General features: G+C 39.0%; 1 protein-coding gene and 1 long non-coding RNA gene across 2 annotated transcripts; one reads left to right on the top strand and one right to left on the bottom strand.

The window, feature by feature from the left end:
- Nucleotides 1-45,485: 45,485 nt before the first annotated feature.
- LOC107805952 (putative xyloglucan endotransglucosylase/hydrolase protein 28) lies at nt 45,486-48,449 on the bottom strand. The gene is made up of 4 exons (XM_016630058.2): nt 48,074-48,449; nt 47,869-47,969; nt 47,263-47,471; nt 45,486-46,307 (listed from the first exon to the last, which is right to left on the bottom strand). Exons 1-4 carry the CDS (start codon nt 48,252-48,254, stop codon nt 45,803-45,805), a joined length of 996 nt encoding a protein of 331 aa, XP_016485544.1. The 5' UTR covers nt 48,255-48,449; the 3' UTR covers nt 45,486-45,802.
- Nucleotides 48,450-56,133: 7,684 nt separating this feature from the next.
- LOC107805951 (uncharacterized) lies at nt 56,134-59,554 on the top strand. Its single transcript, XR_001652553.2, has 3 exons — nt 56,134-56,684; nt 58,132-58,286; nt 59,296-59,554. It is a non-coding gene; the product is annotated as an uncharacterized LOC107805951 (long non-coding RNA).
- The last annotated feature ends 12,535 nt before the right edge of the window (nt 59,555-72,089 follow it).

Genomic DNA, 72,089 nt, shown 5'->3' with positions numbered 1-72,089 from the left:
TTTTCTCAGCTGCTCAACCACAGAATAGTCTTGTACCTTCATCTTCCTCAGGAATTCTTCAGCCTCTTCTTCAGACACTGGCTTCTTGGTTGCCACTGGGTTGGTTTTTCTTAGCTCCACCGGAGCAAAACATCGACCTGATCGAGTCAGCCCTTGCGCTTCACAACTGACTTCTTCCACATGTTTTCCTTGATACGTCACCACTGCCTTTTCATATTTCCAAGGCACAGCCTTGCTGTCAATCATCGGTAGTTGGACCACAGGCTTTATGGTCACCCGTTCTCTACATACCCCTTTCAACACGGTTGCTGGTGTGGGCAGGATCCCTGGTATTACCAACTTGCTTGGCTCGGGTTTGCTTGCTATGACGGACGGGCTCTTCCCCAATATCACTACCGGCTTGACGCCTTCACCCTGCGGCTGTATACTCGTTGCTCCACTGGTTAAGACTTCTTTCGGGGCGGCTTGGATCATCATCACTGTTTGTGAGGGTTTTCTTAATTCTCCTCCCTCACACACCAACTCAATCATGTGAGCTTCGTGGTGCGCTGGCAGTGGGTTTTGGTTGATGTTAGGGGCCTCCGGTGTCTGGACCTCGATCTTATTGGTGTCAATAAGATCCTGTATGGCATGCCTTAACTTCCAGCACTTCTCGGTATCGTGCCCGAGCATCCCTGAACAGTATTCACAACTGATTGAACGATCCAAATTCTGAGGTGGGGGATTTGGTTCCCGAGTATGGACAGGACTAACCAAACCCAATTGCCGCAGCTTGTGGAACAAAGCGGTGTAGGTTTCTCCCAGCTCTGTGAAGGTTCTTTGCTTCCGCAACCTGTCATTCCTAGCATCTGGATTTCCCCGGAAGCCTGCCCCTGAAGGGTTTCTATATGCCCTTGGTGGAGGGTAGGTGTTTTGTGGTGGTGCATATATGTTCTGGGGAGCCGGTGCGCGCCATTGTGGGCGAACCGGAGGCTGAGTGTATACCTGGGCTTGGTGTACGGAACAATGTGGTTCTCGAGGTGGATAGAAATTTTGTGGTGGGTTGTATGGGTAGTTTGACCTGTGAGGCCTGGGTTGGTTGTAATGCGGCCTGCCAGCCCGGGACCAACTGCCTGCCTCGATCGTGGCAACCTCTTCTTTCTTTCTTCTCAATGCACCTCCCGTGCCGCTTTGAATAGCCTGGGTTGTGGCCTTAAGTGCCGAATAGTTCAAAATCTTGTCCGACCTCGAACCTTCTTCTATCATGACCCCTATTTTGACCACCTCGTTGAAAGATTTTCCAACCGTTGTCACCAAGTGACCAAAGTAGGTTGGATCCAATGTCTGCAAAAAATAGTCCACCATCTCTCCCTCTCTCATGGGAAGATCGACTCTAGCTGCTTGTTCTCTCCAGCGGAACCCGAACTCGCGAAAACTTTCCCCGGGTTTCTTCCCGGTTCTCAATAACGTGAGACGGTCAGGGACTATCTCCAGATTGTACTGGAAATGACTTGCAAAAGCCTGCGCTAGATCATCCCACGTGTACCACCTGCTGAAATCTTGCCTGGTATACCATTCCAGTGCAGATCCACTCAGACTTTGGCCGAAATAAGCTATCAAAAGCTCATCCTTGCCTCCTGCCCCTCTCATTTTGCTACAGAATCCCCGTAAATGTGCCATGGGATCACCGTGCCCTTCATATAAATCAAACTTGGGCATCTTGAACCCAGCCGGGAGTTGGACATCTGGGAAAGGGCACAGATCTTTGTATGCCACGCTGACTTGATTGCCCAGCCCGTGCAATTTCCTGAAGGATTGCTCCAGGCTTTTGAACTTTCTCAACACTTCATCCTGTTCAGGGGCCTTAACTGGCTTTTCAACCTCTGCCGGTACTTCCAAATGTGGATTGTAAGCCTGTGGTTCGGGTGCATGGAATGTAGGCTCAGGGGGATAGTATTGGGTATCGTGAGCCTGAAACAATGGCTCACTGGTCGTTCGCTGCAAAGGGGCTGATGCAGGTCCCACAAAAATGGGAATGTTGGGTGTTGGGAGAGGTTGATGGGGTGGTGGAGCTTGGGAATCGTGAGGGCTTCTTTCTTGATGATAGAGGGGATTTGGGCGGCTTGTGGAAGGGCCAGAGTGAGGGTATTCCGGCATGTGTCCCAGTGTCTCAGGGCTCTTTTGTGTTTTGGCTAGGGCTAGCTGCATTGCATTCATCTCTATTCCCATCCTTTCAATCTTTTCCATTGCTTCTTTTAGCAACTGGCTCATCGGCCTTTCTTCCTCATTACTATTCTCTGAAGTAGTCATGCTTGTTGCTATCGGTCCTTTGGATCTGGTTTGGTAGGAGTGTGTTGCTAGAGTTCTTTAACGACTAACTTGTCTGGTATCAGACAACAACAAACTTTGTTAGTGTTAGAACTTAACAGATTTGATCATAACACATAGAGGATGCAATGCACCTAGGCAGTTAACCGTTTCTACATGCTTTGCTTCAAACCACATGCGTCATCCCGGTTTGCTCATTCGTCTCTTTTAAAGTATTTTGCGAAACCCTGCATTTTATTTTATTTACATTTTCTTTTCTTTATTTATTAAAAGCGGTCGAATCTTATGGGGATTGCCTACGTATCACGTCCCCGCGTGAATCAGACCAGGCGTAGTTCTGCCCTGAGGCTAACATTTATAAAAGAAAATGAACAAACATTACATTTGAAAACTTTTGTAAAACAATGTCTTGAAATACACATCAAAGAAAATGAACAACATTACATTTGAAAACTTTGTAAAAACAATGTCTTGAAACACACACATTCAAATTGAAATAAAAAGATACAATTCTTAACATCTCATAACGTGCCCCACTTTCCACTTGTGTTGTAAATTATTAGATCATTTGTTCAAGGCGGGGCTTGACCCGGATGTCCTCCCAATGTTCGATACATCCTTTCCAACTCCACTGCTAGATGACGGGCAAAGGTGGGTGCATGCTCGGTAAACCTTTCATAATCCATGCCTTGGCAGTTTACATAACTTTGAGAGGTGTAGACCGCCAGGTCGTGGATCTGTGCCCTGAAATCTTGGAGACGTTGACCTTGATCCTGCAATTGCTGCTGGCGAGTAGTGGCTACATCTCGGATACGGCCTTCACGATCTAGGGCTGACTCTAATAGAGCTCGGAGTCCGGCCTGCTCTAATCTCATCTGCGCTCTTTCTCTCTCAGTGTCCGCTTGTTGATGCTCTCTGTATCTTCTTGCCTCTTCTAGTTGTGCACGAAGTTGGTCTCCTGATCGTATCCAATGGTCTTTTTCCTTCTCGAATTGTGCCCTGTCTTTCTCGGATTGCCTATTTTGGCGTTCCTTATCAGATCTAGCTTCTTCGTTTAATTGTTGGACCCTTTCTTTTGCTTTGCTCAACGCCCTTTCTTTTGCAGCAAGAATGGAATCATAATCCTGCATTCTTTCAAAAAGTTTGGTGATGGTTTTTTGATCCTTCCAATTCCTCATTGGCGTTTCAGAAGCCTTTTTCATTTTCAAGAATAGAGCATGAAGACTTTCATTCTCACAGGCTAGACTCTTCTTCTCGCCTTCAGCTTCTTGTGCTTGCAAATCCTTCTCCATACTGAGGTTCCTTAGATTTTCCTTTAGGGCGTGGATAGTTGCTTTGTACCCCTTCTCTTTTTCTCCCCAAATCAACCGCTCTTGGATTTTATCATTGAAGTTTTGAATATGGGGTCTTTTAATCGGCCTTCTCAGCTCAGGTTCTGGTACATCGTCCATGCGAGACCGTTTCTTGAACCACCTTGCATATCCGGGATTTATCTCACCCTTTGTGGTGTCTGGGACTTGAGTATCGCTTTTTAAGTATCGACACCCATTCCACATCTGTTGAAGTAACGCCTCAGGGATAGTGGCCTCTGGGTGTAATTCGATTTCTTGTGTGCTCAAATCTTCATCATCGGGGACTACCTGATATCTTCCTAGTTGCCTTAAGACTCTCAATGGCGCGTACGGCTGGATGCTTCTCAATCCCAATAGTAGCAAATAACTATTTGAGTTTGACATATGTATCACTTCCCTCATTGGTAGCCATCCCAGAGTCCATTCAATTTGATTTGCCGTTAGAGCCCTTAGCCGAGATACCCATGCTTTTGTCCCTTCTGGAACCTGATAATTTTTCACTCTTTCCTCATAACCCTCGATGTAATTATCGTTGTTTGGCCTGTACTGTATGATCTTGGGCTGTTGTTGGAGATGTTCAATCAGCCACATTTGCAACAAAATTTCGCATCCTTCGAAGACTTTCGCTCCTGCTTTACATAAAGTCAAAGCCCGATAAATGTCTGAGAGAATGATGGGGACAATGGTGTGGTTTTCCTTGGAGGTGAGGATTTGCACAACTTTTGCGGTGCGAATATCGATTGTTCGTTCTTTGTTCGGGAAGACCATGATTCCTAGAAAAGCCACCATGAAGGCGAAACGACGGTGAACCTGCCATGCGTCTTTGTCTTGTTTGTTAGTAAGGCCTTTCTCATGAATTTCGAACCCATCTGACTTTCCGAACCTTGAATACAAAAAGTTGAAAGAACAATATCCGTTGATGACATTGCTTTTCCTGATTTGACTGCTGATGTTCAGAACACCGAAGAATCGATGTACCGAGGGAGCCTTCGTGAATATCAAGCTTTGATTCCTTAAACTTCCGTCAAAACCAACATATCCGGCTACCTCCTCTAATGTAGGAGTGAGCTCGAAGTCAGAAAAACGAAAGACATTGTGAACAGGGTCCCAAAAAGTCACTAATGCTGCAATCAGATCCTCGCGGGGTTTTACCTTCATAATGTCCGGGAGATTTCCTAGATGCTTGATGACCCACTTTTGACCATCTTCGCCTAATTCACACCACCACATTTGAAACTGGAATAAAAACTCCTCTGTATTTGCGGAGAAAGGGTTTTGTGTGGTGCTCATTTTGTATCTGAAATTTTAATTTAATAAAGTTAAGACTTATTTCGAAAACATACTCCAATCATTTCAGTCAAACTATTTCAAGACTTAAAACTATATATTTTTTTTTATTTTTTTTTTCAAATTATTTTCAAGATTTGATACCTTTATTTCAAAATTTGAAAACTATATATTTTTTATGTATATATATATTCTATTTTTTTCATTTTCTTTTTATTTATGAAGACCTATTTTATTCCTCAGCTCTCACCATAATTTATTTAAACCGGTCAGCAAGCATGTTCGAAGCAAATGAATGCACATAGCAAGTAGGATGCATCAGGATGGTCTTTTTATTTTGGGTTCACCTGTCCTAGACAGACCCAACCCCTATGTTGAGTCCCCTAAGTCAAATGCACGTGATGCAAATAAACGTTCCTACTAGGGATCCGGTACATGGCTGAGTTATTCTAAGTGTAAGACCTGAGGTTGATTGTTCTAGACCTGGCTTACCCAAACGGACAGTTTGAGCCGAAGTGGGGGCAACGTACCGGGAGCACGAAAGTCTGCCCGGCCTAGTTACTTGTCCCAACTCCGTCTTATTTGTATGACTTTAACAGAAAGGTGGGTCACGCGCACGTGTACACCATAAATTCAGAAGACTCAGAGAGAAGGGTTTCGTAGCAGTTTTATATACATAATTCAGATAATATTAAAGCGGTAAAAGCATCATTTAGCACATTAAGCATATATCATGTAAAAATCCGATAATAAATAAAGCCAAATAACAACAATTATTCTAAGCTCGAATTCTTAACCCTGAACCAGTGGTTCTAGGTCAAAATAGTCCCCAGCAGAGTCGCCAGAGCTGTCACACCTCCTTTTTCCGCGCCCGATGGGCGCAGGGGAGTTTTTTCCAATTAAAGGACAATCGAAACGGGATTTATTTATTTATTTCAGAGTCGCCACTTGGGAGATTTAGGGTGTCCCAAGTCACCAATTTTAATCCCGAATCGAGGAAAAGAATGACTCCATATTATAGTCTGCGTACCAGAAATCTGGATAAGGAATTCTGTTAACCCGGGAGAAAGTGTTAGGCATTCCCGAGTTCCGTGGTTCTAGCACGGTCGCTCAACTGTTATATTTGGCTTATTTATCTGATTTTTAATACAATATGAACTTATGTGCAAATTTATCTTTTAACCGCTTTACTATTATTGTTTTTTTAAAAGAAATGTGAACATCATTTAAAACACGTCTTTGGACTACGTCACATGAAATGCACCCATAATCCGGAACATATTTTATTTGATGTTTTGGGATCGGATTTGGGTCGCATGAAATGCACACCCGAGCTTAAGAAAGTAAATTATTAAACACGCGCCTAAAGAGACTATCGCATTATTATTTTGGGAAGACCACGAAATTCACTAAGCGGCCCTCCTGAATTCTAAGTAATTTAAAACAAGTATTTACTGAGGGCCCCGCAATTTGTATTTTTATTCGGCGAGGCTCATCTCATTCTTATTTTTAAAAGAATTTGCAACGTCATGGAAATACATCTCGGCCACGCCACAATCAATGCGCCCGTGACTAGAGACACATTTCGACTCCGTTGAGATTTGGATTTGGGTCACATAAATGTGCACCCGAGTTTAGGGAGATTAAATTATTAAAGACGCGCCTAAAGAGACTAGCGTATTTATTTTGGGTAAGACCGTGGAATTTTACTAAACGGTCCATCCCGAAGTCCAAATAATTTTTAAAGCAAATATTTTACTGAGGGCCCCGCAATTTGTATTTTTATTTGGCGAGGCTCGTCTCGTTCTTATTTTTTAATGAATTTGCAACGTCATGGACATGCATCTCGAACCACGTCACAATCAATGTACCCGTGATTAGAAACACATTTCGACTCCGTTGAGAATTGGATTTGGGTCACATAAATGCGCACCCGGGTTTAAGGAGGTAAGATTTATTAAGGCGCGTCCTAAAGAGTCTAGCGTATTGTTATTTTTAGGAGGGTTGTGAGATTTGCTAAACAACCCGTCCTGGAACCTAAATGCTTCGATAATATACATTTAAACGAGGGCCCCACATCTGCGCATTTTGTTTATTTTCATCGAGGCTCATCTCGTTCTTATTTTTTAAAAGGATATCCTATAACGACTACGTTTCTTGTCGTGTTTGTCTTTATCAATTGAAGACAATAGATAGTCCTAATTAATTAAATGCTTGCAAGTTGTTTGTAATGACATTCAGAAAAGCAAAAAAAAATCAGAAATGAGGCTGCATATACAGTCAGCCGAACAAATAATCATGGGCCCAAATCCAGCCCATGCGTGATAGGCCAGACCTGGGCCTCTGCTTGTTCGATGCGGGCCTACTTGGTTTGCTTCGATTTGGGCTCGACCTTCATGAGGTTGAGGCCCTGAACTGGTTCTTTGTTCTATAAATGAGTTTATCAATTTATATGTGACAATTTGACAAAAGAGGAAAGTACTTTAATTAAAGTGGATAGTTTCCCTATTTGACCTACGTTAGAGAATATACTACATCATCAGACTAAGTTTAAAATACAAATTATTGCAATGAGAATATTTTCACCTAACAACATACATATATGACTAACATTCACTTACCTACATTGATATACTAAGCATGTAGGCTACTTCTATTATCCAAACGAAAATGTAACTACTATATACTACATGACATTTAATACAACAGTCCATATGTATATAAAAACAATCTGCAGGTCCTCTCTTTTGCATTCATGTTCAAACTTTCGAGTTACATTGGTAGTGTAATTGTGTACCTGGTATAGAGGACAAAGAAGAAAGGAATGATCAGCTGGGCAGTATGCAGTAAACACAGCAACAACAGGTACCCAGCAACAACACAGCAACAAAAATCAACCAACAATGATGAAGCTCCCGAGTAGTCGAGCAACAAACAACAATCCCAGAAACAGAGTAATGAACCAGCAGAAACAGCAGAGTATTCAATGTAAACACCCCAGCAGTTCAACAATCACAAGCAGCTCAAACAGGCAACCAACAGCAATTGGCCAAGACAGCTAAACCAACATAAACTCTTATGTAATTTTCAGACAGTGTTTGGTTACAATATTCTGAGACTTTATCTTTCTTGTTTTTCTTCTCTGAAGACTAAAAAATGTCCAGCCTTAAGACTAAAAATTCCACTTTGTTTTCTCTTTTTCTGAAGACTAAAAGTTCAGCCTAAGACTCAAAAAACTCCCCCCTCTTTTAAGTTCTTAAATGGCCTATTTATAAGCCAAATGTCCAAGTGCAGCTAGGCTGTCTGCCCTGGCAATTGGCAGAATGCCCATACTCTTTAAAGCCCATGCCTAAGCATCTTTTGGTGCCAGCCCCTTTATTCCCCACGCCTGGTTTTTATTTAATCAAGAGTTATGGGCATCATTTTATTATTCATTTTAAGCCCCATACTCTTGTGTCTTGTTCCCCATTGGTATTAGTTTAATCTTAAATTAGTACCCTATTTGTCAGCTCATTTAAACTAATCTTTCTGTCCTTTTTAACACCCCAGAATATCCCTGCTTAACCTTGATTATTACTGCCTTGCCTATTGCAGCATCAGGGCAGTTTTGAACTGATGAAAGTTCAAATTCAAGGCTGCCTGGGCTGAACCTTTTCAGTCATTTTTACAATGCAAACAAACCATTTTAAACAATGCTGGGGCATTCAGTTAGTGGCAACGTTCAATTAGTCATGCGACATTATTAGCTCGTTTGATTCATTAGTTATAGAAAACTAATCGACGACATTTATCGAGTCGACTATACTAATTATAACAGGTAATAATCAGTCGTTCAAATAAACAACACATACGGGGACCTAAAGGGCTTCGGACAACTTGGTCAGTCACTAAGAACCTATATAAGTTATTCATGCGACGACTATATTAATCGGACATGCTTATCATAGGATGCATTCAAATCATACACAAAAACCATCGACCAAATAAAAGGTCTTTACAGAGATGAAAGAAATCCGAATGAAAAATAACAACATAACAAACAAACACAACGGAATATGCTGACAACTTAATTAGAACTAAAACGAAAGAAAGGAAAACTTACCCAAAAAGGTTTGAAATCAAACGACCCAAATTCTGATTCAACTTCGAACTCTTGAGGCCGAACAAAATTTAATCAGGGTGTTCTCACATGAGAACACCTTGATTAAGGTCTTTTAGACCTCAAACCCTTGTCCAGACCGGCCGGATTCCCCAGGTGCATGTGTTCTAAGGTCTGGATTTCCAGATCTGATTTTTAGGAAGTTGTGGGTAGATTCGGACCAAACCAAGCTTGGTTTGGTCACGAGGAAGGTCAGGGGAATGTCTGGTATGAAGATGGGGTGGTTTGGCATAGGTCCGGGTTCGACTCAAATCTTCAAACGAAGATTCGAGACGAGAGAAGGTGATTCGAGGCAAGAGGGTAACAAATCCATGTTCAGGAGAGTGAGGGGGTCTTAGGGTGTTCAGGAGGTGGTCACCGGCGTTCGTGCCGCCGGCTTTAATGGCGAGGGAGACGAGGGCGGCTAGGGTTTCTAATGGGAGGTCCGGGTTCGACTTGGGGACGAAGGGGTGGGGTGTTGGTATAGGGGGCGTGGGTGTAAGGGAAGGTTTATATATGGTCTATGGGATTGGATCTGAGCCGTTAGATCAGATGATCTCAACGGCTTGGATCTGAGGGTGAGAACTGAGACGGGGTCGTTTGGTAGTTAAACGGGGTCGTTTGGTTTAAGTGAGGGGTTGGATCAGATTTGGGTCGGGTTTGAACCTGGGTTATTGAAAGTGATCCTGGACCGTTGGATCGGCCTGTACATACGGCTCAGATCAAACGCCTTTATACGGCGTCGTTTGGGAGGTTTGCCTGAGGCCTGGTTCGGACTGGGTCTGAATGCTGGTTTTGGGCCCTTTTTTTTGTTTCAATTTCTGGGCCCAAACCGATTTTAATCCCTTTTTTTTTGTTTTCTAATTTCATTTTCTTTTAAAACAAAAAAAAACAAATAATAAAAATAATGAAATTAAAACTAAATAACAAGGCAACAAAATATTTAAGTAAATAGACCTAGAACGAACGATGCACATATATATGTTTTGAATTTTCTTTTAATGACACACATTTTTGTATTTTGTTTGATAATGATTAAATTCAAAATGGACAGACCCTCAAAAGACTAACAATACATGTCATGAAAAATTTGTACCGCGGGGTCACTTGTCACTATTTTTATATTTTATTTTCCTTTTGGAGTGATTGCTCGTGAAGCAAAAATCACGTGCTTACAATTATGAGTCATATTAGACTTAAATCTCTTGTTTGATATTGAGATCCAGTTTGTATGGGTCAAAATCAGATTGAGGATCAAGTCGAGCAAAAAAAAGAACGATGTGAGCAACTCGCAAACCATTACGAGTGGCGTGGTCGTGGTAGACCAGTAATCACATGAAATGAACAGCTCATCGACTAATCGTGGTCAAGGTCGAGTAGAAAAACTAGAAGTAACGGGTAGTTTTGTATTGAGAACTTCATAGGGGATATTTTACCGAATATTCTCTCTGTTTGTACTTTTTAGATTCTTCGGGAATATCACATATAAATAGAAAGGGAGAAGGGGAAAAGGGGTGGGGTGGGGGTTAATATTCCATATGATAAGAGCACTTGTAAAATAATAAGCTCTCATGGAAAATACAAAGAACTACTTTTAGCAGAGATTCAACCTTTTTGTGAACTATTCTTTTGTCATTTCCATCAAATCCGAGAAAGTATATAATATCCTCTCACACTCGTGTCATTTATCATTGTTAGAGGAAGGAATCCTTCACCCTCTTTAATATTGGGTGAATTCTCCCCTCTATTTACATTTATTGCCATTTAATATTATTTAATGCTTGATCTATTTACATATTATTACATCCGGTCATATTTATTGTCCACATCTTCGTCCAACTAAATTGTTGTTCGTGTTATTCGGCTTAGATCTAGAATTATTAGCTCTAACTAGGATTGTTCCGCCTTAATAATCCATTAATCAGTTTTACCAAGGGTTAATATTTTTTGGTCAAATAATTTGGCGTCGTCTGTGGTGACTTTCTAGTCAAAGTTTTAGTTCTTCAAGATCTAAAATAAATAACACAACACAAAATTTCGTCTTTTCCCGCGTGCATAGTCTAACGTGACAGGTAATGGAGAGAAAAGGATGAAAGCAGTGTCCGGTCTTACTGCCAAGCTCCTAAACACCATCAATGAGGTCATTGGAACAGACGAAGAGAATGTTACACCAAACACTTCTCCCAGGTGGAGTGGTTCACCCCTCTCACGGCAACCTTACAACCTCACATGGAAAAGGGGCCTTTACGTCCATAACGGAAGAGGCACCACCGGCAGTAAAAAAGCTACTCGAAGCATGGTTAACGAGCACGCTGACGCGTATACTCGACAAAACTACCCAAAGGACGAGCAGTGAAGATGTGAGAGTTTGCGCCACACTAGCGACAAATGAGAAGCACAATCCTCCTCTTATAACAAGTATCACTCATGATGCTAATAATGCAGGTAACGATACCCTCACAACCATTTTGAGGAAGATGTAGGAGATGGAGAACGAGAACAAAATACTCCGCAACCAAATGAAAGAGAACCAGGAAAGGGTAGACAAAATACCGGGTGCCCCAAAGCTTTTGCCAAAATGGGACGCCGGCCAGTTTGTGGAACAACCATACAAACGAGCTTGCACCACACGCCATACCTAAAACCTTCAAAATGTTGTCGTACTTAAAAATATATGATGGCACGACAGACCCTGAGGATCATGTGACCCACTATGTCACTGCAGTAAAAGGCAACAACCTCGCCAAAGAATAAGTGTCATCTATATTGCTGAAAACGTTTGGCAAAACCCTAATCGGGGGAGCGCTAACTAGTACTCATAGTTACCTGCGCATTCCATAGAAAGGTTCGAGAAGATGTCAAACAAGTTTGTTACCGCCCATGTCGGGGATAAGAAAGCAGAGGCGAGGGTGAATTACATATTCGCCATTAAGCAATCACTTGTCGAAGGCCTCAGAGACTTCCTTGGCCGATTCAACCGTGTAAGAATGACTTTTCCAAATGTGTCGGAGGGGATGGCGGTAGCCACTTTCCAAAATAGGCTAAGCAGGAGTGGTTCGAGGGAGACCAGAAAATTGCTAAGGTGCCTCATGAAATACCCTCCAACCACTTGGGACGAGATACGGAACGCCTATTATGCCGAGGTAAGAACTAACGAGGACGACCTCAACAGACCTACCCAATGGTTGACCTCAGTTCAAATGGAGTCGAGGAAGGACTGCAAAAATGATAACAGAAGAGCACGCAGGCCCGTGCCTCAACCGCGAAAGGCAACAACCATATATCAGAGCCGCCGTCATACCGTCCCCCGCATGGCAACGATCCATCCAGGCTATATACATGGACTCACCAAAACGAAAGAGGTATTCCTCTATTACTATCTGCTCACAATTTTTATGTTTCTCCTTCAGAAATATTCTATGCCCTGAAAAAGCTCGGCCCGAAAGTGAAGTGGCCACAAAAGATGAAGTCCGACCCAAACACAAGAAAGTCAAACGCCCTCTGTGTATTCCACCAGGAACAAGGTCACAAGACCGAGAGTTGCATCGCTTTAAGGAAAGAGGTCATGAACATGCTCCACCAAGGGCATTTAAAAGAACTGATGAGCGACCGAGGAAAGGCAAACTTCGTTTGAGGACACGAACAGTATCAGGGTCCGCCGAAACCACCCTCCCCAGCCCGCACCATCCAAATGATCTTCGGAGGAGGCGACGACGCATCGATCAACAACATGAAGTTCACAACCACCTATAAGCTGAAACGATCAATCACCCATGAACTGTATGACGACCTCGAAGAAAGTATCATCTTCGACGAGTCGGATACCCAGGGTTTGACCTTTCCTCACTATGATGCTCTTATTATGGTCGATGATGGAAGTGACACGTGCATTATCCACCCTCGAGTTCTCACACAAATGAGGCTCAAAGATAGGATAGTGCCATGCTGCATCACACTAATGGGTTTTAACAATGCAGTTGAGGGGACATCCAGAGAAATAACGCTACCCATTCTGGCCGGTGGTATCACTTTGGAAACTATGTTCCACACTATGGATCAAGACACGTCGTACAACGCCATCATAGGAATGCGGCCTTGGATACATGCGATGAGGGCCATTCCATCAATCGTATATCAGATCGTCAAGTTTCCCACCCCGTGGGGAGTATTCAGCGTCCATGGCGAGCAACACACGGCCCAAGAATGCTACTGCATTGCCTTAGACTGCACATACACTCAATAACTAAAGGGCAAAGGCAAATAAGCATAGCAACTAACGAGGTCGAGGTAAGATAGTGACGAAGGACAAGATGTCATCAAGGACCCCAAAGTCGTAGAGGCTACGAGGTCAACTGTGGAGGATCTTGACCCCGTGCAACTCGATAGAAATGACCAAAGCAAAAAGGCTTATATTGGCCACAAACTCCAAGAATCAAGTAAATTTCATCAATTCTTAGCTAATAATGCAAACTTGTTTGCTTTCTCTCATACAGATATGCCGAGCATCCCAAAGAAGATAGAAACACATAAATTGAATGTCGACCCATTCCACCCCCAGTGCGGCAAGTTTGAAGAAAATTCAATGCCGAGACAAATGATGCTATCCGCGTGGAGGTGGAAAAATTGCTTGAAAATGGATCTATCAGAGAGTCAAAATATCCCCAATGAGTCGCCAACGTGTTCATGATAAAAAAGAAAAACTGGAAATGGCAGATTTGCGTAGACTTTATAGATTTGAACAAAGCATGCCCGAAAGACTCATTCCCACTATACCATATTGACCAACTCATCGACGCAACGGCCTTGCACGAGCTATTAAGCTTCCTAGACCCCTATTCGGGTTACAACCAAATCCTTATGGAGGAAGAAGATCAAGAAAAAACCACTTTCATCACCTACTGGGGGACGTACCGTTAGAGGGTTATGCCGTTCGGGTTGAAAAATGCAGGGGCGACATATTAGAGGCTGGTGACCAAAATGTTCAAAGATCAACTCGGCAAAACCATGGAAGTATATATAGACGACATATTGGTCAAGTCGAAAAGAAAGGAAGACCACGTCGACCACTTGAGGGAAGCCTTCGACATACTCAGGAGGTACGACATGAAATTGAACCCCTAGAAATGCGCCTTCGGGGTAACCTCGAGAAAATTCCTCGACTTATTAGTATCACAATGAGGCATTGAGGTCAACCCCAACCAAATCAAGGCTATAGAGGGAATACTAGAGAACTTGACCAGAAAAAAGCAGGTGCAGAAACTGACTGGCTATATAGCCACACTGTCAAGATTCATCTCACGGTCCTCTGATAGGTGCCACAAATTTTTCGGCGTACTAAAAAAGGCAACAGACTCAAATTGAATTCCGAATGCGTCGATGCCTTAAAAGAACTAAAGGCATACCTGTCTTCGCCCCCACTGCTTGCTAAGGTGGAACCCCGAGAACGTCTCCTTACTACTTGGTCGTGTTCAATGTTGCAGTAAGTGCAATCCTGGTCTGAGAAAATAAAGGTACACAGTCTCTAATTTACTATATTAGCAAAACTTTGGTCGACGCTGAAATGAGGTACCCTCACCTCGAGAAGCTAGCCCAAGCCTTAGTCGTAGCTTCACGAAAGCTTAGACCCTCTTTCTAGTGCCAACCCATCTCAGTGGTCACAATATTTCCTCTAAGGAGTATCCTGCACAAACTCGAGTTGTCGGGTAAATTGGCCAAATGGGACACAGAACTGAGCGAGCACAATATAACCTATCAGTCGTGAATGGCGATAAAGTCACAAGTACTTGCCGACTTTGTCGCTGACTTCAGTGCAAAAATAATGCCCGAAGTCGAAAGGGAAGCCGCCAGTACTTCCCCCAAAATACACGACCTATATATTCTGTACACCGATGGTGTCTTGAACGCATTAGGATCTGGACGGGGACTCATGTTTGAGGTTCAACAGTTGAAATAATTTGCTAGTCCATACGGTGCCCTGATATGACTAACAATGAGGCCGTGATTGCAGGGTTAAATTGGCACTCAATTATGGAGCACGACGAATAGTCCTACGATGCTACTCACAACTCGTCGTCAATCAAGTCACAGGGATTTTCCAAATCAAGGAACAAAGGCTGCAGAAATACCATGCCGAAATCTGCAAATTGTTACCCAAGTTCGACGAATGCCAGCTCGATCAAATACCTTGAGCGCAGAACATCGAAGCGGATGGTCTCGCCAAATGGACAGAGGCCACTAAAAGCATAATCGGAGAGGGGAATGTGGTTACTCTCCTCCACTCGTCGATCGGCCAAATCGAGGTACGCATTATTAACTTAACTTAGGACTGGTGCAATTGTATTGTCGCATTTACAGGACGACGTGCTTCCAAACGACAAAAAATAAGCCAAAAAACTTCGAATACAAACAACCAAGTATAACATCATCAATAACGACCTGTACAAAAGGACGTATGGAGGCCCTCTAGAAAAGTGTTTATGACTAAACTAGACACGGCGCGTCCTAGAAGAAGTCCATGACGGTCACTACGGGGCTCACACCGGCAATCGAGCCCTAGTCAGATGCCTCATACGAGCAGGCTACTACTGGCCCACAATGAAAAAGGAAGCCGCCGACTTCGTTAAAAAATATGAACCATGCCAAAGATACGCCCCCATGATCTACCAAGCGAGCGATCACCTCCACTCAGTCACCTTGACCTGGCCCTTCATCAAACGGGGAATGGATATCGTCGGTCCCCTCCCAGTAGGACGAGGTAATGTGCGATTTCTTTTAGTTTTAACTGACTATTTTTCTAAGTGGGTGGAAGCATGTGCATTCGCTCAAATACGCAAGCAAGAAGTGATCGCCTTTATATGGAGGAACATTGTATGCCACTTCGGCATCCCCAAAGAAATCAGCTATGACAACAGACCTCAGTTCACGGGAAAGAAGATCACCGAGTTCGGCAAAAAATGGCACATCAAAAGATTACTCTCCACGCCATATCATCTTGCAAGCAATAGACAAGTGGAATCCTCTAAAAAGTCGATATTGAATATCATGAAGAAGAAGCTTGAGAATGCCAATGGATTATGGCCGGAGTTGCTGCCAGAAGTGCTATGGGCATACCGCACAACTCCAAAAACAAGCACAGGAGAAACACTGTACTCATTAGTCTATGGGACTGACGCAGTGATACCGATCGAGGTCGGGGAACCAATTCTAAGTTACTCACATGAGAGTGGGACAAACAACGACGAAAGTAGAAGGCAAGACCTTGACGAGGCCGAAGAACAAAGAGACATGGCTTACGCAAGAATTGTCGCCCAGAAACAACAGGCAGAGCATCACTATAACAAAAAATCCAAGGTCAGACCGCTCAAAGTCGTGGACTAAGTACTCAAAGCCAAAACACAAGCGAGCAAGGATCCACGGGAAGGAAAACTGGGGATCAGTTGGGACAACCTATACAAAATTATGCGGTAGCAAGCAAAGGGTCGTTCTAACTAGAAATAATGGAAGGGAAATTACTACAAAACAATTGGTACATCGCCCATCTCATATACTTCAACTTCTAAGGACATATGTCCTCCCAGTCGTACTCTTTTTTCCCTCACCTGAGTTTTGTCCCAATTGGATTCTCTCGGGGAGGGTTTTAATGAAGCGATGAAGACGACATCTCGAAGTTAAGTACAAGTTCATCACTCAACCTCTCATATATTTCGCCAGGTCGACCAATGAAGGAACTAGATAGGCGGGGACTGGAACACCAGTCCGAAAAACAAGAAAATATAAACTTCTCCAATATATGTATATGCAAAGAAAAGGATGCAAACACATGATGTTCACCTGTCTCCACCAAGTTTAAACACTACACCAATCCAAGAACTCACATTCGACCTCGTTTGAATTAATTACGAGTAACATTCGACCTTGCTCGAATAAACTCACATTCCACCTCGTTCGAATTAATTACGAGTAACATTTGACCTCGTTCGAATTAATTACAAGTAACATTCGACCTCGCTCGAATCAACTCAAATTCGACCCCGTTCGAATTAAATACGAGTAATATTTGACCTCGCTCGAATCAACTCACATTCGACCTCGATCGAATTAATTATGAATAATATTCGACCTCGCTCGAATTAACTCACATTTGACCTCGCTCGAATTACCGCACAACGACCTCATTCCAATTAGTAAATAATTATATTCGACCGCACTCGAATTCAACTCATACTCAACCTGACTTGAGTTCGATTTACAGGTTAACTTCGTTAGAATTAATTGTTGCAACATGGGACTTCACCCAGATTCAATCAAAGACATACTCGACCATGTTCTAGGTAGCTCATACCAACACAATCCTTCTAAAGAAATCATTTGAAGAAAAACGTTCAAAGAAAAATAAGAGACCCAATAACGTACAACAAAGGGTTACGATCATTCCATTCCAAAAAGTATCTTACAAAGGGCCAGAAAGATGCCCATACAAAAAAAAGAGAATATAAAAACTAAGTGCAAAGTACTACTCCACGTCATCCCACCTTCATCGTTGTCGCCTTTACCACCATCTGGGTACTCGTCATCATACCAAGCGTCCTGCTCGATCCCGTCCAGTTCGTCTTCACCAGTATCCGCCCTCAGCATAGTAGGGTTAAAACCATAGGCAACTCGAGCTTCACGCGCCTTAGCACGAGCACCCTAAAACTCAAGCTCAGTTACTCTCTTAGATCCTTAAAAATATCCAACTGGCCTCGGCATGGATCCATTTCTCATATAAATCCCGTGGCACATCAGGAAAGGAGTAAGTTTGAGAGAAGGAAGGTTAAGGCAACAACTACACCTTCTCATCCTCAAGAGCAGCGATCTGATCGTTCAAATCGAAGATCTCTCCTTCAAGTATGCCAATTCACTCATCGAGCCTGGCCTCCTTAAGTGCGGCCGCCTTAGCCTCACTTGCCCGTTCAGATCAAAGGACACGAACTTCCTCCTCCATCGCTGCCACTTTGCCCAGAGCCGCCTTCCTGGCTTCCCCGACCTTGCCTAACTCCCCCACCATCTTAACCAACTCGTCGCTCAAGTATTGAACTGGGTCGAACTTTGCTCAAGCTCAGCCAGCAGGGATGCCAGTCTAATATGAAGATCTGCGCATTCCGCCGCACCCCCTACTCACTTCGAGTTAGTAAAAATAAAGGAGAAAAAGAGAAGAGGCAAAGAACAGCAACCGGACCACTGACCCGCAGGGCCATTCCCGATATTCCCAACGATAGAGCGTCATCATCTAACGTTTGTAACGTCCTTTCCTCGGTGCGGGAATAAAGTGGACCCAAGTCAGGGACTATGCTCTCCATTCGCTTCAACAAATCTAGGTCGAGGGGGATGATTATGCTGCGAGTGGTCCCCTCCGTCCTCATCTCCACTCGAGTAAACCCCTCATTGTACATCCTAACCTCTTGGGGGTCGATGTTAGAACCAGATTCGTAACAACCTACAACTACGTTCTTTCCCCTCAACTCGACAGAAGAGGGGACGCTGGCGTGGCCCGACGGTGATGGATCACTCGACGACGCGACCTCAACCTCCTTAGCTCGCTCTTCCCTTTCCTCAACGGCATCAGGCAAATCAGCAGTTTCCATATTTTTTAAAGGGGCAGAATCTCAGTGTGCAAGGACATACCGCCCTGAGATGAAGTCGTGAACTGGCTGGGATTATCCCCTATTAGCCCTTCTGTTCCTACCGTCTTGCCATCAAACTCTATCCTCTACCTCTTTATTAACAGAGATACTTCCTCCTCGCTTGGCGACGATTCGTTCACCAAGTGCAAAACAGGGAAAGTCAACATTCCCATCGGTGGAGCTGTTGTTCGGCGGCTAGGTCTGTGTGAAGCTGGGGTATGGAAAGGAGCCACAGTCTGAGTAGGCTCGCATACGGACGCAGCAACGACCCCATAGAAGCACCTGACTAGCGAAAGGCATGAGTAGGAGCTTTATTCTTTGTTGAAGTCCTCAGACCTGATGCCAAAGAAATTCAATTTAAAGAAAATAAAGAAAATAAAAACTATGATAACGCAGAATTAATGAAGGACCAAACCAAAAACTCACTAGTCACAGACGGCATACGACCAAACTTCTTATGGAATAAGGACCACTCACGAACCCCTACCGTGTAGGGCAAAATCTGACTCACCCAATCTCGAATGTCAGCGACCAACGTGGGAGGCTCTCTTTTGACTGCACAAAAGAAGAAGAAAATCAATTAGGTCGGCGACAAAAAAACGAAACAAGATGAGAAATCTGTTAAAAGAGGTACTTACGAGCAAAGTTCCACACTTCAGGGAATCTGCTGGGGTTCGTTGCCACATGCTCAGTTTTAATGTAGAAGAAGTGGAAATTGAAATGACGGTTGATCTTGTCATCCATCTTCATGACCAATCCCTTGGTCCCATGATGGCGAAGGTGAAACATCGTACCTCTGAGGAAGTTCAATGCGAAGAGGTGTAGCAGGTGACGAATAGATACCCCGCGGTTGGCCAGCTCTGCTTTCTTCGTCAGCATCAGAAAAAATTTGTAGATGTACGGGGAGAGCTAGGCCGGGCAAACCTGTTAATATCGGCAAAATTGCTCTACCAGTGAAAGAACAGAAAGAGGGTAGCCCACCCGGAACAAATACGCGTAAAAAGTGCAATACCCAGGATAGTGGACTTGAACCTTGTCATCACCAGCCGGAACCAGGTCGTTGGGGGAGGGAATATTCTACTTATCCCAAAGTTCTTCCAAGGTGGTCGCATCTAGTTCGGAGAGTACAGGCTCAGGTTCTTCTAATGCCGATTTTGAGAAATTCGACCTAGCCTTGTCGTTGCGAGGAATAATCTGATCTATGGTCGAAAAGCCTGCATCTTCGACAACGGCAGCAACATCATCTTCATGAGGAGGCATCCTCACTAATAATGGCGTCGGTTCAGATGAAACATCAGAAACATGAGAGGTGGTGGCCATCTTTGGTTAGTCGTAAGTATTGGGAGTATAGTCTCAAGGAGAAGCAAAAATTGCAGAAATCACTCGAACCAGAGAGTGCAAAAACTAGAGACAAATGAAAACAAGAAAGCAAGAAGGAGAAGAAAGTGATGAAGAGTGAAAGCTTAGAAAACTGGAGAATGTAAAGATTGGTTCAAGGGGCTCTCCACTGGTATTTATAAGAGAACAAGCACCCAAATCTAGAACACCAACCGTCAGATGCATGGGAATCGAAATGGAAGAGGCACGGGAAATGATATGGTGTGATGGGAAGACATGTAATGATGATGCCTACAACAGTGATTTCACCCTGAGCTGACGTCACGAAGAGTTATGGTTCTCGAATCGTCACGTTATAACCTCGTGTAAAATCCTTTCTGTTAGATCTCCTCCATCTAAATTTCCCAAGCATGACCAACAAAGTCCGCTTAGCGAGGTCAACCAAAGGATGACCTCGATAAGCGGAGGGACTAACTGTATGAATCAAAATCAAATTGAGGATCAAGTCGAGCAGAAAAGGAACAATGAAATCAACTCGCAAACCATTACGAGTGGCGTGGTCGTGGTAGCAGTAATCACATGAATCGAACAGCTCAGCGACCAGTCGTGGTCAAGGTCAAGTAGAAAAACTAGAAGTAACGGGTAGTTTTGTATTGGGATCTTCAAAGGAGATATTCTCTGAATATTCTCTCTGTTTGAACTTTTGGGATTATTTGGGAATATCACATATAAATAGAAAAGGAGAAGGGGAAAAGGGGAGTAATATTCCATATGATAAGAACACTTGTAAAGGATAAGCTCTCATGGAAAATACAAAGAACTACTTTTAGTAGAGATTCAATCTTTTTGTGAACTATTCTATTGTCATTTCCATTAGATCCAAGAAAGTATATAATATCCCCTCACACTCGTGTCATTCATCATTGTCAGAGGAAAGAATCCTTCACCCTCTTCAATATTGGGTGAATTTTCCCCTCTATTTACATTTATTGTCAGTGAATGTTATTTAGTGCTTGATCTATACATATTATTACATTTGGTCATATTTATTCTCCACATCTTCATCCAACTATATTGTTGTTTGTGTTATTGGCTTAGATCTAGAATTAATAGCTCTAACTAGGATTGACCCGCCTTAATAATCCATTAATTAGTTTTACCAAGGGTTAATATTTTTTGATCAAACACAGTTCGTATTGTAGTGAATAATTATGTTTGAAGATTGCAATCATTATATTCACCGCTTTTACAGTTACCGTCTCACTTACTGGGCATGATTGGTAAAACATGCCTAATTTTGCTTCTTGCCCATAAAGGGTGAAATTCAAAAATAGCCAGATTTATAAATGATAATTTAAAAATTGCCACAGTTTTAAAAGTAATAGAAATTTAGTCACTTTTCATGTAAAGATAAATTTGAACGAAAATACTGTACAAAATCCAGAAAATATTCCAGTATAATATACTAGACTTCCAGCATATTATACTAGAGTTCCAGTATAATATACTGGTCCAACATAATATGCTGGAAGTCCATACATAGGTGTTCCAATAATATGCTGGAAGTCCATACATAGGTGTTCCAATCTCCAGTATATTATACCGGAACTTTTCGTGTGTTGGAGTTCCAGTATAATATGCTGGAAGTTTATACACAAGTGCACCAATCTCCAATATATTATGCTAGAACTTTCCATGTTGCAGCAAAATAGTGGCTATTTTTCAATGAACAGTCCAAAAACTGGCTAGCCCATGCTATTTTTACTCCTGTATGGGGGATGGGAGGTTCATTTAAGGCCTGGTCGTGTGAAGTCTTCCAGGACCATCCCTCCTTCAATGGTTTTGATCTAAGTCGTTTGTGTATTACCTAGCCTAACAGGAATCTAGCATAAAAACTCGATTAATTTCAGCTAACAATAATGTTGTAAACCCATGTTGAATCAGGAAATTCAAAAAGGAAAAACATAGTTAAATAATTAATTCACAACTAATGCCTAATACATATTCATTTAGCATCTTAGATAATCCTTTAAGTTAACTTATTAAATATATGTTGAAGGGTTGAATCAACGAGCTGATAATTAACTGTACTTAATTATTATTGTAATCACTAACTAGGTTGGTTAGTTAGTTAGTAAAGATAGTTAGTTGGTAGTTAGAAAAAAATATAAATTTCTACTTACTTAGCTTGAAAACACAGCTATTCATTTTCATTTTTTTCTGCAGTTATTCAATCAAAAAGTGTTTTTTCCTCCTCTTCTTTGCTGCTTTAATTCTCTTTCTATTCGAGCTCTAGATCAGTTATCCATGGCAGCTAACATGGTATTAGAGCCACCGGTAATGATCTAGATTGTCATCGCTCTTCAATTCTCTTCTCTGTTTTCTCTTCTCTACTTCTAGGTTACTTCAATTCTACAAAATTAGGTGTAGAATTGTCTTAGAGTAATTGTAAAATTGAAGCTAGGGTTTGTATTCTTTCATTCAAGTTGAAGTCTATAATGGCGATTGGCACTGAAGAAAACAATACAACAACTCATACATCAACTACTAGCACTTTTGGAAACTCTACTCCAGTAGGTTCATCATTTTCTTCTATCGACCATAATCACCCACTGTACCTACAACCAACTGACACACTAGGTAGTTCTCTAGTCTCTATTCAATTGACTGGATCTGATAACTATGTCTTGTGGAGTCGTGCTATGAGAACTGGTCTGTTAGGTAAAATTAAGTTAGGTTTTGTCGATGTATGGTTTCCAAAATCTAAGTTCGAACCAGAACTTCATAATCTATGAGAAAAGGTTAATGCAGTTGTGTTGTCATGGATAATGAATGTTGTTAGGCATGGTTTGTTGAGTAGTGTATTATATGCATCTAGTGCTCATAAGGTGTGAGAAGATCTATAAGAAAGATTTGACAAAGTGAATGGCTCTATAGTATTATTTCTTCGTAGAGAAATGCACAATTTGACTCAAGGAACCATGACTGTGGTAGACTACTTCTCAAAACTGAGAGATTTATGGGATGAGTTGGATGTTCTAATGCCTTGCCCAGGGTGTCCATGACTTGAGTCTAAGCTATATGCTCAACACTTTGAGGCTCAGAGATTGCTGCAGTTTCTTACTGGTTTAAATGACTCCTATGCACAGTCCAAAAGTAAAATTATGAAGATGACTCCAGTACCTACTATTACCAAGGCCTATCCATTGCTTGTTGATCAAGAGAGTCAAAGAAATCTGGCAAGCATTGCTCAGGTTACACAACTTGCAGAAGGTCTAGAGAGCACTACTCTATATGGAAATAAGGGTCCAAATGTCACCAGTGGAGGTTATAGACAAAGGAAGAACAATGTTCAGTGTGAATATTTTCATTACAAAGGTCATACTAAGAAAATTGTTTCAAGCTCATAGGCTACCCACCAGATTTCAAATCTAAAAGGAAAGAAAGTGCACCTGGACTTTATGCTAATTTTGTAGGTAATTCAAATTTTTGTAGCAAAGAAAGAGCACATTAGCTGTGCAAATCAACTGAACACTGGATCTCATCATCAAAAGGGATTCACTTCAACCAATCCTATGACACCACAAATGACACAGACACAACCATTTTTTACTCAGGAGAAATACCAGCAGATTGTTCAAATGCTCTCCAAAGGAAGTGCAGAAGGTTATGGCTCATCTAGAAAAATAGCTGCTGCAGGTATTCTAACTCATGTGAATGCATTTGTGTCTCAGTGTATCAATAGTGATTGGATAACTGACCCTGGAGCCTCAAATCACATGATATCTAGACTTGAGTAACTACAAACATATAAGTCACTTCCTACAACAGAAAAAAATATAATTCATCTTCCTAATGGTAATGCAGTGTTAATCTCACACACATGGAGTATATCTGTGTTGGATAATCAAAAGAATTCTAATGTGCTCTACATTACAAACTTTAAGTTCAATTTACTCTCAGTCTCACAACTCACCAAGGAACTAAAGTGTATGGTAGGCTTCTTTCCTGACTTTTACATTTTTCAGGATCTTTATAGTGGTCAGGTGAAGGGGATTGGTAGAGAGGAATATGGACTTTATGTGCTTAAAGGAGGTATTTCAGAACAATTTTTAGTTCAAATGACAAATAAGAGTGCATCTACAGTTACTACTCCTCCTCTTGCAGGCTCAAGATGTTTGTGGCACAGGAGATTGGGACATGCTCCCTTAGATATAATAAGAAGAGTAGACAAGTTAAATAAGTTGACGACTGCTAGTGACATTTATCACTGTACTGTATGCCCACTAGCCAAGCATAGTAAACTTCCTTTTCAGCTTAGTAATACTGCATCTAAGTCCATTTTTGAACGAGTTCATTGTGATATTTGGGGACCATACAGATGTCCTACTCATGATGGAAAAAGGTTCTTTGTCACTATAGTAGATGACTATAGTAGATGCACTTGGACATTTCTATTAACCTCTAAGTCTGAAGCTTATGTTGTGCTAAAGAATTTTCTTGTTCAAGCTAAAATGTATTCTCTACAATAGTTAAGATTTTGAGAACTGACAATGGAAGTGAGTTTTTTAGTACTGATTTCAAAAACTTTCTATCTAGTCTTGGCATTGTGCATGAAAGTTCATGTGTGTATACACCCCAAAAAAATGGAGTTGTACAAAAAAAACATAGAACTATTCTTAATATGGCAAAGGCACTCAGATATCAAGATTTTTTTCCTTTAATGTTTTGGGGTGAGTGTGCTACTACTGCTACATACATATTTCCTTCCAAAGTGATTGACTACAAATCACCCTTTGAAATGCTTAATTTGCATTCTCCTTCTGTCTCACTTGAGAGTCTTTGGTTGCCTGTGTTATGCTGCAACTCCTAAAGTACTAGACAAGTTCTCACCCAAGGTTGTTCCTGTTGTGCTTATGGGATACTCTTCAACACAAAAGGGTTATTTTCTATATAAATTGCACTCAAAAACATTTCTAGTAAGCATAAATGTCATATTCAAGGAAGATGTCTTTCCTTTCAAACATGTCAAGTTATATGGCAATCCTGTATTTCCTGTGTTTGATTTACTCTCCCTGGTGGTTCATGAGAGTACTACAGCACCAGCTCCTTCAATATCATCCCCCTTGAATTCAGAGGTTAACCATTTCTCAGATATTGAACTACAACAATCATCTGGTCTAGAGGAGCATATGCAGCAAATTGACAATTTTGAGCCTAATATTGCCCTTGATATTTCTTCACCTCCTGCTGAAGTTCCTGTCTCTGATGCAGTCAGTGATGAACCTCCCACAGGCTGTATGAGATCTTCCAGACCAAGCAAGCCTCCTATTTGGCTACAGGATTATGTCACAAAGACTAAAGGTACCAAGTGCAACTTCCCTATCTCTGCACATGTGAACTACAATCATCTCTCCCCTACTTACAGACATGCAATCTCAGCTTACTTAGCAGTTTCAGAACCATCTTCCTTCAAGGAAGCTGCATCTAATCCTAGGTGGATAGAAGCTATGCAACTTGAGCTATAGGACTTGGAGGATAACAATACTAGGTTTCTTGTAGACCTACCTACTGACAAGACACCTATTGGTTGTAGGTGGGTGTTAAAGATCAAATATAAGGCCACAGGTGATGTTGAGAGATTCAAGGCTCGATTGGTAGCTAAGGGGTATAGTCAAAGAGAAGGCCGGGATTCTAGATAAACTTTCTTACTAGTGGCCAAGATGGTCACAGTGAGATTTGTTGTTGTTGTTGCTACCTTAAAAAATTGGTACATTTATCAAATGGATTTACATAATGCTTTTCTTAATGGTGACTTAGATGAAGAGGTATACATGGTGTTGCCTGAGGGGTTTGCTAGACAGAGGGAGTCTTAGAAGGTCTGCAAACTCCAAAAATCCTGGTATGGCCTCAAGCAAGCACCCAGGTAGTAGAATCTAAAGCTTACAGAAGCACTAGTACATATAGGATTTCAACAGAGTCACTATGATTATTCTATGTTTGTCAGAAGAGTTGGGGATGATATTGTAATCATACTTGTGTATGTTGATGATATTCTAATTACTGGTAGCAATCATAAGTTGCTATGTGAAATAAGGCTAGATCTTCAAAGCAGGTTCAAAATGAAGGATTTGAGAGAACTAAAGTTCTTTCTAGGTATTGAATGTGCAAGGTAAAACAAGGGGAACCTAATGAGTCAGAGGAAATATGCTTTAGAGTTAATCTCTAAAACAGGTCTCAGTGGAGCAAAGCCAGCTAGTACACCTATAGAGCTTAACCAAAAAACTAACCACTGTAGAATATGATCTATCCTTCAGGAAAGGAAATGCCACTACTGATGAAGTGCTAAGAGATCCTAGTGTCTATCAAAGACTGGTTGGGAAATTACTGTATTTAACTATGACCAAACTTGATATCTCCTTTGTAGTACAGGTCTTGAGTCAATTTATGCATTGTCCTAGAATCTCTCATATGGAGGTAGCATCAAGAGTAGCGAGGTATATAAAGCAATCACATGGTTTGAGATTACTTATGCCTGCAGAAAACACAAAGAATCTGACTGTCTAGTGTGATTCTGATTGGGAAGCTTGTGTGGAAAAAAGAATATCAGTAACAGGCTATCTAGTGAAGTTTGTAAATGCCCTAGTATCTTGGAAGTCCAAGAAGCAAAGCACTGTCTCCAGAAGCTCAGCTGAAGCAGAATTCAGGAGCATGACCTCCTGTACAGCAGAGATCACTTGGTTGATAAGGTTATATGCAGAACTAGGAATCAAAGTTTGTTTTCCTATGAAGTTAGTGTGTGACAGCAAGGCAGCAATTCAAATTGCTGCAAATCTAATCTTTCATGAGAGAACAAAGCATATTGACATTGATTGTCAATTCGTAAAGGAAAAACTATGTGAAGGAATGCTGAAGACCGAATATGTACATACTGAAGATCAATTGGCAGACCTACTAACTAAGAGTCTTGGAAAATCTCAACATGAGTATATGTTGAACAATTATGGGTTGAAGAATGTATATCAATCATCAGCTTGAGGGGGAGTGTTGAAGGGTTGAATCAACAGGCTGATAATTAACTATAGTTAATTATTATTGTAATCACTAACTAGGTTGGTTAGTTAGTTAGTAAAGATAGTTAGTTGGTAGTTAGAAGAAAATATAAATATCTACTTAGTTTGAAAACACAGCTATTCATTTTCATTTTTTCCTACAGTTATTCAATAAAACAGTGGTTCTTCCTCCTTTTCTTTGCTGCTTCAATTCTCTTTCTATTCGAGCTCTAGATCAGCTGTTCATGGAAGCTAACAATATATACCTTCAAGAGTTCTAGTGTTTAATCATGAACAGGTCACAACGCCTTAAAAGTTCGCATATACGGCTTATGAATCCGGTATGATCTTTATATACTCTTGTCTACAAATAAATTCTATAATCCTTACACCTTCAAAATAACCCCAAAGCTTAAGAAAAATAAACAATTTATGAACATCGTAGCTAGTGTCACGATCCGGATTTTTCACCCTTGGGAGTCGTGATGGCGCCTACTAGTGAAAGCTAGGCAAGCCGACCACTTACACCAATTACCTTTTTCCCATTTTTAATTTCTTTAACAAGTGTGAATCAATAGTTATAAACAGCGGAAAGTTAAGGCAAGCAAAAGAAAATAATAAACAATTGAATAAATATCCAATACAACATCTTAAGAAAAATCTACCCAGAACTAGTGTCACGCTTCACAGACAATCTAGAATTTACTACAAACAAGGCCTGAAAGATAGCTAATACACTGTTGCTAAAATAAGTATATGAGACAGGATGAAGGGATAGAGGGAGACACCAGGGCCTGCGGACGCCTGCAGGACTACCTCGGAATCTCCAACTGGACTGAAGGCAGTCACCCAAGTTATGGTCCGATTGCCGCTGCTCCGGGATCTGCACACAGTGCAGAGTGTAGTATCAGCACAACCGACCCCATGTGCTAGTAAGTGCCTAGCCTAACCTCGGCGAAGTAGTGACGAGTCTAGGACCAGACTACCAAATAAACCTGTGCAGTTAAATCATATACAGCGAAAAAGAAGAACAATAATGTACAATTAAGAATGGGAGGGGGAGGGGGTAACATGCTGTGGGGAAACATCAATTAAGAATAAAAAGACAGCGGTTAAATACAAGGAACACCCTATCTCAATTATCAGCAAGAATCAAGGATCAAACAAGTGCACGACATCACCCTTCGTGCTTTTACTCTTGTCTGCACCAAAAGAATCAATATAAATTGCACGACATCACCCTTCATGCTTTTACTCTCGTCTTCACCATATAATCAATATAATTGGCACGGAATTGTGCATTATGCGGAACAGCATCACCCTTCGTGCTTTACACTCTTCCTCACAAAATTATACACGGCATCACCCTTTGTGCTTTAACATTCTTCCTCACCCAAACAACAATCACAAATAATAAGGCAAGGAAATAAGTAAGATTGAAACGAAATCCCGGCAAGGGAACAATAGTTCAACAATCAAATCCCGGCAAGGGAACAATATCAAAAGCATCAACATCCCGGTAAGGGAGATAGCATTAAAAGCAACAATATCTCGGCAAGGGAGACAATATAATAATTCTCTTTTCTTTTTCACTTTTAATTCACAACTCACTTCACGACTTGAGCCAATGCTCTGTAAAGTTCAAATGCCAACTATACTTCCACAAGTTCATTGTACCACTTGAGCCAACACTCTTCGATACTCAAATACCACTATTTCCTCCACAAACTCTACTCAACAATAAAAAGCATCACAAAAGGCATGAATAATACAAACGGAGTCATAATAATCATAATACAAGACTCAAGGGCATGCTTGACACCAACGCATAGACACTCGTCACCATGCCTATACATCGTACTCAACAAATATCACATAGCACATAAGACTCGACTCCTAATCCCTCAAGCTAAGGTTAGACCAAATACTTACCTCGATGTCAGGAACACAATTCAAGTCTCAACAATCGCTTTACCTCTTGATTCCACCACCAATTCACTCGTATCTAGCCACAAGTTACTTAATTACATCAATAAATTCTAATTGAATCAATTCTAATGTATGAAAATAAGTTTTCCCCAAAAAGTCAAAAATCGCCCCCAGGCCCGCATGGTCAAAACCCGAGGTTTGAACCAAAACCTGATTACTCATTCCCTCACGAACCCAAATATATATTTTGCTTTGAAATCGGACCTCAAATCGAGGTCCAAATCCCTAAAATTTGAAAACCCTAGGTTTTACCTAAAACACCCAATTTCGCCCATGAAAACCATTGATTCTAGGATGAAATCTTGGAAAAGGAAGTTAAGGAGTAAAGAAAATGAGTTAGAAATCACTTACTAATATTTTGGAGAAGAAAGGTTGTTTGAAAAATCACCTCTTATGTTTTTAGGGTTTTGAAAAATGAAAAATAACTGAAAATCCCTTTAAATATACCCCTCTCAGACCCCCTGTGCAGACCGCACAAAAAGGAGTGCGGCCGCAGAGCTCACAATGTTGACTGCAGTGACATGTTTTAGTATTTTGGCCATAACTTTCTCTACAGATAGCCAAATTGTGATTTCTTTACCTTTCTGGAAACTATACACGAAGGGCTACAACCTTTGTTTTTGAATCATCTCAAAATTCCTTTTAGATAAAAAGATATAGGCTTCCGAAGTTAGACCAGTGAACTTGCGTTTTCTTCCTCACCGCGGACCGCACAAAATCAAGTGCGGCCGCAAAGCCCCCCACCGCGGTCAGCACAAAATCCTTTGCGGCCGCAAAGACCCCTCTGTGGCAGCACAAAATCATTGCGCACCACACTGGTGGGTTTAGAGGTCTGCAACTTCTCTGAACCTGCAACAGCTATGTTTTTAAGCCTAAAACATCCCGGAACCTACCCGAAACTCACCCGAGCCCTCGGGACTTCAAACCAAACGTGCATACTAACTAAAAAAATATCATATGGACCTACTCGCATGATAACATCATCAAAATAACATGTAAAACCATGAATTAAACCTTAAAACTCAGTATTTTCATCAAGAACATTCAAAGTTCATAACTCTTCAACCGGAAGTCCAACTCACGTCAAATAAACTCCGTTTTCCACCAAATTTTATAGTTATCTTTTAAATACTATAACAAGTTTGTACCGGGCTCCAGAATGATATACGGGCCCGATACCAATGGTTTGAAACATTAATTTTTTTCTTCATTTCTTAGATAATTCAGTAAAATAATTTCTTTCAAAAATTGATTGCTAAGGTTTGGGACCTCGGAATTCATTTCCAAGCATACGCCCAAGTCCCATATTTTACTGCGGACCTCCCGGGATCGTCGAAACACGGATCCGGGTCCGTTTGTTCAAAATATTGACCAAAGTCAACCATAATCAAATTTTAACTCTAGAAATTTCTATTTCTCATATTTTCACATAGAAGACTTTCCGGATATAGGTCCGGACCATACACGCAAGTCGAGGTGAGACAAAAAGAGGTTTTTAAGACCTCAGGACACAGAGTTTATTTCTAAAACAGGTGATGAAAGGTCATCACATTCTCCACCTCTAAAACAACCATTCGTCCTCGAACGAACAAAAGAAGAAAGTACCTGAGTCGGGGAAAAGATGGGGATAACGGCTCTGCATATTAGACTCGGGCTCCCAGATCGATGCCTCAGCAGACTGACCTCTCCACTAAACACGAACAGAAGGGAAACTCTTCGATCTCAACTGACAAACCTGCCGGTCTAGAATAGAAACCGGCTCCTCCTCATAGGACAAGTCCTTGTACAGCTGGACAGTGCTGAAGTCTAACATGTGGGATGGATCGCCGTAATACTTCCGAAGCATGGACACATGGAACACTATATGCATGGCTGATAAGCTCGGCGGCAATGTAAGTCTGTAAGCCACCTCCCCCACTCGATCAAGAATCTCAAACGGGCTAATGAACCTAGGTCTAAGCTAACCCCTCTTTCCAAATCTCATCACGCCCTTCATAGGCGACACCCGAAGCGATACCCGCTCACTGACCATGAATGCCAAATCACGAACCTTATGGTCAGCATAACTCTTTTACCTGGACTAAACTGTACGAAGCCTATCCTAAATGATCCTGATCTTGTCCAAGGCATCTTGTACTAGATCCGTACCCAACAACCGAGCCTCTCCCGACTCAAACCATCTAACCGGCGACCGACACCGCCTACCATATAAAGCCTCATAAGGAGTCATCTGGATACTCGACTGGTAGCTATTGTTGTAGGCAAACTCTGCTAAAGGAAAAAACTGATCCCACGAGCCTCCAAAGTCAATGACACACGCTCAGAGCATATCCTCTAAAATCTGAATAGTACGCTCGGACTGTCCGTCCGTCTGAGGATGAAATGTTGTGCTCAACTCAACCTGTGTGCCCAACTCTCGCTGAACTTCCCTCTAGAAACGTGAGGTAAACTGCGTACCTCGGTCCAAAATGATAGACACGGGCACACCATGAAGACGAACAATCTCCCGGATATAGATCTGAGCTAGCCTCTCGAAAGAATAGGAGACTGCCATAGGAATGAAATGCACTGACTTGGTCAGCCTATCAACAATAATCCACACTGCATCAAACTTCCTCCGAGTCTGTGGGAGTCCAATAATGAAATCCATAGTGATCCGCTCCCACTTCCACTCGGGAAGCTCAATCCTCTAAAACAAACTACTAGGCCTCTGATGCTCGTACTTAACCTGCTGACAATTCAAACACCGAGCTTTATAAGCAACGATATCCTTCTTCATACTCCTCCACCAATAATATTGCCGCAAATCCTGATACATTTTCGCGGTACCCGGATGAATAGAGTATCGGGAACTCTGGGCCTCCTCTAAAATCAACTCCCAGAGCCCATCCATATTAGGCACACAAACTCGACCCTGCAATCTCAAAACTCCATCATCTCCTAAGGTAACTTGCTTGGCACCTCCGTGTTGCACTGTGTCCCTAAGGACACACAAATGAGGATCATCATACTGCCGATCTCGGATATGCTCCAACAATGAAGAACGAGCGATTGTGCAAGCTAACACACGGCTGGGCTCAGAAACATCCAACCTCACGAACTGATTGGCCAAGCCTGAACATCCAAAGCAAGCGGTCTCTCATCGATCGGAATATAAGCAAGACTGCCCATACTGGCTGACTTCCTACTCAAAGCATCGGCCACTACATTGGCCTTCCCCCAGATGATATAAGATGGTGATATCATAGTCCTTTAGTAGCTCTAACTACCTTCTCTGCCTCAAATTTAGCTCATTCTACTTGAACAAATACTGCAGACTCTTGTGATCCGTGAACACCTCACATGCCATACCATACAGATAATGCCTCCAAATCTTCAACGCGTAAGCAATGGCTGCTAACTCCAAATCATGAACTGTATAATTCTTCTCATGGATCTTCAACTGCCGCGAAGCATAGGAAATGACCTTGCCATCCTGCATCAACACCGTACCAAGTCCAATACGAGATGCATCACAACAAACCGTATAAGGCCCTGAACCTGTGGGCAAAACAAACACCGACACCATAGTCAAAGCTGTCTTGAGCTTCTGAAAGCTCACCTCGCACTCGTCCAACCACCTGAATTGGGCACCCTTCTGGGTCAACCTAGTCATCGGGGCTGCAATAGATGAAAAACCCTCCACAAACTGACGATAATAGCCTGCCAATCCCAAGAAACTCCAGATCTCTATAGCTGATGCTGGTCTAGGCCAGTTCTTGACTGCCTCTATCTTCTTCGGATCAACCTAAATACCCTCTGCTGATACGACATGACCCAAGAATGCAACTGAACTCAACCAGAACTCACACTTCGAAAACTTGGCATCCAACTGACTATACCTCAAAGTCTGGAGAACCACTCTAAGTTGCTGCTCGTGCTCCTCTGGGCTGCGGGAATAGATCAAAATATTATCAATGAAGACTATCATGAACGAATCCAAGTAAGGCCTGAACACTCGGTTAATTAAATCCATGAAAGCTGCTGGGGCATTTGTCAATCCGAATGACATCACAAGAACTCATAATGCCCATACCGAGTGCGGAAAGCTGTCTTAGGGACATCGGATGCCCTAATCCTCAACTGATGGTAGCCAGATCTCAAGTTGATCTTAGAAAACACTTGGGCACCCTGAAGCTGGTCAAACAAATCATCGATCCTCGGCAATGGATACTTATTCTTGATTGTAACCTTGTTCAACTGCCGGTAGTCTATACACATTTGCATTGATCCGTCCTTCTTGACAAACAACATCGGCGCACCCCAAGTCGAGACACTAGGCCTAATGAAGCCCTTATCAAGCAAGTCTTATAACTGATCCTTCAACTCTTTCAACTTAGGTGGGGCCATACGATACGGCGGAATAGAAATGGGCTGAGTACCCGGAGCCAAATCAATACAGAAGTCAATATCCCTGTCGGGTGGCATATCCGGCAGGTCTGAAGGAAATACCTCAGAAAACTCACGAACAACTGGCACAGAATCAATAGAAGGAACCTCGACACTAGAATTCCGAACATATGCCAAATAGGCCAAACACCCCTTCTCGACCGTACACCGAGCCTTCATATATGAGATAACCCTACGGGTAGAATGACCAGGAGTCCCTCTCCACTCCAAACAAGGTAAACCCGGGAAGGCTAAGGTCACAGTCTTGGCATGACAATCCAAGATAGCGTGGTAAGGTAATAACCAATCCATCCCCAATATGACATCAAAATCAACCATGTCCAGAAGTAATAAATCTACACAAGTCTCAAGACCCCCAATCACAACTATACATGAACGATGGACATGCTCTACCACAATAGAATCACCCACCATGTGTAGACACATAAACATGAGCACTCAAAAAATCACTAGGCATGACCAGATACGGTGCAAAATAAGATGACACATAGGAGTATGTAGATCCTGGATCAAATAAAACCGAAGTATCTCTACTACAAACCAGAACAGTACCTATGATAATTGCATCGGAAGCCTCAGCCTCGGGCCTGGTTGGAAGAGCATAACATCGGGGTTGGGCCCCACCACCTTGAACTATATCTCTGGGACGGCCTATTGCTGGCTAGCCTCCACCTCTAACTTCCTGACCTCAGCCTCTAATACCTCTACCTCCACCTTTAACACCTCTACCTCCACCTCTAGCTGGTTAAGCGGCCTGTGAAACACTCGGTGCCTGAACTATGGCACGGGAACCCTGATGTTACGAGCTGCTCGATGCTCGAGGGAAAAATCTAGCAATATGACCCATATCACCACAAGTATAACAAGCCCTCGGTGGCTGAGACTGCTGACCCTGACGACTTGAATGACCATCCGGAAAACTCTGGAGCAGCGGTGCACTGATAAGAGCTAGTGGTGCATTGTAGGGCTACTGATCAGAATACTGCATATAAGAACCACGACCACCTGAAGCACCGTGAGAAACTTGAAGTGCTAACTGAAAAGGCCTAGGAGGATGGCCTCTACCATACGAATCCCTGCCTCCAGACGAGGCACAACTGAATCTGCCTGAATGACGAGGCCTCTTGTCAGACCCTGACCACCCCCCTATAATAGAACCATCTCAACTCTCCTGGCCACATTGGCCGCCTCCTAAAAAGAAATCTCACTCCATGTCTCCTTAGCTATCTGAAGTCGAATAGGCTGGATAAGTTCCTCAATGAACCTCCTCACCCCCTCTCTCTCTCTGTGGGGAGTATGATAAGATCATGATGAGTTAAATCGATGAATCTGGTCTCGTACTGAGTGACAATCATAGAACCCTGCTGGAGATGCACGAACTGCCTCCGATAGATCTCTCTCTAAGTGATAGGGAGAAACTTCTCCAGAAATAGCTGAGTAAACTGCTACCAAGTCAAAGCTGGCAATCCGGATGGTCTAGCCAAACAATAATCTCTCCACCAAGTCTTAGAGGATCCAGATAAATGAAAAGTAGCAAAATTGACCCCATTGGTCTCCACTATCCCCATGTTCCTGAGAACCTCATGACAACTATCTAGATAATCCTAGGCATCCTCAGAGGATGCACTGTTGAAAGTAGTAGTGAAGAGCTTGGTGAACCTGTCCAACCTCCACAAAACATCGGCAGACATAGCTATCCCGTTGCCGGTCTGAGCTACCACACCCGGCTGAACTGCTCCAACTGGCTGAGTGGTTGGAGTCTGAAACTGGGGAGCCACCTGCTCGTAAGTACGAGTAGTAGGAGTCTGGACTTCTCCTCCAGCCTGAGAGACGGCTGGTGCTACAGGAAGCAAGTCTGCCCGAGTGACACTCTCCATAAAGGCCCACTAGATGGACCAGAGTATCCTAGAGTACTGGGGTAGCAATAAACCCCTTTGGGACCTGAGCTGGGCCCACTGGAACTGCCTGGGTCGGAACCTCATCATCAAAGTCAACCTGAGGCCCGCCGCTGGTGCTATTGCTCTGGGCTAAGCTCTGCCCCTACCTTGGCCTCTAGCACGGCCTCGGCCTCGCCCTCTGCCCCTCGTGGGACCTGCTGCTAGGGGCTTGGCTGCTGATAGGTGGATGAGGAAGTACGTGTTCTCGCTATCTGCAAAAGAACAGAGTAGAAATTCAATTAGCATTGAGAAACCAAACCGCACTATAAGAAAGAATAGATGTGAAGTTTTTTCCTAACTCTGTAGCCTCTGGGGGATATATATACACACATCTCTGTACTGATCCCTCAGATTCTACTAAGTTTGTCTGTGAATTGTAAGACCCATTTAACCTAGAGCTTTGATACAACCTTGTCACGACCCGGATTTCCCACCCTCGGGAGTCGTGATGGCGTCTACTAGTGTAAGCTAGGCAAGCCGATCGCTTACACTAATTACCTTTTTCCCATTTTTAAATTCTTTAACAAGTGTGAATCAACAGTTATAAACATAAAAAATTTAAGGCAAGCGGAAGAAAACGATAAAACATTTGAATAAATATCCAATACAACATCTTAAGCAAAATCTACCAGAACTAGTGTCACGTATCACAGATAGTCTAGAATTTACTACAAACAAGTCCTGAAAGATAGCTAATACACTATTTCTGAAATAAGTATATGAGACAGGATGAAGGGATAGAGGGATACGCTAGGGCCTGCGGACGCCAGCAGGACTACCTCGGAATCTCCAACTGGACTGAAGGCAGCCACCCAAGCTAAGGTATGAATGTTGTTGATCCGGGATCTGCACACACTGCAGAGTGTAGTATCAGCACAACCGAATCCATGTGTTAGTAAATGCCTAGCCTAACCTCGGCAAAGTAGTGACGAGGCTAGGACCAGACTACCAAATAAACCTGTGCAGTTAAATCATATACAGCAAAAAAGAAGAACAGTAATGTACAGTTAAGTATGGGAGGGGGTAACATGTTGCGGGGAAACATCAATTAAGAATAGAAAGACAACGGTTAAATACAAGGAACACCCTATCTCAATTATCAGCAAGAATCAGGGATCAAACAAGTGCACGGCATCACCCTTCGTGCTTTTACTCTCGTCCTCACCAAAAGAATCTATATAAATTGCACGACATCACCCTTCGTGCTTTTACTCTCGCCCTCACCATATAATCAATATAATCGGCACGGAATTGTACATCATGCACGACATCACCCTTCGTGCTTTACACTCTTCCTCACAAAATTATACACGGCATCACCCTTCGTGCTTTAACACTCTTTCTCACCCAAACAACAATCACAAATAATAAGGTAAGGAAATAGGTATTATTGAAACGAAATCCTGGTAAGGAACAATTGTTCAACACTCATATCCCGGCAAGGGAGCAATATCAAAAGCATCAATATCCCGGTAAGGGAGATAGCATTAAATAGAACAATATCCCGGCAAGGGAGATAATATAATAATTCTCTTTTCTTTTTCACTTTTAATTCACAACTCACTTCACGACTTGAGCCAATGCTTTGTAAAGTTCAAATGTCAATTATGCTTCCACAAATTCATTGTACCACTTGAGCCAACGCTCTTCGATACTCAAATACCACTATTTCCTCCACAAACTCTACTCAACAATAGAAATCATCACAAAAGGCATGAATAATACAAACAGAGTCATAATAATCATAATACAAGACTCACGAGCATGCTAGACACTAACGCATAGACACTCGTCACCATGCCTATACGTCGTACTCAACAAATATCACATAGCACATAGGACTCGACTCCTAATCCCTCAAGCTAAGGTTAGACCAAACACTTACCTCGATGCCAACACAATTCAAGTCTCAACTATCGTTTTACCTCTTGATTCCACCACCAATTCGCTCGTATCTAGCCACAAGTTACTTAATTACATCAACAAATGCTAATTGAATCAATTCTAATGCATGAAAATAAGTTTTCTAAAGTTTTCCCCAAAAAGTCAAAAATCGTCCCCGGGCCCGCATGGTCAAAACCCGATGTTCGAACCAAAACCCAAATACCCATTCCCTCACGAACCCAAATATATAATTTGTTTTGAAATCGGACCTCAAATCGAGGTCATAATCCCCAAAATTTGAAAAACCTAGGTTTTACCCAAAACACTCAATTTCGCCCATGAAAACTATTAATTCTAGGGTGAAATCTTGTAAAAAGAAGTTAACGGGGGTAAAAAAAATGAGTTAGAAATCACTTACTAATGTTTTGGAGAAGAAAGGTTGTTTGAAACCTCTTATATTTTTGGGGTTTTGAAAAATAAAAAATAACTGAAAATCCCGTTTAAATATACCCATCTCAGCCCCTTGTGTGGACCGCACAAAAAGGAGTGCGGCCGCAGAGCTCACAATGTTGACTGCAGTGACATGCTTTTGTATTTTAGCCATAACTTTCTCTACAGATGTCCAAATTGTGATTTCTTTACCTTTCTGGAAACTATACACGAAGGGCTACAACCTTTGTTTTTGAATCATCTCAAAATTCCTTTTAGATAAAAAGATATAGGCTTCCGAAGTTAGACCAGTGAACCTGCAGATTCTTCCTCACCGCGGACCGCACAAAATCGAGTGCGGCCGCAAAGCCCCCCACCGTGGTCAGCACAAAATCCTTTGCGGCCGCGAAGGCCCCTCCGTGGCAGCACAAAATCATTGTGGACCGCACTGGCGGGTTCAGAGGTCTGCAACTTCTCTGAACCTGCAACAGCAATGTTCTTAAGCCTAAAACATCCTAGAACCTACCCGAAACTCACCCGAGCCCTCGGGACTTCAAACCAAATGTGCATACTAACTCAAAAAATCATATGGACCTACTCATGCAATCACATCATCAAAATAATATGTAAAACCATGAATTAAACCTCAAAACTCAACATTTTCATCAAGAACACTCAAAGTTCATAACTCTTCAACCGGAAGTCCAATTCACGTCAAATAAACTCTGTTTTTCACCAAATTTCATAGTTATCTTTTAAATACTATAAAAAGTTGTACCGGGTTCCAGAACCAAAATCCGGGCCCGATACCAATGGTTTCAAACACTAATTATTTTCTTCATTTCTTATATAATTCAGTAAAATAATTTCTTTCAAAAATTGATTTCTAAGGCTTGGGACCTTGGAATTCATTTCCGGGTATACGCTCGAGTCCCATATTTTACAGCCGACCTCCCGAGATCGTCGGAACATGGATCCGGGTTCGTTTGCTCAAAAAGTTAACCAAAGTCAACCATAATCAAATTTTAACTCTAGAAATTTCTATTTCTCATATTTTCACATAGAAGGCTTTCCGAATATTGGTCCGGACCACGCACGCAAGTCGAGGTGAGACAAAAAGAGGTTTTTAAGGCCTCGAAACATGGAGTTTATTTCTAAAACATGTGATGACCTTTTGGGTCATCACAGCTGGCTTTAGTCGCGATTAATAATATGAATTGTTGTGGGTATGGGTACGTCTCATGTGGCATAGCTAGAGGTGGCAAAATAATTAAAAGAAAATAGTTATCCACCCATATTATCCATCAAAAAATAGGTTGAATAATGAACCATTTAAAAATGGGTCGAATATGGATAAATAACCATATTATCCACTTAGAAAATGGATAACTAATGTGTTTAACTTTTACATTTGTAAAGCCTCAAATTGGAGTTCCTCAAATTTGAAAGATTAGGAATTCTCTCATAAGTGATCATATTTAAGAAGCCATGGATAATATGGATATCTATATCATCCGCCGGATAAACCCATTTTTTATCCATCTCAAATATGGATCGGGTTGGATAATTTATCCGTTTTTGAAATTACCCATTTTGACCCGCTCATATTCGACCCGACCCTCCCGTTTGCCACTTCTAGGCATAGCCATGATATGTAACTACAAATTCAAGTGCACGTTCTCCTTACTTGACTTTACAACTTCAAATAATAATAACAATAAACATATTGTAAATCGCGAGTGCATTTCATGTGGCATGATTGATAATATGTACAAAAATAACAAGTGCACGACATCGTGTCTTGTTTAAATAAATTCCTCAATTATTTAAAATATACAATTAAAAGCGCTAAAGGGTAAGAATGCACATAGCTTCGAAAACATGTAATAATTGGATAATTAAGCCAAGTGTAATTTGTGAAGCAATCGTGCTAAAACTAGGGAATCCGGGAGTGCCTCACACCTTCTTTCGGTTTAACAAAATCTCTTATCCGGTTTTCCGTACTTCGCAGACTTAAACAGAGTCATGATTTTCCTTGAATTGGGATTTAAAATAAATCGGTGACTTGGGACACCTTAATAATTTATTCCAAGTGGAGACTCTTTTAAAATAAATAAAATCAATCACATTTCAAATAATGTCACTTAAAGTGAAAAAACTCTTTTCCTAAAAAAGGAGGCGTGACATAGCCAATAAAACATATTATAAAGGATTTCCCCCCAAAACTTCTATCTTTTCTTTTTGCAAGAAATCATAATCTAAATTTTACCCACTTGTACTGCTCTCACATAAAAACATTGAAGTTTTCTTTTGCTAACTAGAAGGATTATTATTAAAAAGCAGGAAATTAAGGAGTATAAGTATAGTATGGGATTGATCTGAGGGATGCAAACCCTAAATAGTCTTTGCGGAATATTAAGATAGCAAATAAAGATGGTTCAATCCAAAATACGTCGTCGCATTCACCATTTGTATGTGAGTCCCGAGTACTCCCATATTTTGCTAGAGTATGCGTGACTTAATTCCCTTAACGATAGATGTGCCTAACGGGCGGTTGCCCCATTGCCTCGAGTAGGAACTTGCAGTCATGTAAAAGATTAACATAAGCTTTGGTATCACATTTTTGCTGCAATAAAGAAATTAATACCTGGCAGTTTGTTAGTGGTATTCGATTTTTTGTGAAAGCAAGTTACAAACCCTTGAGTAATGCAATAACTTCAGCTTGTAAAGGTGATGTAGCAACTATATTGTTGGAGAATCCATCAATCCAGTTCTCATGGGAATCTCTGATGATTCTTCTTGCTCCTCCAATGATGGAGTTTTCTTAGTATGCACCATCTATATTTAGCTTTATAGATGTTGTATGGTGGTGGTGTCTACCTGATCGGCATTTTGATTGTAATTTTTGGTGATTTTTCTTGGTTGGTTAGGTAAAGATATTCTACTGCAGAAGTGAAGGTTTTTCCACTGTTTATTGGGTTAGAGTACTGATTAAAGATGTTGTTGTTTCGGTTTAGCCAAATATTCTAGAGTATTGTAGGTGTGACGATTACGAGTGAGATTTGTATATTGGTTGGTAAGCTGGTTGTACTTTGCAATGTGCACATATGTTTTATCCATTTTATCGGTTCAAATGCAGGTGTACTAATGTTTAAATCATCCTAAATGGTGGTGCTGATTGGGCAGGAGAAGAAAACGTGGTGTATGTCCTCCTCAGTCCCGTAGTGTGCGCAAATATTTGTGGGTATTATGCGTCTGTGGTAAAGTAATGATGCTATTGGAAGTCTTTGATGTACTAGTAGCCATAGGAATGTTTTGGAAAATTTTGGAGATAGCATGTGAGTTTTGGAGATACTTTTTCAAATATAAGAGTCATTATTTTTTAATGTTTGATGAGTTCTGCAATCTTGCCTAAGATATTTCCCTTTTAGTACTTGGGCCCATAGGGCAATATCTTTCCCATTTATTTTATACAAACCAAGCCTACCATTGGACTTAGCTGTAGTCACTGTTTACCGGTTGATGTGGTATTTTTTTTTTGTGTTAGTAGTAGAGCCCCATATAAAATCACGCTGGATTGTGTCAATATTATTTTTTATTTTTGTGGGGAGGATGTTTATTTGCATTGAGTGAGTGGGGATGGCACAAATCATTGTTTGAATAAGAGTTAGGCGTCCTGTTACTGTTAGTAGTTTAGCTTTCCATCCTTTTATCCTAGTGTTCATTCTATCAAGGATGAATTGGTAGCCCGTGCTTTTTGGGTTTAGGTTGGTAATGGGAAACCCAGTCATTTCCCTACCGTGGTAGTAGTTTTGATGTTCAGGAGGGTGGAAAGGTTAGTTTGGATTTGTTGATTCACATTGGATGAGAAAAGTAATTTTGATTTTGTAAAATTACTACTTTGCCCTGATTGTTGGGATATGAAATTGAATATATTGATAATAGAGGTTGTGCTAGTAGTGTCCGCCTCTAAGAGAAGGATAAAATCATCCTCAAATAGGAGGTGTGATAGGAGTGCGCCAGAGTGGCTTAGTTTTATTGGTTTCCAATTAGTGATGTCAACTTGGTGATCGGTGCGTCGTGTTAAATATTGCATGCATATTATAAATAGGTAAGGTGAAAGGGGGTCGCCTTAACGAATACCCCTAGAGGGTTTGAAAAAATCAGTTGACTTACCAGTTGCAATGATAGATGTGGAAGTCGTTGATATGCAATTCATTATTAAAGTTATCAGATCATTTGGAAAATTTAGAGCTTGCATAGAGTTTGTGACAAAGAACCATTCAAGCATGTCAAACGCCTTTTCAAGGTCAATCTTGAGCATCATTTTTCCATTGCGGCCAATAGTTTTCTTGAATAAGTGGATTGCTTCTTGGATAATTATTGCATTGTCAATGCCTCTCCATCCTAATAAAGTTGCACTAGTTAGGACTGATTATATTGTTAAGAAGGGGCGTAATTCGATTTACTATAATTTTGTAATAGTCTTGTATGTAGAGTATTTCATAGGCTAATTGGGCTATATTGTGTAATATTTTGTGGGTGTTTTACCTTTGGAATTGTCGACCCAAACTGGAGGGTCATGACTCGCACCCGGGCTATACCTGTCAAGCACCAACGTACATTTTATCTAACCTTTCTTATTATCTATAAGGGCCGACGAGATCAATATAAATGGTAGACATGAATCCTAAACAACCAACAATGACAGATAATGGCGTGAACATATATAACATGGACGACAAGGCTGTCATGAAGCTATATATAAGGTACGAGCTGACAAACTGCCATGAGACTATACAACAAAAATCAGTCGACAAGGCAATCCAAACTATACATGAGTCGACACATGTCTATGAGCCTCTACAGGAACATAAGTGCTGCAACATTGCCGGAACAGAGCCCCAACATACCCATAAATGTCTATAACAACAGTGCATACCAAGACCACGGCAAGTCCGGAGAAGGGATCTCGCCAATAACCGCTAAACTGGGAAGCCTACTATGATGGGGGAGCTTCGCCTACCTATCTATCAGGACCTACAACACGACATGCAGTATCCACGAATAAAAGGGACGTCAGTACGAATAAAGTACTGAGTATGTAAGGTAGAAAAGAATAATAAGAACAATAATATAAACAGGGATAGAGACTATACAACATGTAACATCTGGGTACCTCTGAGGGCTACTGACATGAAATGCATGATACATATATATATATACACACACACACACACACACACACACACACACATAAACTTTTAGAAACATATGCCTTTATGGGCATCATCATCATCATAATGTACCGTAATAGACTCGGTAAAAACGTACCCGACCATTATAAGACTCGTTAGAATCATACCCAACCACGTGAAGCTCGGTAAAATCCAACTATTTAGTGGTTGCACAATAGGTGTTGTACCCGGCCAACTATAGCGCGGCTTGGTAGAGTAAAATAGCTATATATATATGCTTGACTCATCGGAATCACATTCTGAACCTTTCGGAGTGATGTAAGGTTGGTAACCTCCATACACGTCATTAGAACTAACTCTTCGTCATGGATCTTACAAGAATCATGAAGTTCCAACAACATTAATAACATAAGATTAAGATAAGCAACATCAACATCAATCGTTCCATAAGAAGGGAAATAATGTAAGTACCGCTAGCTTCTAAGAGTGGAGTATCTTTGAAAGCTCGTTCATTACATTATATACAATCGAAGTCGTGCAAAAGAAGGAAAGGGATAGCCTCACATACCTTGTATATACTGCCCAACCTCAAGCTATTCAAATGTCACGACTTCTTAGTCTACAATAAGAGAAATGATACTATCTTTATCGTTTAAGCGTCGTAACTATTATATATCGATCGCAACCTATTTTACGATAAAACGGACATCAACTCCCCTATTTATATGACTTCCCATAAGTTAAACAATTATCAAACATCCCAAACAACATAAAAAAAATAATCATACTAAGCCTCCCAAAATAGTCCACCAACCAACAACATTACTAACAAGCCTTTCGATAGATATCTCACAAGTTCTAGCTTCAACGACTTTGTCGTAACCTGGATAATCTTAAATACATGTAGGGTAAGAGGTTCCTTGACTTTAAACAAAAAGAACAACTCCAATTTGACCTTAATTGACCACGAAATATCCTTTCAATGCTGATACAAGAACAAGGAAGTAAAACTAGCAATCAATTAGGTTTTTCGGCACTAGAATCACAATAGAAAATTTGAAATAATCTAGGGTTGATATTAAAAACTTGAGGGAGTATTTTACAGAACATAAACCACTTAAAACAACCTCCCACATGAGCTGGAACAACACAAAAATCTGCAACAACAAGAAGAACAAGAAACTTACTAGCGCCACGGGATTCCCGACATTTGATTTGTGTTGTTTGCCCTTTGTTCGGGTCTTGGATCATGAGAGAACCTTGAGAGAGTATTTTTAGAGTTCTAGGGTCTGAAGATACTGAAAAAGAATGACTTAAAACGGGGTTGAGACATCTTATATATATCCATATATCTCAACCGCCTATGTGGGTCCCATAGAGAGCTGCTTGGCGCAATCTTGCAAACAAATATCTTTCTACTTCGAGATCGTATCGACGAACGGTTTAATGCGTTGGAAACTAAACTCATAGATCTTCAATTTGGTGGGTAGATCACCCCATAATTCCAAGTAAATTAAGAGAAAATCTTAGTAACATTTGACCTAAAGTTTAAGTAAAATTATGAACGTAAGTTGCGACAACTTTTGTCGACTTTTGTTTCATAACTCGTTTGACTTCAAGACTTATGATATGAATATTATATGATTCAAATACCTTAAAACACGACCTCTTGAGAATATTAAGTGCCTCTAGTTTTACCTAAAAATACCGGTTACAACATCCTTGATTTGTTTAACTTCTAATACTGGTTAACCACTCTTGTACACCATTGTATCGGTTAAGACCAATAGGATTAACTTCTTATCATTTCAAAGATAATCTCTTCTCGGATTTACATCGATTAACTTACAGTGTAAACTAACACACGTGAATATAGATTGTAACAGGGATCAGTGTGACAAAAGTCTTGTTGATGTCCTCTGGGATTTTCAGAGTGGTAAAAGCATTGATACAGGTATCTATGACAGCAGAGTTTGTATCAGTCCAGTATTTTTTGAAGAAAATTGGGTGGATCCTATCAGGTCCTGGTGCTTTTAGTAGTTTGAAAGATTGGATAGCATCCTTGATTTAAGAAATTAATAGAGGTTTTGTAAGGCTATCCCTGTCTAGTTGTGATAGGATGTTTACGAGGCGTGCGTTAATTGGAATTGCTTTAGGACAGGAAGTTACACTCAACAAAACAAATGGCCAAACTTCTTTTTCCCCTCAGTATTTTTTAATCTCTAAAAGTGGGAGTGTGGAGTTGGGGGATGGATGAAAGGAAAAGCTAAACCTTTCAAAGTTCAAACCCTAATATTATTTTACTTTAGTAAAATTCTGGTCTTTAGATCTTCAGCAGTCACAATCAGACACTCTGGATTCTTGTAGCCAGCCATTTGACAAATGGTCCTCGGAACATGACAAGAGGCATAAACTACAAGACATTATAAATAGAAACAGACATGCTTAAATAACACACAAATGTTTTAAATAATCTCTGTACCATGCATTTATTAAAAGTGTCACGGAAGTACACAAAATCATCACCAAGTTGAATTTATAAATAAAGGCCCAAACAACAAAAACATCAACTACGTAGAACATGGCTGGGACCCTATAAAGGTATGATATATATACATACCCTAACAATATTGATCATGACCCATATATAGAAAATTCCTTTTATCTCCCCTCTCCTTTTTTATCCTCTATTCACAGGTGAAAATAACAAAACCTCAAATCAAACTGGAGACAACAATGATTTTTCATGTGACAGTGTGGAGAAACTTGTGGCCTTGCTTTTACAGAAAGGATACATCACCCTCAGCCCTTGATCTGCTCCGGCTATGTCGTTTCCCATGATGGTGGCGGGATCCGCCAAATGTAACGGGGTCAAAGACTCGGAGTCGTTCAGCTTCCTTAGGATCGATCACACATTCCGTTGGAGGGACCTTGTACCGAGTCTTGTCATAGCAGTAAGAATACTGCATTTGCTTCTTTCTGAAGTTCTCCATTTTTCTTCTTTGATCAGGGGTAATACCTGTAGGGATTGATGAAGTTTTTGGTGCAGTGTCACATTTGGATGATAATTCAATCGGATCAACCGCGCATCCGTGGAGGACGAAATCAGAGAACTTGGCAATATACGGGGCATATTTGTAATTGACTTTGTATTTTCCACCATTGGTAGCCCAACCAGAACCATCCCATATTGTAGCATACAAAGACATTGGCTTAGATGGGAAGTCCCCACCCATAGCTTCTGTCCTCTTGATCTCTCTAATGGGGACATTATCTACATAAAAGCTGCAACAAGATGCACAAACACACAAAAACAAACATAACAGAATCAGGGCCTGTTTACCAAACACCACAAGCACATGACAGTATACAAATTCTAATTGTTTTGACATCATAAGACTGAAACAGGACAATAAATCTGCAATACAGGTTTAATTTAACAGTAATATAAAAAGCAAGCAAGCCTCCCCTACTCTCCCATGAAACCAACAGCCATGCCAACATAATGGTATGTTAAGAAAGTCCAATCATTCTTGTACATTCACATAAAACATATCAATCAGTATTAACTTTCCAGTCACTAACTAGTGCAGATGCTAATGTTCTTTTCAAATAGTAGTTCTTAAGCTCAAATATGAAACATAAATAAATCAAAACGGTCTGTTGTGATAGTGGAATTCATTGGATAATTAGTTCAAAAACAGAAGCATGCGTATCGCAAGTCCAAACAGAACAGATTTAGCAAGAATTCTCCATCTAAAATTATTAGCACCTGTGCACGCCAAATTCTCGTCTTACAGCAGTCCCATGAAACTTTTTTCATGTCAGGGATTTCATTATTTTACTTTTATGTAAGGGAGGGAGATGATGTTGGTTTCCAATGGTTAGTTTTGAGGAGTACAAGTATGTCACTGTAATCATTTATATCTATGTTCAGAATTATGTAAGAGCAAACCATAGGGTAATTGCACAAGCTTTAGTATAAAAAAAAAAAAAACTGACTAAATATAAGGAGATTGCACATATAAATGGACCTTTCTGATAAGGGAAACCATGTATCCATCATATCAAACAGAGATCACAACATAAAAAACAAAAGCAGTAAAAACAGCTCAGAGGACAAAAGATTGTTCAGTATAGCTAGCTGGAATTGAAAGTAACCATTGGTATAAGAAGCAAAAATGCAGACCAAAATTAGAAACATAAAAGGAAATTGAAAGGGCAGAGAGATGTTGCTTACATGATAAAATTCTCAGTCCAAAGGATACTGTAGTGATGGAAATCTTCAGAAGGGTCAAACCAGAGTCCATATCTTTCTTCTCTGCCAAAACTAGTACTACCATTCCCATAAATATTGGTCTGAATTCTCCAGTCTTTGCCTCTAATATTTCCCAAGAACTCAAAGTCAATTTCATCATGGTTCTTCTCAAACATGTCCACATTAGACATCTGTGTCATCAACCCAATTGATTAAGATTTATCAATACAGGGGTAAAAAAAATTCCAATTTTTATGTCCCAGAATTTTAACTTTTTGTTCAATCTGACACAATTCCAGAATTACCAATTTCCATTGGGTGGTGAAAAAACCATTCTTTAAAGGTAAAAAAAAAATCAAAATAATTGAGGAGTGAGGACAAAGGGAGAAATTTAAAAAATTAATAAACATATAAAAATCATCAATAATCCATATGGGTGTGAAAAAAAATCAGAACTTTCATCCATGAGAAGCAAAAACTGCTAGTACTAACTTAGAAAATTAAAAGTCCAGATGAAAAAAACATCAAGTTTTAATGTTTATTAAAATAAAGAATAAAAGGAGCATCAGTGAATTAACAATAACTTACATAAAATGCAACAACCACACCAGCAGTGTAATCAGCAGGAAGCTTAATAGAAGCACTGAAGAATCCATGAAGATATAGGTCTTGAGACACAAATCCAGCCCCTGTAACTCATCCAAAAAATAAATTCTCGCTAATAAACATACATTAATAAAAATAATAAAAGCCATAAAAATAGTACTACAAATAAAGAAAAGAAAAAAGGAACCTGTTCTTTCATCTAGAGAAATATGAGCAGATTTTCCATCTTTAAGGATCATAAGGTTATTATCACCAAAGAGATGGGAGTAGCCTTCATCAAACGCTAAAATTGGCAAATTTCTTGAAGACCCATAAACCAATTCAACAACAGAGAAAAATATGAAAATAACAAGATGATAGTTCACCATTTTCTTAATATTTTTGCCCCTTTATTGAGGGGTTTAGTATTATTTGATCAGTTATGAACACAAAATTGAGTTGTGTTTGTGGAGTATTTGTATGAAGTGGTAATGCATAAGCAAATGAGACAAGAGAGAGAGAGAGAGAGAGAGGGGGTTATGAGAAGGAAGACAAAAGGGGAAGCCTATTTTTATGGGGTGGTGAGACTTTAGGTATGAGCTGTTCTCAACATTTTACACAAAATTTCAGTTGGAATTTTTTTAAATCGAAAATAGTAGTCCCTTTTATTGGATTTTTCCTGTGTGAAAAATTGGTTTATTATTTGTTTTTTGTTATCCATGCGCCTATTTGTTGATTTTATTTGTATTTTAAATATTAAGTGGCTATAAAAAAAGAGGAAATTGAAAGGAAGAAAGAAGAACCCGTTTGGAATTCGAAATAAGTGTTTGGCCATAAAATTTTCAATTTTCACTTAAAGATAAATTTTAAAATTTTCGAAAATTTGAAAAACTCCAAAAAGCTATTTTTCAAAATTTTCAATCATATCACTCACAAAACTTCATAACAACTAACAAGTGCATGAAATTAATTTCTTGATTTTTTTTGATAAGAAGTTGTGTGTTTATCTATGCAAAAAATACTGGGGTTAAAATTTTTTGACAAAATATTGTTTGTTTTTATTCATTCCATAATATTGGCAATGATATTTTTTACTAACAAATAAGCGTATGAAATAAGAAGGAACATTTTAGTCATAAAATTAAAAGCTGCGTTAAAAATGGATGAAAAGAAAAACATGAGAACGTAGCACATAAATTTTGAACATGCAATTTTGGAAGACGTAAAATTAGTAAAATGAAATGTAAGTGTATTTTTCTTTTACTCTTACATTTAACATCTACCTCAACCCCTCCCACCAGAAAGAAGAAAAAGAAAATTGAAAAAAAGTTAAGGAAAATAAAGTTTGGGGAAATAAGGGGAAAAGAAACAAAAAAAGGTAAACTTGGATTCTGCGCATTAATTATTAGTCTAGCTTAACTTGGAATATATAATTAAATATAGAAATAATATTTAATTAGAATCACATGTTGTTTGCTGACAAATAAGATGTTTGTACCTCTAATAAAAGTGGTGTTAGGAGAATGTCGTGTAGCCTAATAAAGAGAAGAGAGTGGCATTTGACTGACCACTTGCAACAATTAAGAGCCGTTTGGACATAAGAATTTTTTTATTTTTTCCGATTTTTATTTTATTTTAAAATTAGAGATTGATCATAAAAAAATTAATTTTTACTTAAAGATGAATTTTTAAAATTTTTTAAAAATTTGAAAAATTTCAAAAGGCTGTTTTTCAAAATTTTCAATTATATTACTCACAAAAATCCAAAAACAACCCAAAATTATATACATGTCCAAATACAACTCTAATTTTTAAATACTATTTTTACTTAATTTTTTTTTTTTTTGAAATATTATGTCTAAACGCCCACTAAATATTTCTCGTACTTTGAAGAAGAAACCAAACGACTTGTAACTTCAATTAGTCATAAACCTCATTAACTCCTTGCCTTGACTAACTTTTTTGGTGCCCAATCAATTAGTGCCTAGTTTGTTTGGTGGGTTATCCTCTTAATCATCACATTCAAGAGATAATAAAGAAGTGGCTCCAATTAATCATGGAAATAGTTTTGCTTAGCAACAAAGTTAGCACCTAAGCTCATAGATAGAGACATCCTTTGATAATAAAGTTGGCATTTTGTTTGAGTTTGACAACTCATTTTCTGAGATTTTCAAAAAACAAAAAGGTGTTTGTATGAAGTTTGAACTGTTTTTGTAACAACCAAAAAATATTATTCCATAAGTGACCAATTTACTTTTTCATTTTGGTTCAAAATAAGTGTCCAGTTAGGTAATCAAGAAAAAATTCAATTTGTTTTTACTCTTTTACCCTTATGTGCATATCCCTAAAAAGTTTTCTCACTCCTCACTATAACTATGTGACCAATATTTAATAAGGGTAATTTAGTCATACTAGGTATTTTTATATAGGATTTAGCATTTTCTTAATGGGCGTGCTAAAAGGAAACTGGTCACTTATTGTGAACCGGAGGGAGTAACTTTTTAAAAACATCATTTTTTAAATCTTTTAAGAACTGCCCAGTTTTAGAACAATTTTTTTCCTTCTATTTTTTGAGCTGTAAATTCTTTTAATTGGTAATAAAATCTCTTAATTACCATAAAAAGAAGTAGCCCTAGTTAAACAAAGAAATAGTTTGGTTTGGCAAATAATAAGGACCGGAGGGAGTATCTCCTAAGCTGGAGAATTTAAACTTGCTGAGATAATTTTGTTTAATAATTGTTCTATTTACATTGACGCCGTAATTTTCTATAGTAATATTTCTCGAAAAGGTAATAAGAGCCCATATGGCTAAGCCGCCAAAAATCGTTTATATTTAAAAGTATTTTTGTTTAAAAATACTTTTAAAAGAAGTATTTTTGCAAAGTAGCTATTTGTGTTTGGCCTATTCATTGAGTATAAGTTTTTGCAAGCAAATTGTGTGGCCAAACATTCAAAACAAAAAAACTTTAGAATATCAAATTATAAAAAGGATCGTAAAGGTTTAGTTTGCAATTAGTATTATTTAAAATAAATAAATGAATTTAAATTTTATGAATATAAAAAATAGTTATTCCATAGCGATAATATTGAGGCATCTACTATTATTTATTGTTTACATGATGATTTAAACATATTAAAATATATCACTCAATATAAATTAAAATTCTATTCTTATAAATTACTATATAAAAGAAAAGATCTATATAGTAAGAAAAATATTCCAGATACAAATAAGAGAACGAGAATAAAAATATGATAGGATTAAAAAGAGAAGAAATATATGGTAAAAAAAGAGAAAAAAAATAGAAATATTAAATTAATGGTTTAAAAAATATACATTTAATATAAGGATATTTCTATCTTGAATAGATTAGTTTCTACTTCTTAAAAGAAACTAAAATCTGTTGATTCTCCTCAAACGTAGAAAAACTGTTTTTGTTGTTGTTCAAAAACACTTATTCATTTTGGCCAAACATTTCAATTTTTTTCAAAATATACTATTTTGACCAAAAAAATGTATTCCCTCCGTTCACTTTTATTTGTTTACTATACTAAAATTATATTTTCACTTTTACTTGTCCATTATACGAAATCAAGAGAAAGACAATCTTTATTTTTCTGTTTTATCCTTATCATTAATTATTTATTTCCTAAATTATTTTTTAAGATTTTCAGAAATACGATCATTATTATGGGTATATATAAAATATATATTATATTTATTTTTTCTTAAAAAGAGTGCAAAATCAAAAATGAATAACTAAAAGTGAACTACGGGAGAACTTTTTACTCCCCCATAAGTAGGGTTGTTCACGGTTTGACGAAAAATCGATCCAAACCGAAAACCAAATCAAACCGATTAAGTAATCCGATATATTTTTTTGATTTGGATTGGTTTTGGTTTTAAATTTTAAAACCGATAATATTTGATTTGGTTTTGGTTCTATTATAAAAAATCGAAAATTAAACCGAACCAAATCGATTAATGATATACAAAATTTAATAATTATTTATATACAATATAATATATTTTTTTAAATAATTTTAAATATTTTATGCAATTTAATTGTTATTTTAAATTTTGGTTTATCCTACTTATATCTTAAAAGATTGCCTACGCCCAAAACAATAGGAATCAACCAATTTTGTTTTCCTTAAGAGACTTTAATTCTCTAACCCTCCGCACATATTTTTGCCTAACAGAAGAGTTAAAAAATATCCTACCATAAGAGTAAAGAAAGCAAACTCAAATTGCAGGACTACAATGGCTAAAGCTTGAGAAAGCAAACTTTTAGTTGTTTTTTTGTTCATTCTTTTCATATAAAGAGGTAAATAAACTTTCAGTTCCGAAAGAAATATATAAAAAAGTATAAATTTAGCAAATTATTTTCAGATTATTGTCTAGTGTTGTTTCACTATTATCGACTTATTATTAGCTTACTACGAACCAAAAAACCGAACCGAACCAATGACAACCAAATCGATAATTTGTATTTAATTTAATTTAGTTTTGATTTTAAAATTTTTAAAACCGATTAAATTAGTTTGATTTTGATTTTAATCAAAAACCGATCAAACCGAATCGTGAACGCCCCTGCCAATGAGCTTGACCGGACAGGCTCTAACACTTTCTTACATACGTCATATCACACCAGCAGAAACAAAAACAATTAATGGTTCTATCTCTCAACTACAAATGGTTGAAAATTTACAAAATTGAGTTAAAGCAAAACTTGAATTTCAGGCACTTTATCATTCCAACTACGGATTAATTGCATACGAAGGTAATCCCAACATCATGTTACTTGCTCCTAACAAAACAAAATTTGCGGGGAACTATAACCACTTTTTGAACTTCTCTTATTGTAAATTGTAAATTATATCAATATCCAGAAAGTGTTCCAAACATGATAACACTAGGAAATTTTGCCTCCTATAGCAAAGGTATACACCTTATTTATTATAAATCAAAATTATTTTAAAATATTATTTTTTATAGCTAACCTTTTATATTTATAACAAAATAAGTATTTATGGTATATACTATCATTGAGGCATAACATACACTATCTATATTTTCTCTCTCTCTTAGACAACGGGACATACCTATTTTTAAGGTGATTGTTGTTATTGTATTCATGAATACATGGCGCGAATACATGTAAATACATACGCGCACAGCTGGATTGCCCTGATTTTAGGCGTTTTTTACTACTGTATTCATGAATGCACCAGCGTGAATACATGTGCGTACAGTTGGACTACCCTAACTTTAGGCGCTTTTTGCTTTTGTATTCATGAATACTTGGCGGGAATACATGTGAATACATGCACGTACAGTTGGGTTGTCCTGATTTTAGGCGTTTTTACTACTGTATTCATGAATACAGCAACGCGAATATATTTGAATACATGCGTGTACAGCTGGACTACCCTGATTTTAGGCGCATTTTGTTGCTATATTCATGAATACATGTGAATACATGCGTCACATGTGCGCAGCTGGACTGCCCTGATTTTTAGGCGCTTTTTGCTACCGTATTCATGAATACAGCAGCGCGACTATAATGAATATACTACCGTAACAACTGAATACTAGTTATAGAAAATAATTATGTATATGATAGCTATAGAAAATTAGTAACTACCGAATAATAGTGGTTTCAAAAATTCCTGATAATACTATCGCATTAGCTATTTCTTCACACAAACATACATTATAGCACTAATGGGCCACTAGATTCATAGACTAGTTTAGGGAGATTGTATGCAAGGAAAAACTACAATTTTTGCCACCTTGGTTTCAGTAAATTAAATTCCATTTTTGATACTTCTTTTACATCAAAGTTAACTTACTTTTAAAGTATCAGAATTACTTTTCTTTGCATAAAGTACGGGTATTCTCGTTGTTTAACATTTGAAAGTTGTCAATATTCGAAAATTTGTTGGTGAGGCACTGAAAATGCAAAACTCTATTAGTTGTAAGTTAAATATGCTATAAAATATACCGTTTGCTAGTGACCAAAAGTTTTGTTATCCTATGTTGTAATATAATTAAATAAAATAGAGTAACGAGATAATAATTAATGGAGTAATAAGATCGCGTGTTAGAGTTATGGGAACCGAAAATCTCTCGGTATAAAACGTTTACTCTCTTATCTTATATTGATCCCTCCCTCAAAATACAAATCAAAGGTTGGACCTCCGATCTTCTAATTTCCATGATTACACGAGATAAACTAGCACTAGAATATAGATCAAGAGGGTCCTTAGCCAATATACAAGTGTTTAAAGTCAAAGTGATTAACCTTAATTAGCATCCATTAACAAGTATAGAATAAAGATCACCATGTTGCCTTTTGTCTATTAACAAGAAAAATGTTGGAGGTGATTTAATAATTGAGCCCTTTCTTTTTCCTTTTTGACCTTTTACTCTCAAAAACATTTAAATTTCTCCACTTTGTCCCACGAAGAAGTCTTTGTCTTAAATGAATGACAAAGTGCTAAAATTACCACAAACGCAAAGGTACCCTTTTAAAAATGCTCACGCAAAGGATAAGAGGTGGGTCCAGAATAAGATTAATATTTTTCCTACTTGTTAGAAGAGGGAATAGAAAGCTCTCCGTTAACATGCTTGTGCCTTACGAGGATAAATTGGTCATTTCGTGTGTTATGTCATGGGCTGCTTTCCAGACACGCCCCATGACCCCTTGGCCGCGCCCCATGGCGGCCTAGCAAGCCTCACAATGCCTAGCGCCATGGTCGACCCCGTGGTCTTGACTGCGCCAAGTGACAAGCGCGCATGTGCCTCTATCGCCCCACCGATGCCTCTTGCCAGCGCCCAAGGGCTGGCCAATGACAACAGCGCCGCGCGCCCTGACAATGCCGCGCGCGCAGATCCTGATGCCTTGCCAGCGCCCAGCTGCATGCCCATTCCAACAGCGCCTCGCGCACAGACCCTGATGCCAAGCACCAGTGCCCAGCCTCAGGCCAGCACATCAAGTGTCGCGCGCGCCCACAGCAACGCGCGCGCAGACCCTGACCCGCAAGACAAAGATGCTGCCATCGGACTTAGTTTTACCTTGTAATAATCTAAGTCCTTTTCATTGTAATCATAGGCTAGTTTTCATCATTTTCATTTCAGTGTGCTTCTACAGCTTTATTAGGGCTAGTCTTGTAATGTTGGTTTATTTTTTTTAAGCATTATTAAGGGGGACCAAACAATCAAACATTTCAAGCAAGCATTTTCTGGTGTCTCTCCCCCTCGACACCACATCTTTGTAATCAGCATTTTCATTCATCAATAAAATCATCATCATCATTCAAAACCCAATTCTCTCTCAGCTTCCGCAATTGCTCACGACATTGGTTTTCCCGCACGGCACTGACAATCTAGTCTAGCGTGCGGAGGGGACCTCATTGGCGGACAGCAACCGCACTGACATCGGTTGCTTAGCCTTACGTTGCCCTTCCAAAGAACATCAGGAAGGCGTTGCGTAACAGTTGGTATCAGAGCCTAGGCTCGACATCGGACGAGGGAACACATTTGCCATCATCACCATTTCTGACCATGGTGAATCATGGGGAGCGTCTAGCATCCCTAGAAGAGACGGTTGACCGATTACGTCCCATTGTGGATACGGTGCATGATCAAAACAACAACCTAGTGCAAAGGTTGGACGACCTGGACCGCCGAATGCGGCAGGCCGAAAATGACATTGCAAACATCAGTCGTGACTCTGACGACGACCGACAAACGGCAGCCATCGAAACTGCCAATATTCATGGCAAATTTGAGGACTTCCAACAGGAGCGTGCCGACGATTTAGCCCATCAGCAACAGGAGGCAGACAGACTAACTGCCATGTAGCAAACCATAAACGACTTGACAGACAAGCTCAACGTTGTCAATGCTGCCTTACAGAGCCTACTTCGAGAAGGCAACCATTATATCAGGGGTGCAGCAAACCTTACCCCCATTCCACAAAAGCTTAAGATACCGGAGCCAAAGCCATACGACGGATCCCGGGATGCTAAAGAAGTGGAAAACTTCATCTTCGACATCGAACAATACTTCGATGCCGTGGGCCATTTGGAGGAATCCAAAAAGGTAGCGACTGCTGCCATGTATCTTTGGTGGCGGTTCAAATACAAAGCCATCAAGGCCGGTGAAGATACTCTCTAGACATGGGATGAATTGAAGGTAGCCATACGCCTGCAATTCTTTCCTGAAAACGTGGAATACAATGCAAGTAGAAAGCTACGGGACCTCCGCCACACCAAATCAGTGCGGGAGTACGTGCGCTAATTCTCCGCACTCATGCTAAACATACGCGACATGGGGGACAAAGACAAACTCTTCGCATTCATAGAAGGTTTGAAACCTCATGCCCGTATGGAACTACAGCGACAACGGGTAGACACCCTGCCCAAGGCCATTCAAGCTGTAGAATGCCTTGGCGATTATCATTTGGGAACTCAGAACGACAGGCCCCAGCCGTCTGTCCGAGGGGGATTCAACGGGAAACCATCCCAGCAATGGTGGCCCAAGCAAAAGTGGGGGAGATCGGAGTGCATCCAAAACTAAGACTCCTCCCTCTAACAGCAACAGTGCTGCATCCATCAACAAAAGGCGTTGCGTAACAGTTATTATGTTTAAATTGTCTATTGTGCCCGTTTTTGCTGTTAACGTGTTCTGATCTGGAGTGGAGTCCAAAGCTACTTCGCTACCGTGTTACGATGTCAATCACCACTGCGCTCTCTTGGTTAATCTGTTTTCTCTCTCCTCACGCCAACGTTCAAAGTTTTGTTATTCCAAGGTGATTCGATAGTTCAAAAGTTAGTTTATTGATCTATGTTTTCGTACGATGAAGCTTCATCTCTGTTCTTGTGACTTTCTGATTTTGTGTTTTTTCTATGGCCTTTAATTCCTCCGTAAGTTTCTTTTTGATTTATATTTCACTTTGTTTTTTGAATGTTTATTGCCGTCTGATTACGTCGCCCCAACTTTGTAATTGATTTATTTTATTGACATGCAAATGGGTAATTTGTGCAAAAATTGGTTTGATCCTTGCAATTTTTGACATTTTACAGCTGGATAACACTCCATTTCGTAGTCTGCCACAAACTACTTAAATATAATTTAATTTTTACGCCATAGATCACCAAAACGTTTATTGTCATATCTGATGCAAATGGTAAAGAGGAAAATTTACAGTGATGGAAGTTCGCATGTAGAACAACGATTTCTCACTGTGAATGATTAAGCTATGAGATCATACGACTTTGCACATGTCCTTGATACAGAAAGCTTAACGAAACAGGGTTAAAAGCAAAGCTGCTTTTTTGCTTAAACATTTGAATAATATGTTGCATAAGAATCCCTATAGGCATGATTACTAAGTGTAAATAGTTAGAACATGTGTGTGCACGATCCTGAGAACAAGTCTTCCTATGGAGAAGGTTGGCTCCTAGCTCGTCACAGTCCTATAAATTGCTCTACTGTTACTATGGAAGTATTTTCAATTTTATTTCTTTAATTATAAACCTATTTACCTTCTACACAATTCCGACGACGAAAGAATTTGAAGATTTCTTACAAATGTAAATTGATCTTTTATAGTTTTAGAAGCACGAAGTTCGTCGATAAAAGATGAGATAAACACTAAAATAACCTTTAGATCTAATAGTTACAAATACAGAATCCAGTTTCACTATACAACCTTGGTCAAAGTATAGCCCATATATACATAGGTCCAGTTAAAAAAAGAAAAATACTTCTGATTTACTGCTCTTTATGATTCTGCCACAGATTTACAACTTTTCCCATACTTGCCCTTGCTATATTTCTTAACATTCTGATAGTTTTCTGTAGCATAAAAGAATACTGTGCTTTGACAAAGTTTTCCTGCATTATTAAATTTGGTGTATACGTTTAAGATATTAGGGAAATAACATTGTAATTATGGTACCTAGTACTTTCATATATGCTGCTCCCTTGAAAGGTTTACAACTTCAGCTTCAGTCTTTCACTTTAATCGTTGTCTTGAACTCATCCGACGAAGAATGAAACTAACATACCAAAACCAAATACACATTTATTCAATTTTCAAAATGATAGTGTGTTTTACAATGGAATAACTTTGTCATAGCCCTGTATTGAATTCATCTACCTTTCCATTGTCAGTAGAATAAATAGCAACTCTCCTGCTTAAAGTCTACTGAAGTACTTTTTAGCTTGATTTCTGTGAACTATTTGAAATGCAGATATCTCACAGTAATAAGTTTGTGAAGAAATGTCTTCTGACTGAAGGAACAAACATATACAGAAGATACAAAGAGGAATCCTTAGTGGAAAAGCTTATTGCAGAAGCATCCGTAGGAGAAAATTGCTGTGTTATTATATTCATCATCGATGTCTGGTATTTATATTGCCACAGTCCTTAATAAGTTATAATCACTGACATCCATGCTGGTGCTAAAACATGTGAACTTCTTTAGTGAAAAATGTGTGAACTTGTAGCTATCTTTTTTCCGGGATTAACAACACTGCACAAATGACATTCCTCAAACAAACAGATAAAGCACTTGGAGCAAATTAAAACACATGTATAGCCCATCAAAGCAGAAAAAATTTAACGGTTTATGTACGGTAAAGTGTCATTCAGCGAAATAAACCTTTTAACATGCTAATCAGAAAAGTTATAGAAATTATGTATAGCAGAAAAGATGAAATTGCATATTTAAATAATGAACAAAACCTTGATGTTATTTTTATATGTCAGAACTTGCTAGATTCTAAACCCGTTAAGGCTTCTATTCTAGCAAATAATAGTAAAACTGGATATTTATTTCTCATAAGTTCTCTTTATATAGAAAAAACTATTGTTGATGTTAGACCGTGGGTAGTTTTGATATTTTCAGTTCCATCTCTGAATTAACCCTCAGTAATTCACATCAATGCCGCAATGATTACATTTACTGGGCAGTCTGCTGTTGCATTTACGACTGTAATAACTGATGAACTTGTATATTCCATTTCATTTTCCTTGTACTCTAAACCGAAAATGTCATATATGCTATGCAACATGTGCTACATCTATATCTGGGTGGTCATGAAGAATAACAACTTCTATCTTTCATATTTTATTTCTTGTGCAACTATAATTTGAACCTTAATATTCTGTGCCAGGATTGGTTAATCTGACTTGTCTATGTCCGCACTCATAAGCATACTCTACAATGTTTTTAGAGTATTGTACAGGCGGTCTGTCAAGTCCTTGCTTAAACATAATGTTTATCTACACATTTTACAATTATGTCTTCTAATTATATAATGGTTAGATTTATTTCACTGTTGCTAGAGTTGATTTGACATAATAGTTTATCATCTGTGCTGATAAAATTTTTAATTGTTGCTATCCGGCACAGATTCATATCAGCAGATACTGCTGGAAGACCATATGACTTCGGCATTGAAGCTTCTGTATTTGTTGGTTTGTACATTCAAAGCATTCCATTGACTTGAAATAACAAAATATTAGAGAAATAGATGGCTTATAAAGAGTAACATTTTTGTGATAACTTTATAATCTTCTATTTCTCTTTTGGACACAAGCTCATTCCTTGCTGATATTGTCACCATACCTCAATTTATAATAGCAAAACTTTGTTCATATTGGTTCGGGCAAAGCCCGGGCTACCCTTACTAGTAATTTTATAAGCCTGAATCATCATTGCCATTAAAAACAATGATAGACTCTGTTTTTTGGACTAGAAAGTGGTTCTCCTTTCTTTTCCTCAACTTATAATTTCTTATCAAATGTGGTTATTGTCTTTTTCAAACTTATCAATTCAACATTATTATTATTTTTATTGAAATTATCTTTAATAGTAGTTGCAAAACCACAAAGGATTTTCTGATTAGAATTTACTGATTTTAATTTAACTCTACCATGTATTTTTTATCTACTTTAATATAAACCCTATGCTATCCTTATTTTACTTTAATATTATAAAATAATGAAGAAAGTGAATGAGAAAAGTAGACAGCTTTGTCTGCAGTGCTCACCAGGTAACCGGCCCACGCGCCGACCTTTTCGGTTTAGTTGAAGACTTTCCATAAGTATCCCTCGAAATGTAATAAACTTCGAATTTACCCTAGGATACAGTTTGTGGCATGAGATGCTAAGAATACCAAAAATCTTAAGATTATTTTAGTAGACAACAAAATTATAAAAATACGTTGGGCATGTTACAGTCAGATCTCTCTATAACAACACCCTATATAACAATACTTCACTATAAAATTCAAGCTTTTTCGAAACTAAATTTCATATTATGTTATAATATATGTTCTATATAACAGTACTTTACTATAACATCCAAAAATATTCGGAACAAATGAGACTGTTATAAAGAAGTTTGACTGTATATGAATTTTACTGATGGAGATGAGATATTTTTGTGCCTAATAATTACATCGATCCTATTTGTGTGAGTTCACGCACTTAGCCACCTTGTGAGACAATAACAATATCATATGTACCATATGGAAATATACAAACTCAAATATGTCAAAAGAATCATATTATTCCTTCTCGTGCACTTTAATTGATTTCGATTATTTTCACATATGAAGGAATTCACATTTTAACATTAATTAACAAAAATTGACCATATTAACCTTATTTCGTTCTTTAGAAATATAATAAATCCTCTTAGACTCTTTATTTCAAGGGCAATTTAAAAAAATGAAGTCAAATCCTTCTTGATATCTTAAAAAAAATCAAATATTATGGACTATAAGAAAAATACCAAAAAATCAATTAAAGTGGATCGGAGAGAGTATGATTTTTTCAGATTTGCTCCACTAAATAATATATTTATCAAAATATTTTATTCGATTCTAAATAAGTACCCGTATAAATGAATATTTTATATCTGGTCAAACACGAAATGATATGCATATGGATGGATGTAGTATTCTAGTGACGGGTTCAGCTGAACCCATAACTTCGAGTCAAACTATAAATATATGCATAAAAAATTTATTAAAATAAAAAACTTATAAATATAAACTTATAATTTTAAAATATAATGAGTCCAATGCTAAACCCTTATATATTTTAAGGCAAAATACATAAGTTGCCACCTGACCTATGGCCCAAATCCCCCTTACACACTTTTTGTGGACGATAATAATATTACACACGCAACCCTTTTAAAGTGTATCTAGTACACACCATCTTTTTGTTGATCAGCTTTTCAAAATATGTGTAATATCACGCACCAATAATATCGTGACACGTGTCAAAATAGAAAGAAAATACACTAAAATACCTAATTTACACCATAATTAAAATTTCTTCTTTAAAAAAAGAAAAAATAAATAAAAAAGATCCCTCTTTCCCGCTTTTAGTAATTCCTCCTCCCCCCCCCCGCCCCAATCCACTTAATCATCTTCTCCACAATCTTTCCACCATTAACGCCATAGTTAGTAGCACCGTGTCCCATTTTCTCAATAATGCCAATGGAGCTTGACTTTTAGAGATGAATAAGAACTAAAGATGTCCATCTTCTTCTACAAAAAAGTTTTTATTTTTATTAAAATCACCATTGTCATAACAGTACCACTATCGCCATTAATTTTTAGAGCAAAATCCACAAACACTATAAACCCCCTTTTCAAACCCATTCAATTAAAAAAAATTGAAGTCAAAGAAAGAATCAACAGATCTGAAAATAAAATTATGAAAAAATATAGAGAAACTAGTCATTGATTTCATTAGCAGATCTGAAAGGGTTAAATCTTGGAGGAGATGACTAATAATTTAGAACTTGGATCTAGCTCTACAATTATTGTTGTGTTTTAGAGTTTAATCTATGGAGAAGACAAAGTGGGTGGCCAGGGGAAGAGGAAAACGTGTGGGGTGGTAGGGTGTGGAAAATGGACCAAATTATCTGGAGATGAAATAGTTAAAAATAAAAAAAGAAGAATTGACTCAAAAAAAATTTAAAAGTAAAAAAGGCTGGACATATGACATTTAAGTAATGATTAAGACCCAAAAGTTTTACATTCACCCGCCTCTTTTACGTGTAAAATACGCGCGCGTCATCTGTCAAATGTGGTGTGTATTAGATACATTTTAGAAAGGTTGCGTGTGTAATATTATTATCGTTCACAAAAAGTATGTAAGGGAGATTTGGGCCATAGATCAGGTGACAACTTATGTATTTTGCCATATTTTAACCCATAAAATGTAAATATCGATCACAAGATTAAATGGAACAATCAAAGGGCATTTAATGGAATATAAGGAAAGAATGGGACCCTTCCGGCGTGGGGTGGCGCTAGTTTAGCATTAGCCCTCAGTAGAGCAAAGCCGGCGGGGCTATTGACACATGGCGTACAACTTAATCGGTTTCAGATTTGACGTTAGCTTATGAATGTCCACGTCAGCACCACTAGCCGTTGCGACTTGGCCCCACTCAAAATCTGTGCCCTGGAGCGAAAATCATGGTACCTTTAGACCGAAGTTAACGGCGTCAAATTTGGGGTCAATTCGGTTAAAAGGTGTAGGCTTTAACTAAGATGGACTCACTAATCATCGTAACGCCCGTCGAGGACCGTGTCACGCTTCTCCCCTTTATCACCTTTGCTAAAACCCGAAAGTTTAGCCTTCACAAAATGTAGGGGTGGTTTGGTAGGGTATATAAGAATAATGCGAAATAAGGTGTATAAGAATAATGCGGAATAAGGTGTATTAATAATGCAAGTATTAGTTGTGCATATATTATTTCTCATCTTCTGTTTGATGTAGTGTATTAAAATTATAATGCATTGCATAAGAAAAATAATTGTTTACAAAAATGCCCTCCATATTCTCTAGCTTTAAAGGACTTTAAGGATAATTTTGTCTTTAAACATACTAATGCATGCATTAATAGCCTTGGTATTACTAATGACATGGTTTTCAATGCATTACTAATACCAAGTATGATGTATAACTAATATTAGTTATACACATCTTGAAAAAATATACCAAATAAGGTATTAGTAATGCATAGAGCTAATGCTTGCATTATTTTTTCTAATACCTCCTACCAAACGACCCCTAACTTATATAACCACTATTCCTAATTAGAAATAATATAAAATTTACTAATAAATTTTATTTTTATAACCGAAAGTATCTAAAATACTTTTAAAAAATATCGGTCTAAAAAATTAATTAATCTTTAATACTAATAGTATCATCAAACATGAGACATAACTGTTGCTCCCTCCATTCCACTTTATTTTGACACTTTTTTTATTTGTTCGTTCAAAAAGGAATAATATATTTTAATATATCTTTAACGAAATTTTTCTATGATCACATAAATATTGTATATTTATGACATTTTTTAAGATTACAAGTCAGTGAAACTGAAAGTACTTAATTACGAATTCTTATTTAATGTACTAGCAGGAAAAAAAAAGGAATAAAGTGTCTACAGTACAGGGTTCTTTAAAAAACACGTATTATAAGTTGGTGATACCTTTTGAATTTGATCTTACAATCTTTTTGCAAGTTCAAGTTTTTAAAGCAAATTGGTTGAGGCTATATATTCTCAAACTTACATAAACTTTTTGTAAGAAACTTTAAACTATCTAGATATAATTTCTGTTAAAGAAACAAAGACTAAAATTTCAAAACAAAAAACGACAACCTTTTTGCAAGGTTTGGTAAGATGTTGTTGGCTTCTTTTTCTTGTATTCTTTCGTAATTGTTCAAGAATTGGGAGAATATAGCTGCATGGGAAAGGACTCAAAAAGTTTTAGGGTACACTTAAATAGCAGACAAAGGGAACAAGAGGATCTATATTGAGATCCCAAATGCATTGTAAATGCTGCTGATGTTTACTTAATTCTCGTTTTGATACTGTACACGTGAGACTTTGTATGCCCAATGTCAGAAAATGCTTTTTACATTCTTTTATTTTTGGATAAATTAAAACTCAACTGATTGAAATAAGAAGAATCCCTAGAAGTAGAAAGTCTAGCTTATGTATTGGGACATCCAAAGGTTAGGATATAACCCCAATACCATGCTAATTTTTCTCTCTTTTTCTAAAATAATCTTAGGAGTCGTCTGGTTGTGGTATTTAGCAAAATTAATCCCAGCATACAATCCAACATAAGATAATACATTGGTTGATATTTGATGCATAAGATAATTGTCGAATAGCTAATGCAATATTTGTAGAAAAATAGGATAGAATGACTGAAATTTTTATTGTATTTTCTCATTGGACTATATCAGTGTATTTATACAAGTATTTTGCAGGAATAAAATTAAAAAAAAAATCCTATACACTTGTCATGCTGGAAATGACCTAAGCTATCAAACAAAAAATACTATGTACATCTAATAAATTAGTGTACAATTTGTACACAATTTTGTTGAGTGATATTGGATAGAACACAACTATTAGCAACTAAGATCGGACGACCAATAGACAATCCAACAACATGTGATCCTAAAGTTGAGGTTGCTCCACGTGTCTTGTCGAAATTCCCAAAAAATTGACCTAAGCTTGAGTCCAACATTTCAGACGGTGGTACTTGATCTTCTCTTAGGTTTGACCGAAGTTAAGAGACCTATTTTGCCTTTACTTTTTCCTCCATAGATCTTCGTTCAAGTTCATAAGGTCTGTGAGTAATTTCATGATTAATTCCATGAATAGAATTAGAGAGCTTATCTTCAACATCCCCCCTCAAGTTGGAGAGAGTGAGGCCACCCCCAACTTGCCGAGTATAGAATGATGTGACGGTTCCGATAATGATTTTGTGAATATATCAGCAAGCTGCAAGGAAGATGGAACGAAAGAGAGAGTGATGGGACCAGAGAGGAACTGTTGCCTAACAAAATGGCAATCGAGTTTCACATGTTTTGTTCTCTCGTGAAATAGCGAGTTCTGAGCTATATGTATAGCAGCTTGACTATCAGAGTGAATCGGAACCGGAAGAGATGGAGATATGGATAGATCTGTGAGAAGACAAGTCAGTCATGTAATTTCTGCTACGATGTGCCGCATTGATCTTTACTCTGCCTCAGCGGATGAGAGTGAAACTGAAGCCTGATTCTTGGATTTCCAAGAAATTGGAGAACCCCCAAGGCTAATAAAAATATCCACTGATAGATCTTCGAGTGTCGAAGCAAGACCCCCAATCTGCATCGCAAAAAGCTAATAGAGTAAGATCAGATTCAGTAGACATAAAGATCCCTTGTCTTGGATTGGTTCGAAGATAACGCAAAACTCAAAGAGCTGCATTGAAATGAGTTAATCTTGGTTGCTGCATATATTGACTTAGATGGTGAACTGTTGTAACGACCCGACTGAGTAAAATATGGGACTTGAGCGTATGCCCGAAATTGAATTCCGAGGTCTCTAGCCTTAGAAAATAATTTTTGAAGAAAATTATTGTGCTGGTTTTTAAAGGAAATAAAGAAATGAATTAATGTTTGAAGTCATTGGTATCGAGCTTGTATTTTGGTTTCGGATCCTGGTACAAGTTTGTTATGATGTTTAAGTCCTATCTGTGAAATTTGGTGAGAATCAGAATTGATTTGACGTGATTTGAACGTCCGGTTGAAAAGTTAGAAAATCATGAGTTTTGAGGTTAAATTTATAGTTTTTGATGTTATTTTGATGATTTGATCGCATGATCAAGTCCGTATAATATTTTTAGACTTGCGTGCATGTTTGGTTTGGAGTCCCGAGGGCTTGGGTGAGTTTCAGATAGGGTTAGGCTATGTTGCGCTTGTTTTAGGATGCTTCATCGTCGTTTCTTCAAGAAAAAATGATACGACATTGATTAAATGAGACCTAAATTCAATTTTTATTGAACCATTAGATCCGTATTGAATTTATAGAGCCATAGGAAAAAGAATTATCGAATTTGGACATCGTATGAGGAAGGTATGCTCATTTTCGTATCGGGAATAATTGCTGGTTTCTGGTGTGGTCGCAAATGCGAACTTTTTCATTGCAATTGCGATGCCCAATTCTCAAATGCGACTTCTTCCAGCCCTGTCTTGTTCACAATTTGCAACCCTGAGTCGCAAATGCGACATCTGAGGCCTGTTAAATGAGATTTTTGATGGGATTTTCATCCATTTTTCAATTTTCTCAAACCCTAAACCTCCATAGGTTCTCTAAATCATTGGGTAAGTGTCTCTAATCAATTTTCAGCTATATTTTATGATTATATCTTAGATTTAACATAAAATTCATGAGAATCTAAAGGAAAATTTGGGGAAAATTGTGAAATCTTTCAAAAATATAAAATGATGATTTGAATGACCAAATGGTATCGGAATTAGATAATTTTTTTATGGGTGAACTCGTAGCGGAATAAATATTCGGTTTTGTAAATTTTGTCAGGTTCCGAGGTGTGGGCCTGGGGAGTTGACTTTGGTTGACCTTTTACAAATTGTATAAGAATCACAGTTTTGTTAATTGAAATTATTTTCTCTTGCATTGTTTGATGTATTCAAGTCGTTTTTGGCTAGATTGAGCCGAGCATTGATGAATTGGTAAATGAAAAGCTAAATTGAGTATTGAATAGGTAGAATTGAGGTAAGTATCTTGCCTAACCTTGTGTGGAGGACTTCCCCTTAGGATTTGAGTCTTTCATGCTAATTGTAGTCCGTACACGCGTGGTGATGAGTGTAAGCTCAGACTTATTTGTGGGAAAGTTACCTTTAGGGTTCTTAGGTCCTTACGATCATTATATGGGAAGTATTTCGTTATGATTGAGTTATCTAATTGCATAATTTACCTCTATATGCTCCATATAATGTTGTTAGCCTTCCTCTAACTCTTATCTGTTACTTAGCCTTATTTGCCTTAATTGAATTAATTGTTCTCCTTATTGTTTTGTTATCTTTTAATTGGAAATTCCTCTATGACCCCGTGTATATATGCTATGTGTCCAAAATATTGTGATTGTCAGTGTAGTTATTACGTGCTTATTATGTCTTGTTGTTTTGTTAAGGTTATTGCGCTTCTTGGTTTCTTCATGATTATCTTGTTGCTATGTAATTATACTCTTGGTAGTGGAATTTTCTTGTGATTGGATTGTTGGATAGTTGTTGATTTCCTTGCCGGGATGTTATTATTCATATTGTTGATTCCCTTGCTAGGATGTTATTGATCATATTGTTGATTCTCTTGCCGGAATGTATTGTTTCTATTGTTTGGGTGAGGAAGAGTGTAAAGCACGAAGGGTGATGCCATGCATGATATTGTGAAGAAGAGTGTAAAGCACGAAGAGTGATGCCGTGCATGATATTGTGAGTGAGAGTTAATGCATGAAGGTTGATGTCGTGCTATGATTATGAGAGTTAATGCACGAAGGGTGATGCCGTGCCATTCTATGAGTGTAAAAGCACGAAGGATGATGCTGTGCCACATTATTGAGAGTAAAAGCACGAAGGGTGACGCTGTGTCACATTATTGAGAGTAAAAGCACGAAGGGTGATGCCGTGTAGTTTCTGTTGATTGGTGAGAACGAGAGTAAAAGCACGAAGGGTGATGCCGTGCACTTTCTGTTTGTTGTGTTTATTTGTTGTTATGCACTTTCTGTTTGTCGTGTTTATTTGTTGTTATCAATTTAAGTGTTTTAACGGTTCAGAATTTCCTTACTACTGTAATCCTTTGTGTTGGAACCCATAGTGTTGTCAATACCTCGCCGTATTTATATATATATTTCAATACCTCAAAGTTCAATAATTTCTTGCATTTTTTTATTCAATTAGTTTCTCAATTAAATTTTCTTAAATCGTCTGAGGTTGTATTATACTTACAAAAAAAAAAGGAAATTTCTACTAAGTTGTAAATTATTAAATCCCATAGTAAAGGTAATAATTCATTCGATGTTGGATTTTAATTGAAAATGGTACTTTCTTTATTCAAATAATTTCTAAAAATAACTTTATCTTTTCTTGTTGAGTTCCTAATTGGTTTAGAAGCGGTACTCTACTTCATGTTATGTAAATGAGACTCCTTGAACATTCTAAATTGTATGAGTTATGGACCCTATGTACTGAGTAATATGAGAACGTTGTTGCACAAAGTGAGACAGAAATATGTGGGCACAAGGTGCCAGGTATGCCAAAGGTGTCACGACCCAATTTCCGAACCCGATCGTGATGGCGCCTCTCGCGAAGACAAGGCCAGCCAGATCAAACAGAACACCTCTTTTAAACAGTTAAATATCATAAATAGTTCTAAGAATGATATAATATCCATAATTTGCGGAATTAACGATAACATCAGTAAGAACCATTCCGACACAGCCCAAATCGGGGTGTCACTAGTCATGAGCAACTAAGAAATCCGGATACAAGTCCACTGAACACTAAATCCGATACAATATTTCTAAGAACATGAAAATGATAAGATAAGGGAGGCACGGGGCTGCGGACGCTAACAACTACCTCGTAGTCTCCGAATCACTGCTTGGACTGGGAGGATCATCACTCAGAAGCGGACTCTGCGATTCCTGAATCTGCACACATGGTGTAAAGAGTAATGTGAGTACTCCGACCTAGTGAGTAATAATTATAAATAATGGCTGAAAGTATGAAAACACATAAAGGCACAAAGCAATTCCATATCAAGCAGTAAAATCACTTAAGGCAGTAAATCAGTAAAGAAATCAAATGAAATCCCTTTTAAAACAAGTAAAACAGGTAATTTAACAGGTAAATAACAAGTAGAAATCCGCCCCTCGGGCATAGTATCAATCACTCAGAACAACATTAGCCCCTCAGGCTCACTCTCAGTACAGTATCAGCCCCTCAGGCTCACTCTCAGATCATAATGGGTACCCGCGCTTACTGTGGGTATGCAGACTCCGGAGGGGACCCTTACGACCCAAGCGCTATATCAAGCCACCTCGTGGCATCACCTCTCGGCACTCGACATCACATCACTCGGCACTCGGCCTCACATCACTCGGCACTCGACCTCACATCATACAAGCCACCTCGTGGCATATAAAGTATCTCAGGCCCTCGGCCTCATATCACTCAACATATGCTCATATATGGCGCTCGGCCTCACTAAGTCCGAAAATCATCACAAGCCTCTCGGGCATTAGTAAAATAGTAGTTCTCAGCCCAAAACATCATTTAGAAATATCATATAAGTTTTAAATCTGAGTAACAATGGCTGAGTTTGTAAAACAATAGATATCAACATGACTGAGTTCAAATAATAAGTCAAAGCAGTGAGGAAATAGTGATAAAAATCCCCGAAGAGTTCAAATAGTTGGCACGAAACCCAAATATGACAATCAGCCCAAATCATGATGATAACAAATAAATTTCCGTCAAATACGCTGTAAAATCATCAATCGAGACGGACCAAGTCACAATCCCCAGTAGTAAAAGACCCCACGCTCATCATCCAGTACGTGTCTCACCTCAATATAGCACTACGATGTGCAAATCCGGGGTTTCAAACCCTCACGACATCATTTACAATAATTACTCACCTCGAGCCGGCTACAACTCTAGCTCGCGACGCCTTTGCCCCTCGAATCGGCCTCCACGCGCGTCGAATCTATCCAAAATCAGAACAAATACGTCACAATATGCTAAGGGAACAAAGCCCAAGCGAAAACATTCGAAAAATATCAAAAATTCCGAAATTAGCAAAACCCGAGCCCCGAGCCCACTTCTCAAAACTCAGAATTTTTCACATCATTAGATTCCTCGTCTCCCCACGAGTTCATATATATCAAAAACATAAGAATCGGAGATCAATTGACCCCTAAAATCCTTAATTTAAGCCCTCTTAAACTTAAGCCCTAAACCTCCATTTTTAGTCCTTTAATCTCTTAAATTTTAGTCACAATCCATGAAATATTACCATTGAAGTGTGTTTTAGGTCCAAAATCCTTACCTTATCGAAGTTCTCTTGAAGTCTCTCTTCAGAATTACCCAAAAACTCTAAGTCCGAAGTTGAAATGAATAAACCCTTCAAAAATCGCGAAGAAGAAACATATATACCTTCTGCCCGGACATAACCACATATGCGGTCATTTCTCCGCATCTGCGGAATTTCACTTCCGGATCCACACCGCATCTACGGTCCACTCGCTGCATCTACGGCTTCGCAGGTACGGTTCCTTTTCCGCATATGCGATACTAGGCCTCCCTCAGCCTTCCATTTCTGCGACCCAAACAACGCATCCGCGAGACCGCACCTGCGGTCCCCAAACCAAAGGTGCGAAAACACCAGAAGCAGTAGAAAATCTGCAATCACTCAAGTTCCAGAACTTCCCGTTAGCCATCCGAAATCACCCCAAGCCCCCGAGATCTCAACCAAAAGCACCAACATGACCCAATACCTTCTTTGAACTTATTCCAATTATCAAAACACCTCAAACAACATCAAATTTCCCAAAACTCATCGAATTCAAGCCTAAGTTTTCTAAAAACTTCCGAAACACGCTTTCGATCAAAAACCCAACCAAACCACGTCCAAATGACCTAAAACGAAGCTACAGAAACCCTCAGAATTCCATTCCGACCCTCGGATCAAAATCTCACCTATCGGTCGGAGATCGCCAAAATACTAACTTCGCCAATTCAAGCCTAATTCTACACCGGACCTCCAAAACCAATTCCGATCACACTCCTAAGCCATAAATCACCTCCCGAAGCTAACCGAAGCATCGCAACTCTCATCTGAGCCCCCTAACACATAAGTCAATATCCGGTTGACTTTTCCAACTTAACCCTTCTTAAAAGAGATTAAGTGTCTCATTTCCTACCAAAACCACTCCGAACGCAAAACAACTAACTCGACCACAAAAAAACACGGATAACGAAGCATAATGAAGCAGAAATGGGAGAAACGGAGCGGTAACTCATGAGACAACTGGCCAGGTCATCACAAAAGGTATGGTAATTGAGGTTATGATATGAGACATTGAGTTTGAGATGGCTGGAATTTGTGCATCAGAAATGATATGATTTATTGAGCGGACATTGCCTTCCTTATTGAGTTCCTATTTACTTGTCGGTGTTCCAGCTGTGTTGGTGTTAATTTCCTTGGTTGTCTTTCATTTCCATCCGTGTGTCCTTTTATCATTTATACTGATTGTAGTTTGTTCTCTCCATGTTGTTGATATTATTTTGTTATCTTTATGTTGATAGTTTATTATCATGTCCTATTCTATTTATTTGACTAGTAAGTGTCCGAACTGTTCCTCATCACTACTCCACCGAGGTTAGTCTCGATACTTACTGGACACCGCTGTGGTGTGCTCATACTACACTTCTGTACATTTTTGTGTATAGATCCAGGTATTTGATCGATAGTAGCTGTGTGGGTCGTTGCGGTGGAGACTCAAGGTAAAACTGCTATAGCATTCGCAGGTCTCGGAGTCACTTTCAATTGTACTTATTTTCATATGTTCCTTTTGTTTTGGAACAATGATGTATTTATTTTGTATAACTACTCTTAGAAAGGCTTATAACTTGTACCACCGGTTTTGGGAATTGTAATTTCTTCAGAGTAATTTAATCTAAAGTTAGTAAATATCCATATTATTGCAGTTAATATTAGGTTTACCTAGTTTAGAGACTAGGTGCCATCACGACTCCTTTGGAGGAATTTTGGGTCGTGACAACTACAAAAGAGTGATTCAGCCTAGTAGTCATCAAATAATTCAACTTTCCTAAAAGCCTACGGTGAGAGGTAGGATCCAAAATAAGATCACCAAAATCTGCATTAATTTACAAGAAGGATATAATGGTGAAGAAACCAGAGGAAGATGCTCGCAGTTGAACTCCTTTAAGAGTTCCAAGGTATATTTTTGCTGACTTATGATCATCCATGATCTTCCCATAAGATTTCCATTCCTAAGAAATAGTGTAAATCTTCTAGGTCTTTGATTTTAAATTTTGTGTCTAAAAAGTACTTCAATTGAAAAAATTCTTCTACATTGTTCCCCGTGAGAATGATATCATTGACATAAACTGCGACAATTGAAATAGAATCCTCTGAATTCTTGAAGAATAATGAATAATAATTTAAAGAGGAAGTAAAACCTTTAAATTTTAAGGCAGCTGTAAGCCTTGCATACCATTGGTGTGAAGCTTGCCTCAAACCATATAATGACTTCTTGAGTTGACAAACATGATTAGGACTAGGAGATT

The sequence above is a fragment of the Nicotiana tabacum genome, chromosome 18, assembly GCF_000715075.1.
Source record: "Nicotiana tabacum cultivar K326 chromosome 18, ASM71507v2, whole genome shotgun sequence".
Taxonomy (NCBI): Eukaryota; Viridiplantae; Streptophyta; class Magnoliopsida; order Solanales; family Solanaceae; genus Nicotiana; species Nicotiana tabacum.
This window is presented reverse-complemented; position numbering and strand designations above follow the sequence as displayed.

What these genes read in the sequence shown, in the direction of transcription:
- LOC107805952 (XM_016630058.2), bottom strand. Translation starts at nt 48,254, where the DNA reads ATGGTGAACTATCATCTTGTTATTTTCATATTTTTCTCTGTTGTTGAA. An exon ending in TTCTCTAGATGAAAGAACAG is followed by an intron (nt 47,970 to 48,073) that starts GTTCCTTTTTTC and finishes GATGAGTTACAG; the next exon opens with GGGCTGGATTTGTGTCTCAA. An exon ending in GTGTGGTTGTTGCATTTTAT is followed by an intron (nt 47,472 to 47,868) that starts GTAAGTTATTGT and finishes TTGATGACACAG; the next exon opens with ATGTCTAATGTGGACATGTT.